Source organism: Heptranchias perlo, chromosome 26, assembly GCF_035084215.1.
Source record: "Heptranchias perlo isolate sHepPer1 chromosome 26, sHepPer1.hap1, whole genome shotgun sequence".
NCBI lineage: Eukaryota > Metazoa > Chordata > Chondrichthyes > Hexanchiformes > Hexanchidae > Heptranchias > Heptranchias perlo.
In genome coordinates this window covers 33060097-33121044 of record NC_090350.1, presented here as the reverse complement: position 1 = coordinate 33121044, position 60948 = coordinate 33060097, and the positions used below count along the sequence as shown (strand labels likewise).

The 60948-nt window shown below is 43.3% G+C and overlaps 1 long non-coding RNA gene across 1 annotated transcript; it reads left to right on the top strand.

Annotated features, from left to right (window-relative positions):
- Nucleotides 1-2489: 2489 nt before the first annotated feature.
- LOC137342861 (uncharacterized) lies at nucleotides 2490-30437 on the top strand. Its single transcript, XR_010967376.1, has 5 exons — nucleotides 2490-2581; nucleotides 5730-5813; nucleotides 11537-11734; nucleotides 12848-12967; nucleotides 30263-30437. It is a non-coding gene; the product is annotated as an uncharacterized lncRNA (long non-coding RNA).
- Nucleotides 30438-60948: the final 30511 nt, after the last annotated feature.

The window sequence follows — 60948 nt, the reverse complement described above, 5'->3', positions numbered from 1 at the left end:
AAATCTGTTATACAGCCTGTAGTTTAAATATATATTTTTTTTAAATGTCATCTTCGAAGCAAACATAAGTGCAGGGTGGGTCTGGAAGTCGAAGCAGAGTCAAGTCTGCATGGTTTAACTGTGACATAAAATAGCATCATGATGCAAAGACAAAGACCAACATTTAGCAGGCTATTACAAGACGTAGTTAGTCTGATGGCAGCTCACAAATTGCATGAAAATTTGGGTCTGTGAGGTCCTTTATATTTGTGGTAACATTAATGGCAGTTTTACAAGATAAAAATGACTATTATTGCAAATTTTGGATCTTTTACGTCGTGTTTATAAAGCTACTTTTAAGAAGTGTGTGTAACACCCTAGATCAGGGCTATCCAATCTGCAGCCCTTGAACCCGAGCAGTTCAGTTCTCGATGCTCAAGCAACTAAATCCATTTGCACTTGTATTTCTTATTTGTTGCCTTGTCCTGTTCGAATTTTGTGGACCTTAACCTTTGGAAAGCACTGTTTTTAGTACTGTTGCCTCTGGTGGATAAATCCTAATCAGAATACCAAACTCTCTTCATACCAACCATTTGCAATATAAGCAAATTAATGGGAACATTCATTTCAATTCTATATGTGGCTCCTGAGATTTATTATATGCACCTGTGCAGCTCATAAGGACGAAAGCGTGGACACCTCTATCATAGATTCCTGCTGGGTTGGGGTCTGTCCTATTTTGAAGAAGCATCTTCTCTGACCAAGTGTGAGGCTGATTTCACTCAGGTTTCAGCTGCAGTCCATGCGGTGACAGTGGTCTCACAATGGTGTTAGGTAGAGAATTCCAGGATTTTGACCAAGCGACGATGAAGGAACAATGATGTATATCCGATGCTGTGTGACTTGGAGGTGACGGTGTTTCCATGACATTGCATCTTTTGTCCTTCTCAATGATAGAGGCTGAACGGCTGGGAGTTCTTGTCACATTAAGCTTGTCGAGTTACTACAGTACATCCTTAGATCGTAGATTCTGCAACTATAGCCCGCTGGTGGTGGAGGGGTTTTATAAATGGATCATATTGTTCTATACTCTTTTTTTAAGGAAAAGTGTAAGTAAATACAACGCTTTGGATGCCAGGGATGAGAAACTATAGATATGCGAAGAGAATTGAAATATTGGAATTACTTCCATTGCAGCAGAGAAGGCTTAGAGGAGATTTACTGAAGATTTTTAAAATTTATGGAGGCATTTGATGGGATGAACAGGAAAAAAACTATTTCCTCTGGATGGTGAGTGAGTGAGGAAGAGTCACCAATTTTACATCATCAATAAAAGAATGAGAAGGGAGATTAAGAGAATTTTCTTGACGCAGATGGTTGTTGAGCATAGAGTGCTTTGCCATAGGGAATAGTTGAGGCAGAGGCCATTGCATCTTTTAAAGGAAGAGTAGATACACATTTGAAGCAGAGGAGAAAACAAGATTAAGGGGAGAGAGCAGGGCAATGCGATTAGCTTTGGATAGTTCTAACAATGAGCCGGCATAGATACAGTGGGCTGAATGGTCTCCTTCTGTGCCGTTAACCTCAATGTCTTTTTGATAATATACTTGCTGTTGTGAAAGGAACTAGCACAGGAGCCAAGGACAAGAGTCCTTGCAATGAACAAAGATTAAAAACATCAAGGATGTGTTGGATGTTATGAAAGGAAAGCTGTGTTCTGGAAGGATGGGCTTTGATGGTCTAAACCTTGGAGCTACCTACCTAACAACATTGTGGGAGGACCTTCACCACACGGATTCCAGTGGTTCAAGACGAAGGCCCACCTCCACCTTCTCAAGTGCAACTCGGAGTGGATAATAAATTCCAGCTTTGCCAGCGACACCCACATTCCAAGAATGAATGAAAATATATTTTAAAAATGGCCTTTTCTCATCCTTGACTTTTCTTAACTGCCTTCTTGCCAGAACATAAGAGATTAAGGGGTATCCTCATCGAGGTATATAAAATATTAAATGGTGTAGTTAAGGTAAACCCAGAATCTTACTTGAAAATAAACCAGGACTGGAGGACCTATATTCAAATTAGTGAGAAGTAAATTTAATGAAGCAGAGGAAAGCCTCCTAGGGTTGCTGTGACAGACCTTCCAGTGGTTGGCTTAAACCGAGCACTGGTAGAGGATTGGGAACAGATAATTTGCTGGCTAAAGCTAGGGAATAGTGTGTGGCATTCGAGTGGGGCAGGGATTCTAACCACATAAAAATAAAGGAAGGGAGAAAAATAAAGGAAAAGATCATTCAATTAAGTGCTCTGTTAAAAACACTACTTTTCATAGAAGGGGAGGAATGAAGCAAAGAATGTACATCACAGGAACTGCTGATTCAATCAAACACAACCCATGTGAAACAGTGAAAACTTGGATGAAGACATCAATAACAGGTCTTATTCATTGCCATGACTAATTTGCCTGTTTCTCTTCTTTGGGTTTTATCTCTTTCCTTTGTCAGACACAAAAAGAACAATGACATCACCAAATAACTTGGACTTCCAACAGGACAATAGGAAATTATTTCATCAAGACAAGAGAACATCAAATAAACCACAGGTACAATCACTGACCCCAGTTAGTCATAAGCAAACGTGTACCACGTTTGTGTGGTTTGTTTGTAGCGGTTTAGTTTCATACTGACCACCGTAGTCTTGCTATGCAGATGACAGACACGAGAACTAATATGTCAACAGCAACCTTTCAAGCCTCCAGTGGTGTACATAAACCTCAGCACAACCACACTGACTTCTGGTTCTCATTACCATAACAACATACAATGTCACATGACTGCAACACAGCATTGCCCCAGGTTTTCAGGCCAGATATCCGACACAGTTTGCATCAGTGCAAATCAGCTTTGCAAACTATGTAATGTAACGGGATTGAAGTTGTCCAGATCGAATATTTTGAGGCAGCGGCCTCCAATTGCTTCAGTTTTGCACTGGCTGCAGTATAATTGGAGCCAAACTTTTCAAAAAAAAAGTCACAGTTGCCCAACTTTTAAAAACTTCAATCACTTTTCTTTTTAATTTCCTCCCCCTCCTGAAGACATTGACTTCTTGCGGGAGTAGGTTTCCAAGGGTGGGAAATTACCTCCAGTACCCCGGGGGTGCTGAGGTTTATTGTATCGCTACGCTGGCGCTGGCTGAGGTTAGCTAACTCAGCACAAGCACAGGATTGGCCCTGATGCCTTCTTTGGTCTAAATGGCTCAGTTACTTATTGGATAAACTTAATGTGCCATCAGGGGAGCCACTTTTAAAGTCTTCAAAGTTAGCTGTTGTATTGGCTCTTGGCTGGCATTAAAATGTACCCAGCAATTGGATGGTGGTGCTCTGGCTGTCCAGAGAGCGATGTGGAGCCTACAGTATAACTCAGGTTTGCCATCTCCACATTATTCCAATTATTAATCTCAAATAGCGTAACTGAACCATTACACAACAGTGAGCACACGATCAGAATCTTCCTTACTGTATTTTTCTAATATTTCCATATTATTTTTACATTGTCCCCCTAAGACCTATGGTATAAACACAGTGAAACTCAGTGGTTTACCAAAAATTATGCCACATGTGAGGTATATTTGTGGTTAATCATCTCAAACTGGCACATTTTTTGACTCCTGAAATTATGCAACACCTCACATGACAAACCCACCACATGCGCACCCAATGCAGCAGCCTTTTTGATCGTTGTGTTTTGCTAAAGCAGAGCTTTGCAATAGCACCCTTCCTCTCTGGTTTGTGCTGGGATACATTTCCACAGGTGTGAGCAGTACCTCATCCAAGTGGCCAGTCTTCATCTGTGAGCCTCAATGGTGTACGTCTTCAGGTATTTTTCTTTGGGGAACATCACAGCAGAGTGGGATTGTGTACTCACCTGCCCTCCACTTGGTGCTTGCTTTCCAGCAAGACTCACGGTGGGAGTAGATCTTGACTTTCTGTGAGAGTGTAAAACGGGTGGTAGCGTGTCAGCATGACTTTAATGGAAATAAAAATTGGGAGAGATGTAAAACGTGCTGCCGACTCACTATCGCCCGTTTTACACGAGAGCACAAAGTCAAGATCTACCCCTCTGAATGACGTTCAGAAGCATGAACCATGGGCTCCATTTCCCCTTTCTAGCCCCCGGGCACTGAGGCTAATTGTAGCCCCCCCCCCCCACTATCTCTGAGCACAAGCTGGGAATTGAATGAAATGTACAGCTCTGTACCGTTCCAACAACAGTCAGTTCTTGAAAATTGCCATCATTATATAATACAAAATGAATCTTCGTATTTCCAGGTACTTCATAACATGCATATGATCTTCTCTGCCTCCACACTGAACTCACCAGGACAGCAGCCATGAATCATTCGGTATATAGCCGTCTTTCATGACGATAGATCCCCAAAGAGCAAAACCATTACATTTTCTCACTCTGTGAAACAATAATTTAAATAAAATAAGTCAACATATAGTATAAGCACCATTGTTTAAAAAAAAACAACTTGAGTCTAGTTTATATGACTTGCATGCCCTTCAGGTTTGTGAGTTATGCACCCAATGTCACGCAGTGGTTTATATTTCAGTAAATCACTAAGCACTCTCATGTGTCCTCTGTATAAACTACAGTGTGAGTCAGGCAGTCTGCTTAATATAAGCAGAGATAGCCCTGGGTGCCTCAGTCATCATGTCACTTCAGCAGTGTATTTTAATTCATCTCCCTCACACTGTCTGGTCCAATAACTTCTCCAAAGCAATCCTTAGGACAATGTCGTCAGCTCATTCAAACAAAGAGAAAAGAAAATCAAGAGAAATAAATTGGGGAAAGAAGAACACGATTAATCATAAATCTTTGTAAATGTCTGATTCCTCAAAGGGGTCCTGATGGATTGACACTCTTCAATCTAGCTCTAAATGTGTGGACTGTCAGCCCGCTGCAGATTGTTGATCAGATCCTTCCATTACTTCTGTAGTTAGTCCCTAACACTTTTTCCCCTGCAGTGTCTGTCATCACTGTGAGTTGATCCCCTTCCATTCTGAGTGCACAGTCCAGCCATTGCACACATCCGTGTTAAATGATGTCAGAAGCAGATCTCGTACTCAGTCTACTCTTTTGTGCCCAGCAGCTGTCAGTAACATTAGCCTGTTGCTGTCTGTCCACTGGCTCGAGATGGGATTGTGACATTCTCTTAGACAGCATGACCTCTGAAACGATAGATGATGCGTGTGCCATGTGAAGTACACCAGGAATCACATCACCATGCTGGCATCCCTGTTGCTTAGGTACGTGACGTCTGCTTCTAAGGGACAATTCAAAGGGCTCCTTCACCAGTGTTTACATACTACTTCTTCCTGATTCATTCAGATGTAAATTCTGACAAAAAGGTGAGGCCAAAACTAAACTCTTCAAACATTTATACCTTTTAAATTTCAATTTTAAAAAAAAACATTCACTTTTGAAATTATTTTTAGTTCTCCCAGTACATTAAAAGGAAGGCAGGCTGATGACCTTCAGTTAGGCCTCTGCCCAAGGTACTGTGTATCTGGTTGTTAGGAGGTGGGGGAGAGTGACTTGGGTTGGCTAATTCTGACTTTCTATATTGCTGAGGAGCCAGTTCACCTTTCCTTGGCCAACATTGGAATTCTTGGTACTGACTCATCGCTCTGTGGCTGAGCATCAAACTGCTCATTGTTAAATTTTAATATACTCCCTCTTTTCCAGGGGACTTTTCAATTGACAATGTCATCAATCTTAGTGGTGTTGCTCGACTGACAATATCATCTTTCGAACTGATTCATGATAGAGGTGAGAACATAATTGAGGCAATAACATTAAAAAGTGTAGATTTAGCATTTTGAATGTCCAAACATTTAGCTTGATAAGGTGTCTCCTAGTTGTCAGAATTTGAAAATAATGCTATTAATATGAGCATCACATTGAAGGACCTACTCAGATGACAATTGGCGAGTCTTTTGAGTAGACCATTTTCTGTTGAAATTTGTCTGCTATAGATTAATTGCTGTGCTTTTATATTCTGTCTAATGCATAAATAGATATCAGGTTTTAGGGAATTTGAATTTTCTATCTTTTTTTTGAGACTAGCAGCCATGCAGTCAACTGTGAAGGTCTTCAGAATTGGCAAAATTCTCCCCTGTCTTTCACTCTCCCGCAGCTAACATACATCGGTGTGCAGTTGTGTTCTTTCTACTTACTTTTGCCTCCTCCTGGGAACCAGCTGAAGAAATCCTGAGTTACTCGAAATGAAGACATGGCTAAATGAGTGATTTGCTCACTTCTTGACTAGCTGCTACCTGGGTGAAACAGTTAATGATCTACCTCCTTTATAGTACTACGGACTTCAGCGGCTGCACTGTGAAGCGTCTGAGGTAGCACTGCTAGTTCTGGAGGTGGCATGACCTACCTAAACGGATAATTTTTTGCCAACAGCTCTAGGGCTAGCAACACCCCTCTGTGGTAAATTTAAAATACAGCCACCTGACGGAGAGACCACCATCTTTTCTAGCTAATTGGTGGTTTGGGAAATTCAGTCTGCCCCGACAGGCCTATGATATGATATCTTGCTCAGTTGGGGAAAGTCTTTTGAACAGAAAGCAAGGTTACAATCACGACTTTAGAACCACTGCATGTGTAAAGACGACGTCAGTTAAGAACTCAATGGAAATGGAAGGGGGGAAGGAAAGGGTGGTATCCAACTGCAAAAGTACATCACAAGAGCTCCCCAAAGAAGCAATAATGAATACCGTAAGAGAAATCCGCAGGCTGATACCCTTCCCTCCTCCCCCAGTTGAAGGATGCCAAGGAGTTAATGGCTATTGGGAAAGGGAGCTGTGAAAAATGAACCAATAAACGCCCAGCTATGTGGAGTGTGCTGAGCAAAGAGCTAAAACCTACTTTTTGCTGCCAAATACCAGGGACACAGGCCAACCTGTATACGTGGAGTGCACTTTACTCAGCTAGATAGGTTCATTATTACAATACAGTCAGTTACAAAGATTGGCCAAAGAAAATAATGCTCTTCCCATACATTGCTCTTATTGGGGAGTTATTATTAATTGAGTTGGCAGACATGGATAAGCTCCTCTCAGACACTTGTCGTTAAGTGGAGTGATCTGTCAGACACACTGAAGTCTGCAGTGATTTTCTTTGCAGCAAAACAAACTTTGATAAGTGACAGTTGGGAAATCTTAGGCTCCATTATCCCGGCGGGGATATTGTAGACGCATGTTAAACTAGGTTTATGGAGCTGCCACCAGGATAAGGGAGATGCATTTTAGTAGAATAAAAATTAGGAGCTGGCTTCCAGACCAGCAGTCTCCTGAAATCTGAACAAAAGCAGAACTAGTACACAAGCAGCTGGATAAAGGGAAAGGGGAGAAACAGCACCTCTATCAACTCCTTCTTGAACAGAACTACTTTGATGTGCTCTTTGTAGCAGCAGCCTCTATGTGGGTCAATGGGTTCAAAATGGCTTCTTGCCCAAAAACTCCAAATTAGCTGTCGCAGCTTTCTTCCAATTGTTTCTCCTTTTCTCCCCCCCGACCCCCTCACCATCCATTTAGAAGGCAGTAAACTTGCTGCGATGTAGCTGCCCAAGTTCTGGCAGTACTCCGGTACCTAAACAGATGGCTAATCTTAGTGGATAAGCCATGATATTGAGCAACCATGGAGGCCATCTCTGCAAAGCCCAATTTCGACCTCACCCAACCTCTACACATGGCCATTTTCCAGCAGGGATCAAACAAGAGTGGAAACCCTGGTTAATATTTCTCCTCCCTAAACCCATGGGGGGTGCTAAGGCCAATTGCAGGACCTTAAATGTTGAAACAGCTGAGATCAGCTAACTAACATAGGCCAAATATGTGCTTAGTGCCAGTAGAATTTATCTTTGTTGTTCAGTCAATAAGATGTTACAGTGGAGAAAAAGCGAAACCTTTGAATCGGCTGGTAGACATTTTCTGTGCAGCTAGGTCACGGTTTATTACAAAAAACACTGTACCTAGTTCAAAAATTTCCTGCTAAATGCCCAGCACTGCAGTCTTGTGGCCGGCAGCTGAAGTTTATTTAACTCCAGACGATACCCTCTCTAGTCCTTGCTTTTCTGACTTCTCAAACAAAGGCTTTCACACACAGTCAGATACAATCGGACATCATTCCACCGCCCGTCATTCAAGCCCGAGCTTGGAATTCAGACTCATGTGTTGTGCACATGCATATCACGGATTCCGTTGCAGTGACATCATGTCCCTGTTGCCGGGAGATATATTCAGTATAGTTCACAGGGACTGTTGGTGTTATTTACGGCAACATCTGAGGTTCACCCCAGAGTCAGATGACCAGCCCCATTATAGTACAGGCTCAGCTCACATTTATGTTGCCACCAGTAGGGTTTCAAGGCCTTGTTTGTTGTTGCAAACTGTTTCCTTTTATATAATGGAGCACATTCTGCAGCAGCTGGAACAACAGAAAAACTGTACGTGCAATCCTTTTTAAGTTGAGTTTTGAGAAACTGTACCTTCCCAAGTGGCTGATATTGATTACTGTTCCCTGATATTAATTATTTGAGACTAGCACTGTCTATTATCTCTGATATTGATCGTGCCAGTGTAGTATATAACAAGATTGCCAAATCCAGGATGCAGATGAAGCATTTACTCAGGATGGATTTGGCCATTCAGAGTGAATCCATCACCACTAGTGATATATTTGGTATTCAAAATTGAGTAAATTTGACCCATTTATATGACCGTTTTTTTAAAAAACCCATTCATCAACTAAGATGGCACCCAAAAAAAGAAAAAGATAAGGGAACCCTTTTTTTAACCACAATTTCACACAGCTCCCTCAGTGGCCTAGTAACCACAACACCTGGGGGTTATACTACGCTAGACAGACCAAATGGTCTCAGGGTTGTTCCCCAGTCTGTGCTGAGCTAAATGACCTCAATTGGGGCAATGCAATTGACTCAGTACCCTTGCCTAGAAAGGGCAGAAATATCATCCAGGGTCGCTGCTCCTGATCGCTGTCTAGTTACATCCTGCTGGAATATAAATGTGTGAACGTCGGGTGATTACAGGACTCTACTCAGCTATGGAGGGCTGGTTTTAACTCCTGGCGGAAAGCTGGCAAGAGGGGACAGCAATCCCATGCAGGAGCCTGCGTCCTGACACTTAAACTGCCGGGCCTCATTTGAACTCCGCCAGTCGACATCTCGCCTGTTCCGGTGGCAGCCCGGAAACAAGGCAAGTCCGGGAGGGGAGGTGTTGGTTGCAAGGGTCTTGCACCTGAGGAGGGAAGGGGTGGAGAACCTGGGGCAGCAGAGGCCCGGACTTGCCTTGTGGGAAACTCCTGCTCCTCCGGGCCCCAGTAGGGAAAGTTTTATTAACGTACCTAGGAGGGCCTCGCTGGATCCCTGTCGGCTTTACCTGATGGGGTGGTCACAATGGTTAAAATGGCATCGGGGTCCCATGTATTTCATTGGATGCCAATTTGCACTCATTAACGGGACTCCAACGGGGAGCCTCATCCAGCGTCTAAACCAGCAGTGTTAAAATAGGGAATCGGCAGAAATGGAGCAGCTCCATTTTAATTGCACCCCTGCTTTTACCACATCAATCGGGGGTGGGGGGGTGTGTGTGTAAAATTCCCCCTTCAGTGTCCATGTTGCCACATGTACAATGGCCGTTTGAGCCAGGTATCTGGAGGGATGCTGGCACTCAACAGTCAGCACCATTATGTGAGTATTGAGGCCATGAACATTGCAATTTGCTTGGAATTAAATTCTAAAATACTAATAATTAATACAGAAAAGTAACATTCAAAGACAACCAAACAGCAGTTAGAGCTTTAGGGGTGTCAGAGCTGTCACAGAATCCAACTGACCAATGAAATATTCAATCTGAGTTGTGCTTCCATTGTTGCCTTTTGATTGTACTGATCGGATACTCAGTTTAAGCCGTTCCAAGATTTCACAATCAATTCCAGATGCAAACATACCAGATCTAAGAATTCCAACATACCAAGTTACTTCCCATACATTCCCATTGTGTAGGACTCTTGATCCAAACATAACATTCCTGATTTGCACATAAATAGTCCTCAGTTATATTTTTTCTAATGCTCAGCATACTGAATGTAGCCAACCCCCAACCAAATTCCAGCTAGTGTTTGCAGCATAGTTTACAAGTCAACCCACTTCTATAATATATGGTTTCACTGAGTGTTTTCTGCTATGATTGATTTGCTGAAAGGGGCTGGGTATTAGGATTTACATATTGCCCAGTTTTATCATGCAGTTTAGAAAAATCTTGATCCAAACATAACATTTCCGGGCAAAATGCTTAATACTCAGGATTTAACTGCAGAATAATTGTGCTGCTTTCCCAACCCATCCCTTTGGGAAGACGTATGACCTTTAACAGCACCGCTGTAACAGGGCACTCGGACTTACAGTTCTTTGATCTGAAGTTGTTTGCAGTCGATTGGACTTACTGATACTGCACATTGGAGGCAGCAACTGGGGTGCAAGAACACTCGCTCTCTATCATCACAGTCTAGGATACATGCAGTTTACCAATGTGGGCACACTTGCTCTCTGTCATCACAGTCTAGGATACATGCAGTTTACCAGTGTGGGCACACTCGCTCTCGATCATCACAGTCTAGGATACATGCAGTTTACCAATGTGGGCACACTTGCTCTCTGTCATCACAGTCTAGGATACATGCAGTTTACCAATGTGGGCACACTTGCTCTCTGTCATCACAGTCTAGGATACATGCAGTTTACCAGTGTGGGCACACTCGCTCTCTATCATCACAGTCTAGGATACATGCAGTTTACCAATGTGGGCACACTTGCTCTCTGTCATCACAGTCTAGGATACATGCAGTTTACCAGTGTGGGCACACTCGCTCTCTGTCATCACAGTCTAGGATACATGCAGTTTACCAATGTGGGCACACTTGCTCTCTGTCATCACAGTCTAGGATACATGCAGTTTACCAGTGTGGGCACACTCGCTCTCTATCATCACAGTCTAGGATACATGCAGTTTACCAATGTGGGCACACTCGCTCTCTGTCATCACAGTCTAGGATACATGCAGTTTACCAATGTGGGCACACTTGCTCTCTGTCATCACAGTCTAGGATACATGCAGTTTACCAGTGTGGGCACACAGGTTTAGAATAGCAGAAGGGCCCCATTGTCACCTCAAACAATGTCAGCAATGTAACACTAACATGGATTTGATCCTAAGAGGGTACTGAGAGTAAAAATCAGGGAAATGTACACACTCCAATCTGTGTTCAATACACAAGCAGCTACTTCCAAGTCGGGAGTTTAAGCATTAGGGAATAAGAAATAAAAACATTGCTCCATTCAACAAGAGACAATTTAATGGAAAACCAAATTGTGCTTTTGAACCTTTACTTAGCAGGCTAAGTCTTTATAAAAAGATTCTATCCTCTCCTTTTCTAAACCAATTTGTTTTAATGTATCGTTTCAGATGAGGCAGCTTAAAGAACAGAAGAAGTATTGGTTATCTATACTGAACATGTTTTAAAAGAATAAAATAAAAGGTGGGAAAGACAGTGGTTTTACAGTGGAAAGAACTGCTTCATTGAGCCCGTTGGGATGAATTATTTCACGTAAATAATTGATGTACATTGTCGCCTTACAAAGAGTCTTACAAATATTTCACCAGGTTTGTAAACTGAGCAGTACCTAGACACAATTGCGTCGTGGCTTATAATTGCTGCTAATGTGTTTTTGTGTTTATAAAATGTTTAACGGAGATTAGAAATTAGTCAGACACATTGGAGAATCTAACTGCCTCAGCATAAAACTTGCTGCAGTGGCCATTTTGCAATTTTTTTTTTTGCCTGCACCTTTCTCCCTTCCTTTCCTGAAGGTGTTGACTCCCTCCCAGGGGTAGGGATCAGTGAGTGAACGGGCGCCATTACTCATGTATGAGATTTACAGTGATTGTCAAGCAGGCCACCTGCCCTTGGAGAACAACGCAGTCAAACCCAATCTTGTCCACCCTGGATGTTCACGAGTACACTTCCAACAAGGTTCACCGTAGACCGATCTGGAACAAGAGGCTTGGTTTTTCGGGATACAGTGCTCATAGTCGGTTTGAGAACTAAGAAACATGCTCTCTTCTTTTTTTGAAATGACTATTTTTCATGATAATATAGAACCAGCCGTCAAACTAGTAGTAGCAGTTTAGAAGTGTACAATTATTAAGCGGTGTGAATTTAATCGTAGGAGTAAAAGCTAGCAGCTAATCATGACACACCTTTAATAATGACCCTTTAATGCTGCTCAAACAGTGAATGTGCCATTTAACTGGTAGAATGCCAAAGTGTTTAATAGAATTGTGTGGAGAAACAAAAATTGAGAAGACCTCAATTTTTTGATCTGTTCCATTCAAATTGTTGACACCATATTTTCATTAAAAGGATGGTTATGGTATCAACAACTTAACGGGTCTTTCAGGAAGTCCGTAAATGCTTGCACAACTTAAATAATGTGAGGTAAGACGTAAATGTTTGGTACATATGTCAACATGAAAATAAACAGTTTTAAAAAGAACGCTACACTGTCACAGAATAATGCAAGAAAAATGAAAACAGCCGGGTTATACAGATGTGTGCCATGAAAAAAATTAAAAGAATTGCATTGCATTTCTGGAGTGCTTTATCATGTTGAACTGTCTCAAAACACCGCAATTAAGTGCAGTGACTTATATGAAGGCAAAATGTACTGTAGAGAGTAACTCCCATTGGCCCACTCACCCTGTCTCAATCCCCAGTAAGGCCAAGATGTGGAACAGATGACCGACCTCATGACCAGAAACACCTATGTGCAAGAAAAAAAATATTTTATTTGCGAGGGAGATTATGGAAGGTGCTGGGACTGTGCAGAACTACTGGTATGTACCTGATGAATTATATTCCATACTTTGCATGATATGTTACATCAATGTGTCCATACACACAACGATGCATGTAATATCAATATAGCATTCAAATACATAAGTGTGTTTATGTGCTCATCATGTCCCATCTGCTCTCCTCAAAGAGCAAGGAGAGCCCAGTGGTCTGTATTACTCACTTGGGCACCTAACATCACTGTGCTCACTTGATTCATGCACCAGCAAAGAAGCATCATCGCTAGATCAAAATCCTGGAACTCCCTACCCAACAGCACTGGGGGAGTACATTCACCACACGGACTGCAGCGGTTCAAGAAGGCGGCTCACCACCAAATTCTCAAAGGTAATTAGGGATGGGCAATAAATGCTGGCCTTGCCAGTGTCACCCACATCCCATGAATGAATTTAAAAAAAAAGTGCAGTGCTGAAGAAGATCACAATGAAGTTGAGGAGGATACACGGGGGGGAAGTCACTGAGCGTTGGTTATGAAGGGATAGCAGTGATGTGGGTTGTTGAGGTGCCAACTGGCTCAGGGCAGAGGTGCAACTGATTGGCCCTAATGAGGTGTATGGGGATCTCTGTGCCACTGCTTCCGTATGGAGTCTGGCACAGCACCTTTCTGAAGAGTCGTTTGCCTTCACACAACAGACATTGGAAGGTGGATGGTTAGGTGAGGCAAAGGGTTGTCTGCACTGTAGTCTTCCATTGAGCACTTGGCAACACCAGTGGTATCTGCCCTCGAGGATCTCAGTTATCCAGGCTGAAAAGGAGACTGTGAAGTCCCGAAATAAATTCGCGGAGACGAAAATATGGCCGCAGGCCTACCCTGATACTTTTCAATATTAGTGACAATACTCCTCTAGTAAATTAATGGGAACATTTTTTAAAGCGATTAGATGCTTGTACACTGGTTTAATATCAATAGTGTTTTAAGCAATGATTAGATAAAGGAAATGTTTGGTTTGTCCTAGGTTTGTTCTGTAAGAAGCTTCTCGTGACTAAAGGATTGTCATGCAGTTTGTTCAGCATCCCACTTGGTTTCATGTCATTTGATAGTCAGTGATAGATTTTTCCCCTTCTATATACTTTTGTTTAACACATATTGCTTTCCCCCATTTAGATGCATTTTCAGCTGGAACGCACAGGTTTCTAGTACCAGCGGCAGTGGAACTTTCACCTCTCTGCAGCAGCAGTGAATATCAATGTGTGGGACATGAGGGGAGTGGGGCCTATTTTAATAGTCCAATGGGGATGGCACTGAGTTGACGCAGTGTCACCTGACAGAAGTCAGCACCGTAAGTGCCCCTGTTGAAGGGAACCACTAATACAATGATCTAACACGTGGCCCAATTAAACTAAAAGATGCTTAAAATAAAGCATCAAAGTCCCATTTCAACAAACCCAAAGGGGCCCAATTATCACTGGCAGCTTGTCTATTCAATGTAAATGGGGACCGACCATGAAAATTAATTGGGCCTCCCACTAACCTCATCGGGGGGGGATGGGGGTGCCAAGCGGACCCGTGCCTACTGCCCATCCAATATAAGCTCCACACAGAAATCGACCCCTTTCTTTCTAAGCAGCTTTGCCACTTTTTAGATTCACCCTGTATTTACTGGTAAATAGCAACTTTTAACAAGAAATTAGCCATAAATGGTTTCTGATTAATACCAATACCTTAAGTTCAGCTGCTGCTTTATGATCCTGCTTAAAAATTCCATTGCATGTCCCCTGCACAGCAATGCTCATTGCTTCATGCACATTTACTAAATAAACATTACCTAAAATGAAAAGCATGGCTGGAATGTACTGCAGAATGCCCTGACCTCGAATTCAAAGCCGCTTTAACAATTCTATCATTGCGAGTGAAGTGGTGTTACAAGGCGAGAAGCAATGTGTGCGTTAGAAATGACTGAAAGAAATTCCGGGCCGAATTGCGATGATTTCTTCTTTAATTGTTATCTGCGGTTTTCTGTACTTTCCTCATTTAGCTTGGAATGCAACAAAGGTCGGATCTTAAACAAAAAAATATTTGAAATGCAGCTATCCTCATTGGAAGAAAAAAATAACTTCAAGGATGTTCACCTGCTCACCATGGGCTCTGCTCCACTTTTCCAAATTTCCTTGTTGTCTGTATGTCCTTCCATCTAAAAAATGGTGGTTAATAGTTTACTAGGTGAATGTGTTATAAAGTATAGTACTAAACCATGCCAGATAGGAAAGGCCTAGATTTGATCCCTGGCCTGTCCTAGTTATCTGATCTTAGCCAGGGCACCGCATTTAACATCAGCACCTCGGGACTAGGTGGTCCCCACTATGCAGTGGCCCTTGGTAAACAGTGAATGCTGCAGGAGGACTGGTTTGGGCTCAGCTGTGATGCCCTCCATGGTCAAGTAGCCTGCTGACACTCATATAGGAAGAATGGCAGCTGGAGTGAGGTGCAGAGGACTGCTCAATGCCGGTGGAGCCATAACCCCAACAAGTGCGAGAGAAAAGTGGAGGAGATTTTAAAAAGAAACAAAGTAAATGCAGGTTCGGGCTGGGGAGAGGAATGAAAATACAGATTTTTCACTAATCTACATCCTTTATGTACTAATGATGGTTAGCCGAGTTCATCAATGGAGTAAATTCTGAAAGTGATACCTCTTTAAGATGAACGTGGTGGACAGTCCAATAGGTCCTTTAAGGCAGGGATGTCCAATCTATTGGAGGTTGAGGCTAGATACACAAGTCAAAACCAGTGATTGCGCCGCATGTGAATACACATAATGCTTGCCTCCCACAGAGAAAGCAAGACCCTCCATTCACAAGAAAGTGAGATCCCCCCATAGACAAAAAAATCTGAGCCCTGCATACATCCCTTCCTTTTTCTCCTCTTACCCTATCTCCTCTTCTTTTGCTCATCTACCCCTCCTTTCCCCCATTCTTCTACTCTCCTATCCTTTACCCCTTCCCCCCCATCCTCCCACTCCTTCCCCCCGCCCCCCTCCATCCTCCAACATCCTTTCTCCCATTCTCCCATCCCACAAAATTTAGACGATTCGACTCCTTAAAGTTCCAGGTCTGGAGGTAAAGGCTACTTCCTGGTTGGTGCACATCTGCTTTGGGCCCAAATGCTAAAGCAGAGCCATGTCTTGGACACCCCCAATCTAAGGGATAAGTTCAGACAAGATAAAAAGCATCAGGAAATAGATGTGTTAAATAGATTTTTTTTCACATCAGCCGTCCCAGCTGAAGATTGTGGACAAATTCTAAGTTCTACATTACAACAGTGACTACACTTCAAAAGTACTTCATTGGCTGTAAAGCTGTAAAGACTTCCCTCTAGAAACACAGAGCTGCTACATCTCAATGTTCTGTATGAATCCAAAAGTCAGCGTGGAATATCAATGCCAATGCTTCACACTGCTTCCCTGCCCGTGGAACCCTCCCAGACAGTATTATTATATGGAGCACTTTATATACAGCAATTCAAGTACAAAAGTACCCAATTCGAGTTGATCCAGAGTTGTTAGTTCTTGCAACAACAACTTAGATTTATATAGTGCCTTTAAAGTAGAAAATGACATAAGAGGGAAAAAGTAAGAAAAAAATATAGATTCAAAAATGGACAGTGATCCTTTGGGGACTCTGAAGGCAGCCATGCATGAGCGGGAAGAGAAAGCTGTGCTGGCTGCATTTGGATAGGTGGGAGGGAAACCATGTGAGGGTGGTCCCATGTGGAGCTGGACCATGGAGGAGAGGCAATGGAGGAGTTTGGCGTGGTTGGCTGCAATGAACACTACAGAGGAGTTAAGTAGGACGAGGCACTGAACTTTGAGAAACCTATGGCGTACCTATTGGACCCCAAATGCAATTTCCTAATGTCTCTTTGTGTTCCCAGAGTCAAACCTGGGTAACGTGCCCAGTGAATTCGGGGTACTCTGCACACGATCGCAGCCTAATTGAAGGCACTTACCTTGGCTTCCGGGTTTCGCAATGGAAAGCTGTGCAGCGGGCGGACTGCGCACCCGCAACATAGGCTGTCAGCTGGAGGAGCCCTATTTAAAGGGACAGTCCTCTACTGACTGATGCTGCAGAAAGGAGCCAAAATTACAGCATGGAGCAGCCCAGGGGGAAGGCTGCTCCCAGGTTTAATGATGCCTCACTCCAGGTCCTACTGGATGGGGTGAGGAGGAGGAGGACAGAGATCCTCTCCCCGGTGGACGGGAGGAAGTGGCCTGCCTCTGCCACCACGAAGGCCTGGCTCGAGGTGGCAGAGGAGGTCACCAGCACCACCAACATATCACGCACCTGCATACAGTGCAGGGGGCGCTTCAATGACCTAACTAGGTCAGCCGAAGTGAGTACACTTACTCATTCCCCTACACTCTGTCTGCCACATCACCGCCCCCACCCCACATCTCCTTCTGCACTGCCAACACTACTCTATCACATCACCCCTCACACCCACTCAAATCTCATCCTCATCTTACCTGCACTTACTCACCTCACCAGTACTCATCCCGCCACTACCACTCAACCCAATCCTCATACAATCTCATGGCTGTATCTCATACTCACCCTCTAATGCATCTCTTTCACGATCAGCCTCACCCAACCTGCCACTACCTGTGCTGCAGCCACAGGGCATGCATCACATATGTGTAGTAGGAAGCGTAAGGCAAACGTGTTGTGAGCATGAAGGGGATGCACAAGGGTGTTTGAGGGTTTGTCATGGTTTTTACTTATATTTGATTTCTGATCAACTCACATTACATATTATATTGTCACCACTACTGCCACGTCTTTGCAAATCTTGTCTGGTTTGTGCGATAATGCCCTTTCCTGAGGATCACCATGAAGACCCACAACTGATGCCACCCATTGTGTCACTGCAAAGTGGGTGTAGGTGTATTTGCAGGGCTCTTTTGTGCAGACGATTGAGAGACGTCGGCGATGTCCCCGGTGGCACCCTGGAAGGATGCGGAGGAGAAGTTGCTGAGGGCAGTGGTGACTTTGACAGCGACAGGTAAGAAGATGGTGCTCGGGCCAGCCGGGAGCAGCTCGGCATGAAGGAGGCTGCAGATGTCCACGACTACATGTCAAGTGACTCTGAGCCTCCGTGTGCACTGCTGCTCAGAGAGGTCCAGGAAGCTGAGCCTCGGTCTGTGGACCCTGTGGCGAGGGTAGTGCCCTCTGCGACGCATCTCTCTCTGCGGTTGCCCTCCCTCCTGCTGTGCAGGTGGATGTTTCACACCACTGTGTTGTGGAGCTCCACGTGTCAGAGGTGGACGGTGTGGCCGACGAGGCTGGTGATGCTGTTCATCCTCTGAGGAGATCATGACTGCAGCTATGGCGGCCCCCATCCGGAAGATGTACGTTTGAGGGGGTCCGCAAGGTAGGTACATGTGTCTGGACACCGGGGTTGAGGTTGCAAGTTGGTGAATTTTATTGTTAGGAGGAGGGTGGTGGAGGCCAAACTTTGTCCAAAGTGACAGAGTGGCCTCCTGCAATGAGTGAGGGTCTCAACCCCCACCTGTCAAATGGACCTTTGCAGCTGCCACAGGCTGGTGGCTGCAACACGTCCATTTCAACTGGGAGTGTTTCCCCCAGTACGGGAAATACTCTCAGTTTAGATGAAAATCCCACCCCTCCTAAAATATCCGACAAATCAGGTCTGCAAACGACCTGAAGTATCCAATTAATTGATTTAAGTGGAATCCGGCCGGCTTTAATTGCCAGCGGGAGTCCTGCATGCGGGGGCTGCGCGCACATGTAAGCGCGTCACTGGGGAACCCCCAGAAGTGGGCGGGTTGGAGCCGGGCTGCGGACTCGCCCCAGGAATCCCCAATTTTCGGAGCCCCCCCCCCCCGCCACGAACGCACCCGCTCGGACGTCTGAAAATCGAGCCCAATGTGAAAAAAAGCACTGACTGATTCCTGGATTTGTGATTTATGATGTCAGTGACTTCTTTTGATTTTGCAGAATTCGTGCAGTGTAATATTAGATTTTGTAGGATGTTGGGTTGTGCCATAGAGTGCCACAGGATGCCAGGCTAATTTGATGGTGAGAATTAGAATTCACCATCCTCCAAATAATAATATATATCATATTAACATAACCTATACAGAAAACTACAGTCAGCAAATAGTTCTAAACACGAGTCTGCATTCAAATATAATCCAGAATTAACGTAGATGGGGGGTATGCTTTGTCAAAAAATGCACATTGAATCCTACATTTTGGTTGCTTGTAAATATCTTCCCACACACTGCTTAGTCTTATAGTCTTTTTTCAAACAGCACGGAACAGATCATGACCTTGGAGATTAACAAATCAGGAGGAATGACTGACTTCCCAGGTGGAGATGTCAGTCAGTGATATTGTTTCGGAGTGAGTTGAATGCTCCCATGGGGCATGAGACTTCCCTTTATAATGATTAAGGCACTAGTAATATTTACTACCGTAGTCATGACTGTACACATTTTTCATGTGCTCAGACATTTAAACGTGAACAACCCCACTGCTAATAACATGCAGTACATTGAAAGAGCAACAAAATTCGCCTTCATGAAAATGGCCATGGTCAAACAGTACACTTCTAATGGGTCTCTCATTAAAATCACAGGACTCCCATTTATATATGGCTGCCTGTATTCTGTGGGAATCCAGACCTGTATACACGAACAGGATAGGAATTACCCGTGAGGGGCCAATTTGTGGACTTTCTAAATGATTATCAAAATGGTGAGGTTCTTACGTATCCATTGAGCAGACTCTGAGGACTTTTGATGCAGCACGTGTGCTAGGAATTATCTTGGGGTTAAGTTGCTAGAGACTTAGAGCACAAATGTTGGAAAGAGGGAAAGGAATTTGAAAAGAAGCAAAGATCAATATAAAAGAAGGGAAAGCAATGAAAACAAGCAAAAAAGGCAAGTCAACCAATTAGGAACAAAGCAGAGAAAGCAAAGGAATGACAACAGGAAAATCAGGGAACATAGCAGAAAAGCAAAACAGACAGCTTGGGAAGAAAGATGATTAGTGTAGTGTAAGAGAGAAGCAGTTATGTTCTAAATATGGGGCTGGAATTTCCGTTGGGGGGGGGGTCTCCCAATCTGCTGTTGTAACTTCAACGTAAAGCCCGGAGAAACAGTGTAGACATTGTTTCTCCTGGGTTTCCAGCAATCTGCAGAAGTCACAGCCGGAGATTGGGGGAACCCGCATGGAAATTCTACCCTATCGTTTATAACTATATGCAGCCGTGGGGAAATGAATATTGATGCCACTGTGTCAGCCAATGAGTTGGAGCAGGGATGGGACGAACGGCAGGACTTACAACAGTCTATTTTACAGCAAACAGAGTCTAATTAAACAGAGTCTCTACATACTGCAGCAAACAGAACTCATGACAGAAATTATAGCAAAGTCTCCTGATAAAAGCAGGATTATTTTTTCAGTTAAATGTATCAAGGGTAGTTACATAATACAGATTATGTGCATAACATCAATCCCAGTCACTTACAGCAGTGCGATCTCCAGGCGTGATTGACGGGGGAATTACCCAATCATCTCCATTCTGGCCGGGACTTGTGGTGTCACTATATGCAGCCTGGTTTATAACCTTGGATCAAAGATTTTCTTTAATGCTCGCGGGTACACGCATCTCAAGGAAAATGTGGAAACAGTTCAATTCTAGTTAACAGAGGGTGTGGGGCAATTCAGAAAAGAAAATGGACAATCTTCTTTCATATGTGAAGACAGAAAAGTCTTTTATCACATCGTCACAAGTAAGAGATACGTTGGCCCCGATATTTACAGCGGAGCGGGGAGGGAGCTTGTGGGGGGGTGGGTGGTCGGGGTTGTAGCAGCCGGGAAACCCGGAAATGAGGAGTAACCGAATTTAACGGCAGGACCTCGTATAAATTTTTTGTTTCTGTTTCCTGGCCAACAGACGGCCAGTTTGAGAGGCTGGCAGGCTGTCGGATGGCAAGGCCTACGGTACAAAGCCATCCGAGGAGCAGAGAGGAGGAAGGGAGGGAGGGAGAAGATCGCAGGCCGGGTAGGAGACCGTGGTGGGGGGAGGGTGCATCCAATCGCGGGGAGGGAAGCAGGTCTGCTTGGGGAGCCGGGGGTAACCACTCCTGCTCCTCCTGGCCCACAAACAGTACAGGAAAAGCTCTGACCTGCTGGATCCGGCCGTTCTCGCCTCCCTTCAACAGCCGGGTTTTCTGAGCCCCAGGAAACCCGGCCTGCAGCCACTAAATTTAAAACCGTGCTAAATTTTGAGGCGTGCAGCCTCGTTAAAATATCTGAATTGAAAACATTAGCTTGGGACGTATGCATCTGATTTCCAGCCTGTAGTCCATGCTAGAAAGCGTACAGAAATGAGGCAGGTTTGGACTCGGCTGCGATGCCCCTATGATTGAACACTCACAGTAAAGGCTCATGCATGAAGAATAGTCACTGAAGTGAGGAACCATGCCTGGCATGAGTCAGTGCTTTCAGGAGAAGAGAGAAAAAAGGAAAGAAAATCGAGGGAGAAGGCAGCACAGGGTAAATGTTATTGTCAAAAAAGGTTTTGCTCTTAATTTCCTGCCCTTGTCTTATGTGATTTGTGCATTGGTAGACTAATGAGCTGTGTCAGAGTGTTGGATACTGACACAAGAGTTCCAATTCTGTGAGTTCCCTAATTTAGATGAGCTTAAAAGGGACATGCTGAGCAGAGGGAGGGCGAGAAAATCAAAAGACAGAAGTCATTCAGGCCACCCTTGGATATCTCATAGTGACTAGACCAAGATGGTGAATGGCAGAGGTGATTCCTCTCGATGCTGCCAGAGGACTTGAGGAATGAGACAAAATACTGGAAAATATTGAGTCAGCGTATGTTATTTGATATGATATTTATGTCAAGCAGTGGCTAAATTCTTAACAACTGGACATGTAAACATAATGAACAAATAGGTGAGATTGAAAAAAACATCTTGAACTGGGGAGCTCACATCAAGCAAATTGGAATTGTATTGAATAACAACTTGCTTTTAAATAATTCACCAGATGTGTTAAAATTTAAAGCAGATTGACCCTAGAATAAAATCTCCAGTGTAATGCTGCCATCCTCTTTCAGTACAGATGGCCAAACTGTGATGATCTGATTTGTGCTCTAAAATCCTAAGCCCTTTGAAGTCCTTCCCTTAATTGTTTTTCTGGTATCTTCATCAGAACTATTTAAAAAAAATCTGTAGAAAATTCTACAAAATGGAATGACTTTAGTAAATGTTAGGCTATGTGTGCCAAAACCTTTACGTTGTCTGTTTTCTTGCTTGTAAACAAGAAGATACAGTTAGATAAACTTTAGTTCACACAATGGCCGTGCTACTTACCTAGCCATATGTTTAATAAAATTAAAAATAGACAGCTTATGTTGTGACTAATTTTACAATAGCCATCATTTTAAACTGGCTCAATTTCAATTAGATTTATTGACGTAAAATCCCTGAATTGAGACTGTTCAAAGTGGGAGCTCCTGTAACATCACAGTAGATTTGATCTGACTGCTGCCATCTTTACCGTTACTGGACAGAGTTCAAAACAAGCAACAAAGACCTCACACATGGCAGCCTTTATCAGCAAGAGCCTTCAGCTGGAGGATAGATAAAATAAATGGTCCAACAAAGGGAGTTAAAACGTACAAGTATTCAAGATCACATAAGCCTCGTCCTCTGGGGAAAAAATAGAGAACGTAACCAGCATGAAGGTTAATGTAATGTTGAAAAATATGTGCTTCATCTAATTTTTCACTGTTAACCTTCTAGGATAGTTAAAGATGAACATCAAGCTGTCCCTTAGCAACTGCCAGTAGCCAATCAATTATTTTCGTAATGCTTCTAACCTAGTGAAATAGAAACTGTAGCTTTACAGCAGTGTTAAGTACTGCTCTCGTGTTTGCAACTGATATTTCCTGGTGTCATCAGAGAGAGAGATGTAGTGTTAAATTGGGTTCGTTCTAGCAGCTAAAGAAGCCGCATTTGTAGAAATCTGACTAGTGGGAGAGTGCCCACATGTTGACACGATACGGAATATGACAGTTAGTAAAATGGGCTGTGAACGTGGGGATTGTAAAAGCTGCAAACAGAAATTTATAGTCAAATTTATTCAGATTCCAGGGGTAGGCAGAAAGTAATTTGGATGTTTCAATTTCTTTTCAAAATAGTTTTGGTTATGAAGTATTCACTTAGATAAAAATCAATTCCAGCCATTTTATATCAGGAACTGGCTGTCTATAATGAATTCATGAGTCATTAAACTATATGGTCTGATTTTATTGTCACTGCTTGTTGTACATAAGCTGATGTTTTATAGCCCATGTTCAGTCACAGTTGTAGTCAGTCACACTGTGAAGGTGAACAGCCTTGAAATGTTTATCAGTGTAAATATCTCTGTTTCTGGATAAATATTAACTTTAAAATACAATCTGATGAATAACCTCATTTAGCTCAGAATTGAAGAGCTAGTTGCACATAAAGGTCTTAGATTTTGCTTTTCGATAATTTGATTTCTTTGTTAACCTTTTACAGATATAAGTTATATTGTTTACCAAAATGAAAAGTCCATCGAGTATACAACGTTTGCATTGATTCAGTAAGAAAGTTCAGTGGTACCATGCACAGCTAGTGTTAATCTGGTTTATCTTTTTCCCTTCTAGGCTCCACTGCCACATATGGCTAAGCATCATTCACCGCCTGAAGGACTGGGTGGTGATCTCTTTCTATGGTTCTGCCTCTGCCAATGTTCTGTTTAGCGGCCAGATGGAATGTGAAAGTGGCCTCGATGACTTGTTCTCCAATTTTCCTTCCCAACCTATAAAAAAAGGCCTAGCTTCCACACGCCACCTTCTATAGGGGTTTGACTGAGATCAGGAACTTTCCATGTGAGCAGTCATAGGCACACACCTATGTCCCAGTGCTCCACAGCACAGTGTTGGTACCATAATGTGCGATTGGAATTCCACTTCTAATATTCACTGTTACAAATGTATACGTCATTATTTTGTCAATGTTATATGATGAAAATGGTGCATTTTTAAAATGAACCACCAGGTTTGAAAATGTAAACAACCTCTGCACTAATCAACATAGGAACAGGAGCAGGCCATTCAGCCCCTCTAGCCCATTCCGCCATTCGTTTACATCATGGCTAATCTGTACCTCAAATCACTGAAGTTTTGTAGATTCACAAACATAATTTTAAAATATATATTTTTAAATACCACAGGTCACACTGGCATAAAAGGTTGTACAAGTGTATATAAGGCGTATTTCCGGGTTCACAGGTTGGAGGTGAGGGTGCAACTTATACACCTATTTATATTAGGTTTTGATTTATTACAATGTGACATTCTACTCTTCTGTGTCTCTGAAATTTTAAATTTAAAAAAATTATTTTAAGTCTTGGCGGGCATTTTATTTTAAAATAAGTCAATGTGTTATTCCAATTTGGTTGATCATATAGAGTATATTAAAGTATTTTTAAAATATCACAACAAAGCACAGTACTCTCTCATAAACATTGTCCTTTATGTCCTGATCTCTGAAGTAATATATAGTGGTTATATTTGCTTCCTCATCAGTGTTCAGCTCAATGAATCAATGAGAAGTATGGTACATATAGTGCAATAAATATAATGTTTTTGAGGACTTTAGTTATGTGGATAGACTGGAGAAGCTGGGGTTGTTCTCCTTAGAACAGAGACGGTTGCGAGGAGATTTGATTGGGGTATTCAAAATCATGACAGAGTAGATAGAGAGAAACTGTTCCCATTGGCGGAAGGGTCAAGAACCAGAGGACATAGATTTAAGGTGATTGGCAAAGGAACCAAAGGTGACACCAGAAAAAACTTCCTTACACAGCGAGTGGTTAGGATCTGGAGTGCACTGCCTGAGGGGGTGGTGGAGGCAGATTCAATCATGGCCTTCAAAAGGGAACTGGAGAAGTACTTGAAAGGAAAAAAATGTCAGGGTTACGGGGATAGGGCGGGGGAGTGGGACTAGCTAGATTGCTCGTGCATAGAGCCGGCACAGACTCGATGGACCGAATGGTCTCCTTCCGTGCTGTAACATTTCTATGATTCTATGATTAACAAAAACCTTATGAAACACCCTATCAATAACATACCCTCAAATCCTCAAAAACACTCCTTTTTATTTGGTTGCTATCAACAGTATTAAGCAGATAGCTGATTGTTTTTAAACTGTGCTTTATTTATTTTTATCCCACAGTTTAATTAGTACTATGAATATGTGAAGGAGATTTTAAAATAAAATGGGACTTTTAAACCCCCAGGTTCAAGTTAAATTGTAATCTCGAATGCTTTTAAGGAACACGGCTTGATTCCTTAATGCTGATTTGAATTACTTAAAAAAAAGCCATAAAATCTGGTTTGATCTAGCTTTGAATATTTTGGAATACTACATGACTACACTGGACATGACCTTTTACCAGCAGCTAAACAACATTCCACAACAATGTTCGATGTAAACTCCAATGACAAGCATTGGTTCAAATGCACTGGGTTCATTCCCTGCGAAGTAAACGCTAACTGCACCAAGACATGTCATCGAGTTACATCGAAACTGAAGCATAGAAACAGGCCATTCAGCCCACCTGGTCTATGCTGGCGTTTATGCTCCACACGAGCCTCCTCGCTCCCTACTTAATCTAACTCTATCAGGATACCCACCCATTCCTTTCTCCCTCGTGCTTTCCCTTAAATGCATCTATTCTATTTGCCTCAACTACTCCTTGTGGTAGCTCATTCCACATTCTTACCACTCTTTGGGTAAAGAAGTTTCTCCTGAATTCCCTATTGGATTTATTAGTGACTGTTTTTCATTTATGACCTCTAGTTTTGGTCTCCCCCACAAGTGGAATTATTTTCTCTACGTCTACCCTGTCAAACCCTTTCATTATTTTAAAGACCAGGTCACCCCTCAGCCTTCTCTCTCCTAAATGCGGAGTCATTATTTGTGTGAGAAAACAGAATCTTTCTGATTTGATTGGAGGGGGATGTGTAAATGTAGCAATTGTGTAACACACATTCATGTAACACACTATGCTTACAATAATGTCATTTTGATTCTATCACACACATATATCTTAACGTAATCTGCATGACAAGGGACAACCCGTCATTAATTGCAACTGAACGCTACTCTGAATCAACCGAGAGCTTCCGCCAGTACCTAGTTTCCAGGAGAATTAGTTACACAGAATGAGGCTGCTCATTTGCATTTGCTTTGAATTTTCAGATTATATTTCCAATGAATTGACCAGTGTAAATGCTGAGCGGTGATTTGCTAAGACCTTGGCAAGGATCGCACCATGGGATATTGGTTTTTAAGGTCGGCAGTGAATTAATCAATTTGTATGAGCCTGATATAACCGGGCCCACTGTGAATCTCTTGTTGTTTTCTGCTGTAAAGGAAAGATGTGGAAATGCCGGTGATGGACTGGGGTTGACAATTGTAAACAATTTTACAACACCAAGTTATAGTCCAGCAATTTTATTTTAAATTCACAAGCTTTCGGAGGCTTCCTCCTTCGTCAGGTGAACGATGTGAAAATGAAATCCTCGAAATGAAATCGCATTTATAATTCACAGAACAATGCTTGGTGAGTACAGACAGTTTTTTCAACTGCCCGTTGCCAAGGCAATCAGTGTGCAGACAGACAGGTGTTACCTGCCAGGTCTCACAGAATATACAAATCACCAAAAAAAAAACAACAAACAAAAAAAAACAGAGATAGACAGGTAGAAACATAGAAAAGACAGCAACTGACCCGTTATATTAAAAACAGATAACATTTGTTCGCTGGTGGGGTAACGTGTAGCGTGACATGAACCCAAGAACCCGGTTGAGGCCGTCCTCATGGGTGCGGAACTTGGCTATCAATTTCTGCTCGACGATTTTGCGTTGTCGTGTGTCTCGAAGGCCGCCTTGGAGTACGCTTACCCGAAGGTCGGTGGATGAATGTCCATGACTGCTGAAGTGTTCCCCGACTGGGAGGGAACCCTCCTGTTTGGCGATTGTTGCGCGGTGTCCGTTCATCCGTTGTCGCAGCGTCTGCATGGTCTCGCCAATGTACCATGCTCTGGGGCATCCTTTCCTGCAACGTATGAGGTAGACAACGTTGGCCGAGTCACAGGAGTATGAACCATGCACCTGGTGGGTGGTGTCCTCTCGTGTGATGGTGGTATCTGTGTCGATGATCTGGCATGTCTTGCAGAGGTTACCGTGGCAGGGTTGTGTGGTGTCGTGGACGCTGTTCTCTTGAAAGCTAGGTAATTTGCTGCGAACGATGGTCTGTTTGAGGTTGGGTGGCTGTTTAAAGGCGAGTAGTGGAGGTGTGGGGATGGCCATAGCGAGGTGTTTGTCCTCATTGATGACATGTTGAAGGCTGCGTACTCCAAGGCGGCCTTCGAGACACACGACAACGCAAAATCGTCGAGCAGAAATTGATAGCCAAGTTCCGCACCCATGAGGACGGCCTCAACCGGGATCTTGGGTTCATGTCACGCTACACGTTACCCCACCAGCGAACAAATGTTATCTGTTTTTAATATAACGGGTCAGTTGCTGTCTTTTCTATGTTTCTACCTCTCTATCTCTGTTTTTTTTTTGTTTGTTGTTTTGTATATTCTGTGAGACCTGGCAGGTAACACCTGTTTGTCTGCACACTGATTGCCTTGGCAACGGGCAGTTGAAAAAACTGTCTGTACTCACCAAGCATTGTTCTGTGAATTATAAATGCGATTTCATTTCGAGGATTTCATTTTCACATCGTTCACCTGACGAAGGAGGAAGCCTCCGAAAGCTTGTGAATTTAAAATAAAATTGCTGGACTATAACTTGGTGTTGTAAAATTGTAAAATTGTTTACAATTGTAAAGGAAAGATGCAGCACGAGCATCAAACTGGTACTGTAAAGCACTCTGACAAATTAACTGACTGGGGACAGGCAGTGTAAACACTACAAGGGTGTTTCAGTTTGGATCAACCTGGTCGAACCTAAATGTGATTTCTCATATGCTGTTTACTGCCAAATTCAGATTGGAGTAAATCCAGCATGGACTCCACATCAACAGGGACAGTAAATATACCAGTATAAACAACCTTTGCTCCCTCACCCCTTACAAGCCAATGACTTAACTGGTCATTGGCAAGGACAGTGGTAAACATGCAATAGTTTGTAAAAAACCTCAGATTTCAGCTAAAGATGCAAACAGTTCCTCAATAACTAAGTGTATTTTTTAGGGCTGTCTTTTAATTGCAGTTGACCTCTGCGATTAATGCCTTAATTTTTTTGGAGATTAATTTTTTTTCACGTGTGTTAATCGTGACGGTTACGCAGAGAGTACCTAAGAAGGAATACATTTTTGCCGACCACTGTGATAAATTGCGAACAAAGTTTGTTGAAGTTCATAGGAATTTACATCTTGCAAGTTTTACCTCCGACAACAGCTGAAAAAAAAACTGGAAAGAATTTGAAAGTACAAATGGTATACAGTCCCTTGGAAGGTATCCACTTGATAGGCTGAGTAACCTTTTTTGTGTCTTGATAAAGATAGAGTTGGTTTTGGGTACCTATGGAACCCCCACCTGCCAGTAAATTCTTGTGCCTTTAATATAATGTCACATCCAAAGGGAGTATTCAATACACGGGCTTTCAGCAATATAGTGAAACAATATTTTTAGTGAATGAAATAGAAACTCACAATTGATAGTAGCGGAATCTGGGTGCCCGACTATTATTGCCAGTCAAGCTCAGGTTGTTCCAGATGGGATGGACTAGTAGCTGGGCCCCATTGCAATCTGATGTATTGAGAATAGCTTGTAACTCTTTCTCTCATTAGTTGCTGCTATTTGGGGCCAATCATTAACCATGAGAATGCACTAAAATAAAAATGTTCAACCTACCACTCTAAATCCCTGGATAAAAACAAAAACATAGGATTCTGCTGCTGAAACCTCATCCATGTCTTTGTTACCTGTAGACTTGATTATTCTGATGCTCTTCTAGCCGGCCTCCCTTCTTCCACCCTCCATAAACTTGAGCTCATCCAAACCTCTACTGTTCGTATCATAACTTGCACCAAGTCCTGCTCACCCATCACCCCTGTGCTCGCTGTCCTACACTGGCTCCTGGTCCAGGAACGCCTCAATTTAAAAAAAATCTCATCTTTGTTTTCAAATCCCTTTATATCCTTGCCCCTCCCTACCTCTGTAACCTCCTCCAGCCCTACAACCCTCCGAGATCTCTGCGCTCCTCCAATTCTTGCCTCTTACGCATCCCCGATTTTAATCGCTCCACCATTGGCGGCCGTGCCTTCAGCTGCCTAGGCCCTAAGCTCTGGAATTCCCTCCCTAAACCTCTCCGTCTCCTCCTTTTTAAGATGCTCCTTAAAACCTACTTCTTTGACCAAGCTTTTGGTCACCTGTCCTAATATCTCCTTATGTGGCTCGGTGTCAAATTTTGTTTGATCACGCTCCTGTGAAGCGCCTTGGGACGTTTTAATACGTTAAAGGTGCTATATAAATACAAGTTGTTGTTGTTGGTTTCTTTCCCATCTTAATTGAAAGAGTGAGGGTGGGTAGCAGGCTGCTATGACTAACCTCACTGAGAGCTTCCAAAAATCTAAGACCAGTTCTGATAGTGGCCAACACTGATGGAGAGCTTGATTGAGTCAATAGCTGATGTAATGTTTGGAGAGTGGCTCATGATTTATTGAGCGTGTTGGTAATGAAACCTAGTGAGGGAAATAAAAGTAAAGCTAAAATCACCTCAAGGAGTTTGGTGCCCTTGAATCGCACGAAATGTGGAAATGTAAAACATTGTAAAAACTGTAGAAATAGTGCCCATTTCCCCCATGTTTTTATCTGGTCTTGATTGTAGGCATCTCCCTGGAAGATCTAAGTATCCTTGCTGAATGAGGTGTGAAGACTTCAGGTTGCCACTGTGATATTCAGTCTCCTCACGTCACAAGCAGTGGACCAATTTGGAGGAGATATTCTGAATCTCGCTAACCAATCTACATTAAGATCAATGGTCACAGAGACTGACCACCCCACGCGATAGATATTTTGAGATGTGACAAGGGATCGGCAAACACTCTGGATTTGATTCATAGTCTTTCTTTTAATCTTTTCAGCACATGTATATATTCCAAGTATCAAAGTTTCCATTTCACCGAACAAATGTAACTATCATAAAAGAATAACAAAAAGGCTTTGTGTTACTCTTCTATCTGTTTAGAACATTTGAACAAAGTTTGGAACAAGCCAGGCAGTTTCAACAGCAACAGCTTTTATCTGACATCTCCGAAGGAAAACTGATGAACATCCAGCCACCAGCTAAATGCCCTTGTCTAAGGTAGACATTTGAAGATATGTGGAACCCATGGTAAGAGTGATGATGCCACCACAGTGTAATGATTACAAATCCCATTTTTTTTTGTTTTCGCAAAACAAATAACAAAGTGGATCAGGACTCAAATTCAGCAATCTACTTAAAGCACATCATGGGCCCGATATTAGGAGGGCGGTGGGTTCGCAGCGGGGGGTCGACTGGGCACGTGGGTAACGCGCCCAGTGAAATCGGGGTGCTCTGCACGCAGTTGCAGGCTAATTGAAGCCACTTACCTGTGCTTCTGGGTTTTGCGCTGGAAAGCTGCGGAGCAGGCAGACTGTCAGCTGGAGGAGCCCTATTTAAAGGGGCAGTTCTCCACTGACTGATGCTGCAGGAAATAGGAAAAATTACAGCATGGAGCAGCCAAGGGGGAAGGTTGCTCCCAGGTTTAATGATGCCTCACTCCAGGTATTATTGGATGGGGTGAGGAGGAGGGGGAGGACAGAGATCTTCCCCCCGGCGGGCGGGAGGAAGCGGCCTGCCTCTGCCACCAAGACGGCCTGGCTCGAGGTGGCAGAGGAGGTCACCTGCACCACCAACATATCGCCCACCTACATACAGTGCAGGAGGCGCTTCAATGACCTAAGTAGGTCAGCCAAAGTGAGTACACTTACTCATTCCCCTACACTCCGTCTGCCACATCACCGCCCCCACTCCACATCTCCTTCTGCACTGCCAACACTACTCTGTCACATCACCCCTCACACCCACTCAAAGCTCATCCTCATCTTACCTGCACTGACTCACCTCGCCAGTACTCATCCCACCACGACCACTCAACCCAATCCTCATTCAATCTCATGGCTCTATCTCATACTCACCCTCGCATGCATCTCTTTCACAGTCAGCCTCACTCAACCCGCCACTACCTGTGCAGCAGCCACAGGGCATGCATCACATATGTGCAGTAGGAAGCGTAAGGCAAACGTGTCACGAGCACAAGGGTGTTTGAGGGTTTGTCATGGTTTTTACCGATATTTAATTTCTGATCAACTCACATTACATATTATATTGTCACCACTACTGCCACGTCTTTGCGAATCTTGTCTGGTTTGTGCAATAATGCCCTTTCCTGAGGATCACTATGAAGACCCACAACTGATGCCACCCATTGTGTCTCCCCCCCCCCACCCCACCCCCCACCACCTGTCAAATGGACCTTTGCAGCTGCCACAGGCTGATGGCTGCAAAAAGTCCATTTGAACTGGGAGTGTTTCCCCCAGTACGGGAAACAGTCCCAGTTGTTTGCAAAATCCCACCCCTCCTAAAATGTCATGTTAATCAGGTCTCTAAACAACCTGAAATACCTTAATGATTACTTTAAGTGGCCGGCGGGAGTCCCACATGCGGGGGCTGCGCGCGCATGTCAGCGCGTCACTGGGGAACCCGGAAGTGGGCAGGTTGGAGCTGGGCTCCAGACCCGTCCCAGGAATCCCCGATTTTCGCAGCCCCCCCGCCACGAACGCACTCGCTTGGGGGGTGAAAATCGAGCCCTATATCACAATGCAGTAATCAAAGCAGAAAAATGGAGGACACATAAAGATGCTCAAATATAATAAAGAGCACAAATTAAGAAGGTGAGAATGCTATATCAATTAGAATTTACAATCATGGCTACTGGCCAAAAGCAAAAAAATATTATATTGTATGAGTCACTGCAAAAAGTCTAAATTATAAGATATATGTGACTTTGATAGCCCAGTAAATTTTAATAGTAATTTGGGGATATTTTAAAAGAATCTTGGTGCCAACACTTTGCTGCACAAAAAATTTCAGTAGCTGCATAATGCTCCATAAAAAAAATTCAAAGAAAGTTGGCAGGAAAACAGAGCCTTAGTCTGTGTGAAGAGGCACTCTGCAGGCTGCGATACTTAGAGGCTGTCAGAGGCCCACAGGAAGCTCTATTTCAAATGACTTTAGCAGCTGCTGATTTGATCCAGGAAAGAATTTCTATGGATTTTAATGAAAATATATACCTACTGTTCATTTTTTGTTTTAAGGCATACCCAGTAACGATGGAACACATTCACATTTACAGACGGAATGTGTCTTTTCATTTAATATGTAGATACCAACTTATGAAGAACAATTCAAGGTCTGACAAAAGCCTGTGCTCTGGAATTGTGTACATAATGACAAGCAATGATTTTATGTTACACCAGAGAGAGGTAATCAAATCAGAAATCAAGACCAGAAGCAATCTCTTCAGGTCCATCCAATAAAATGGCTCACCTTTACCCAATCTCCTTCATCGGAATGAAAGCTAGACTCGCATTATGGCTAAAATAGTCAAACATGGGTTACCCAAAGCCTCCCAAATTAGGTCCCGATCACAGTCTATTACACACGATCCTCTCGAGTACCATAGTGTTTCATAGCAACTCAAATTGACATTTCGTATGTTTGAATAATTTTACATTGAAAGAAATTATTTTTAGCGATTATAATGAACACACAATGTATTCTCACTTCTCTGGTTGGATGTCATTTTAAAAAAAATATTTCAAATAAAATGAATCTCTATAGTTGGTTGAATGCACTCATTAGGCTTCCGAACAATTGCAATAGAGGTTCAGGTGGCAGCAGAAAAAAAAAAGAAATGGCCTTAAGACTTTTGAACAAATCTTCTTGGACCCTATAATCAACTTCTGTATACAACTCAGTGCCTAGCAATCTGGGAAGTCCATTACCTATGGGTGTGATGAGTAACAAGTTTGTTTCCGAGTCCATCTTCTGTGTCTCTTGTGCCCATGCTTGCCTCCTACTTTGCATACTTGGAATCCATCCTCCCCCCATCGAGAAAGCCCTCATGAGACAACAGAATAGAGTTCACCAGGGCCTACAAGACCTGATTAAGTAAAACGTGATTTACTTTGCTGGCACCAGGCTATTTTTCTATTAATTCTACACACTCCACAGCTGGACTACCAAACTTTCATTTACGACAGCTCGTTAGCAGCTCGGGGAAACTTTGAAAGATTGTTATTGCAGGTGCAGCATGTCATGGTAGTGTGATGTGTGATTGGCTGTGTGTTTTTTAGTTACTGCTAACAAAATCACAGCTTAGATTTTCTTGGGGGCGTGCGTCAATGTAACGGCGTAAGTACTTTTGAACGCCGCAAAGGAAAGAGGAAATTATGGAATAAGTCTGAATTACGTCATTAATTTTGCCACGTCACATTTTCCTGAGACTTTTGCTGCATTCTGCCGTGACTCTCACTGAAAACAGTTGGAAGGAAATTATTATAGCTCCATCCCCATTAAAATTGATGCCGATTGCGATTTTCCTGCATCGAAGCCAGTTTTCACGCTGCTGCCACCTTAGCCTGAAAAATAATAGCACTGGTGGTATGAGTGACTTTTAATACATTCTCTGATTGTATTTAAATGATATGCTAATATTTGCTGCTCGGGACAGGTTGAAAGACAGCTTCTTAAACCATTGCATTGTCGTGTCAACGAAACGATTCTTTTCTTTTAAGTATTTTTTTTAAACTATGTTTCCTTGTTGCTAATCTGCTACTTCGCAGGTTTGTTTAGCTAAAAGGTGCCTCAAGCATAAATGAAAGACTCAAAAAAAGACAGTTCAACAATTGCGTATCGACGTGTCACAAATGTTTAATCTGCAGCAGGCGAAGCCAAGCGTCGGCAGGGGACAGCTTTAAATGAAGGCATCAAGAATCGTCTGTGCAGTGACGAAAGGTCACTTTTGTGGCTACTCCGCTTCCGATTTGTCGCTACGTTCACTGCGGCATGATCTAATTAGAATTGCAGGAAACTGTGGAGTAAATTATCAAGGGCAAGATTGGTGTGCTGGAGGGCAGAATTTACATTCTATGCCGCCCATCTTGCCAATGCAGGAAAATCTGGGCCCACACGTCAGGAATCACATGGTTCAAAAATAACAACAACAACTTGCATTTATACAGTGCCTTTAATGTAGTAAAACGTCCCAAGCGTTTTCAGACAAAATTTGATACCGAGCCACATAAGCAGATATTAGGACAGGTGACCATAAGAATATAAGAAAGGAGTAGGAGCTGGAGTAGGCCATCCGGCCCCTCGAGTCTGCTCCGCCATTCAACAAGATCATGGCTGATCTTTTACCTCAACGCCATTTTTCTGCACTATCCCCATATCCCTTGATGCCTTTAATATCTAGAAATCTATCGATCTCTGTTTTGAATGTACTCAATGACTGAGCCTCCACAGCCCTCTGGGGTAGAGAATTCCACCCTCTGAGTGAAGAAATTTCTCCTCATCTTAGTCCTAAATGGCCTACCCCTTATTCTGAGACTGTGACCCCTGGTTCTAGACTCCCCAGCCAGGGGAAACATCCTCCCTGCATCTAACCTGTCAAGCCCTGTAAGAATTTTGTATGTTTCTATGAGATCACCTCTCATTCTTCTAAACTCTAGAGAATACAGGCCTAGTCTACTCAATCTCTCCTCATACGACAATCCCGCCATCCCAGGAATCAGTCTGGTGAACCTTCGTTGCACTCCCTCTATGGCAAGTATATCCTTTCTTAGGTAAGGAGCTTGGTCAAAGAGGTAGGTTTAGGGAGGGAATTCCAGAGCTTAGAGCTTACCCAACTGAAGGGACGGCCGCCATTGGTGGAGCGATTGAAATCGGGGATGAGCAAGAAGTGTGCATTACCGAGGTCAGTACTTTCAACAAAATAAATATAGATATTTTTGTCCATTCAATGAAAAAGTAGAAATGTTGACCCTCTCGGGTCATAGGAATGGTCAGATAAATGTGTATATGTGCCAACCTTGCCTGTAGCTGGAACGTGCTATTGCCTGACTTGTTTTTTTTAAGTGCACTCAAACAATCTGACCAAATGAGTTTAACAAAATTGAAATGCTTCGAAATTTCAAATTTGAGAGGATAAGAAGTACAGTCAGACCGTCCCTATATGGTATCTTTGAGAAGGGTATAAGAAGGACACGTCACACAGGAGGTTTGTATGGTTTCTGTACTAGTGAACGAGCCATAAATTATGTCTGTTTATAGACCATATAAATCCCTGGCATTTAGTGTGGCCAGACATGTGGGGTCCTGAATGCTGGCAGCTGTGATAGTAAAAATTCATCCTGCTCCTTCACTCTCAAGCTGCAGACTGCTGTGTTGATTAGCACCACATTTTTCCCAACATTTCTTTTGCTTGAAAAGGTAACTAATATTTTGATTAATTCTTCAGTAACACTTACAGATTAAATCTCCTTTTAAAAGTTAGATGTGTTTCATTTTTTCCCCGAGCTGTTTCCCTATTACTTATGGTTTATACTAGGGCAACTCCCCAGCTCCATTGTGTTCACGACAGCCCCGTGTTTGTGTACTGGGTCCTGGCACTGTTTTGAGCAACGCATCCAATGTCCTGACTTTTCCCTGTGTCCAACGCTTTTGTTCCTAATCCTCCTGCTGATTGAGTTAGTTCCCATGACAACTGTGTGTGTGTGTGTGTGTTGGGAGGCAATATCAATTAAAATTGAAAGGGAAAAGGTAGTTTCAAAATAGGAACACAGTGAAAGAGCGACATTAGAAGGCTGTAATTATTTTTCATACTACAGGCTTGAAAAAGGAAAATAGCAGAAGTTGAAGAGAAACACTGAGTATAACCTGAAAAAGAATTGGGTCACAGAAAGAGGCTTATTAAAATACATTCGAAATATAGTTTTAACCTTAGTGTTTAACATAGTGATTCAAATAAGCAGCTTTCTGAAAGTTGCCACATTCCTTTCTATGTCTATACGCTTAAAATGCTTTTACAAACATATGGCCAACACCCCCTTGTCTGATCCAGGATAATCTGCTTGCTATTTTTGTAGTAGTGTATTATGAACTGTCTCACTCCAGCAGCCATAGCTGTAATTTTGAACCAGATAGAAATTTCGCCGAACTGCCCAGTGGCAGAAGCAACAGTAAGTGCTTGTTAAGAGTGAAAAAATGAGCAGACAAAGCTCCCTGACCTTTTGTAAAAATGTAGCTAGTCAGTCACCTGGAGAGTCCACAGCTAAACAAAGGAGCTTGTGTGTAACAATCTCGAACAGGGATTCACTAAGGAGACTTAATACTTTGTGAAGCAATAAAGCTGATTTGAAAATGCCAATGGCCATGAAAATATACCAAATATTGAGTCGAACGCAACATTTTTACTCACGTGAATATAGGCAGAAATAATTTCAAATGAAGAAGAGCCCAAAGGTTAAAGAGTAAACACGAAGAATTTAATTGATCTGTGGGTGACAGCTGCATGTGATATGCTGGGAACACACAGTAAGAATAAAAGATTCAGTGGAAAGCATGAGTATGGCCACTTTCTGGTGCCTTCCCTAAGTGGCTCCTATTTCTGCTTGAGCCTTCATTTGACTGTGAGAGACATCACACCTCAACTATACCCTCCAGCAGGAGTCACTAGGTGGTGGTGAAGAACAGGAACCCTGCCTGATTTGCCTAACTCAGGAATGCTGTGACCCAATTGTTCTATTTCCTGGCACAGATCTGGGATTAAACCCAGGACCTTTTGCTGGTTACTCTGGCTCTACTACCCCTTGTACAAACTGCCTAAACCATCAGGATAGTGCTCATGCAAAATTCTGACTTAAGCGTTCGACTCAATACTTTTTATACTTTAGGAAGGATGTAAAGGCCTTCGAGAAGGTGCAGAGAAGATTTACTAGAATGGTACCAGGAATGAGGGACTTCAGTTACGTGGAGAGACTAGAGAAGCTGGGATTGTTCTCCTTGGAGCAGAGAATGTTAAGGGGAGATTTAATAGAGGCGTTCAAAATCATGAAGGGTTTTGATAGGGTAAATAAGGAGAAACTGTTTCCACTGGTGGAAGGTTTGGTAACTGGAGGACACAGATTTAAGATAATTGGCAAACGAGCCAGAGGTGAGATATGGAGAATTTTTTTTACGCAGCAAGTTATGATGATCTGGAATGCACTGTCTGAAAGGGTGGTGGAAGCAGATTCAACAGTAACTTTCAAAAGGGAATTGGATAAATACTTGAAGGGGAGAAAATTGCAGGGCTATGGGGAAAGAACAGGGGTGTGGGACTAATTGGATAGCTCTTTCAAAGAGCTGGCACAGGCACGATGGGTCGAATGACCTCCTTCTGTGCTGTAAGGTTCTATGATTTTTATGATTCGATATCAGAAGTTAAAGCAGATCAGAAATACAACTTGACAGCTACTTTTGAATGTGAAGTGGCAAAATTTATTCCTGTAGCTTTAATGTGTTAAAAAAAACTCAATTGGATCCAATGCAGTAGCAGTGTGGCAGATTTTTTGCTTCGAATCTCAATGATACCAGTCTGTATTTAATTCATGCTAGTGGTGAGCACTGTAACTCTTGCCATTAAGTGAAGGGAGATATGCAATTCTCAGCCAAGCTTCAAGGTCACATTTTCCATTACATGAGGCAAAAAACCACAGCCATGCCTGTCCAAACTTAGTTCTGCTCCTTACAGCTTGACCTGATCCGTTCCAGTCAAACCTCATCTGACACAGTCCAAAATAACAACCTGATGTTTAGCCTCGTCTGTTCTATCTTGTGGCTGCATCTCAATCCTGCCCATTCCAGGTTGTCATTTTCAGGCTCCGGACTGAGCTCATCCACCGAAGTGTTATGGTGTCTGCTGTATCATAATAATCATCTGTTAGAATGCTGATTGCTTGCCTATATCTTTCCAATACCATAGATAGAGTAATTTGCATGGTTTCATATTGTAATAAGTTCCGGAACAAGAGCTGGGTTCTCTCTGCAGCCTGTGAAATAAAATTACTAGATTCTATCACTGATGGTACTTTTGCAGGATACATTGTCACATCTGCTATGTTCCAACCTGCTAAAATAAGCATAATTTGCTGCATGGTTTCATATGCCAGCTTCTATGATTCTATCAAGGGATATGGGGAAAAAGCGGGAACAGGGTACTGAGTTAGACGATCAGCCATGATCATTTTGAATGGCGAAACTGGCCCGATGGGCCGAATGGCCTACTCTTGCTCCTATTTTCTATGATTCTGTGATTCTTCTGCATGCATGTACATGTTAACAGTGTTGTGTTGTAAGGGCACACAATGGAGGTGCTTTGTTGAGAGGCAGCAGTTGGTAGCACTCTTGCCTCTGAGTCAGATGTTTGTGGGTTCAAGTCCCACTCCAGAGACTTGAGCACAAAATCGAGGCTGACACTCCAGTGCAGTACTGAGGGAGCGCTGCATTGCCAGAGGTGCCGTCTTTCGGCTGAGATGTTAGACCGAAGGCCCCTTCTGCCCTATCAGGTGGACGTAAAAGATCCCATGGCACTATTCTAAGATAGAGCAGGGGAGTTCTCCCCGGTGTCTTGACCAATATTTATCCCTCAACCAACATCACTAAAACAGATTATCTGGTCATTATCACATTGCTGTTTGTACCTTGCTGTGTTTTCTACATCTCAACGGTGACTACGGTTCAAAAAAGTACTTTGTTGGCTGCAAAGTGCTTTGGGACGACCTGAGGTCGTGAAAGGCGCTATATAAATGTAAGTTCTTTCTTTTTTTCTTTTCAATGTAGACAGAGCAGCTTCACTCAATCTGCCACTGCAGCCTCGAATCCTGAGCCCACATTGAGCCATCGTGATTCAATATAAAGTATAAGTCATGCTGCAAATCTCATTGTCTGGGCTTACTGTGCTTGGGCTCAGCAGCCTAATCAACAATTTGTTTCTTATCTGAACTGCCCCACTGCGAATATAGAGTAAATGGTTCTAATCCCTATTTTGACAGTACTAGATTAAACTATGTTAAAACTGATCTAGCTACCAGTATACGTGGGACTATTCATAGTCCTTTGCAATCATGTTATCTGAGGAATGTGCCAGAGATCGTGCCCTTCCATTCTTCAGCACGGTTGACATGAAGCCTCCTGAGATTGTGTTAATGAGTGTCCTTGGTGATTAGGCCACCATCTGGTGGTGGTTTGTAGTCGATTGGTTTAGATGCATCAACAGGCCAAGAGAAAACAATAGCTTTGCACAGAAGTTGTATGAAGATATAACTCAGGCTAGTGGCATGTTGCCACACCACATTTGTGCTTCCAACTGTGTACTTGGAAGCTGGCTCACTACTTCCAGAACAAGTGTTGGACTTGCTCAAGTCATTGTGAAGGCACTGAGCAGACACTAGAGTCCCGATATTTACAGGGAGGCGGGGAGGGAGTGCGGTAGCGAGGGAGGTGGTTTTGGGGGGGTGGGGGAAGGGGGGAATCTTGGAAATTCTGGGGGCGTGGCGATCCTCCTGAATTTAATGGCAGGACCTCATTATCAATTCTTAATTCCATTTCCCGTCCGGCATCCGGCCAGATTGACAGGCTGGCCGCCTGGCAGATGGGGAAGCCAGCGGCAGGAGGCTGCAGCCGGGCACCATTGGAGACAGTTCCCGGTAACCGGGAAAAATCGCCAATCGAGAGGGAGGGAAAGATCAGGGGTTGGTGGGGGCGGGGGGGGGGGGGGGTTCGGCCGACCGCTGGGCAGCGGCTCAAGATTGGGGGTTGTGGGGCTGGTGGCCGATCGCGACAGCGAGGAGAGGCTGCAATCGGCAGAAGAGAGGCTGAAGGTTTGCTTGAGGGGCCGGGGCGGGGGGGGGGGGAACACTCCTGCTCCTCCGGGACCACAAGGAGTGCTCTAAAAAGCACTGACCTTCTGGAGCCGGCCGCTCCCGCTTCCATTCCAAGCCTTGGAAACTCGGCCGGCAACTGTTAAATTTAAATCAATTGCACTAGTGGGAGCCTGATTTAAATATTATAATGAAGTGTCGCGCCTCTCCGAGACAGACACGCACGTCTTGCAACTTCCCACCGTAAAAGCGTCCACCCGTCGTGAGGAGATTAATGTCGACCCCTTGGCTCCCCCCTCTCCCCCAAGACAGATGGAAAATTACTGGCAAATTCATCTAAAGGTGCTCTCATGATTCTCCTTGTGGTATAATCACAATTTGGGAGTAGGGCATCTAATTGCTCTCTAAAGTGATGAAGGGTGTGTGACATGGGATGGGGAAGGATTATTAAAAGAAAATAGTCTTTGACTGACTATTGGACTGAGTTCTCAATGATTATAGAGCCATTGGCCGAGAAATTGGAGTAGCCCAGGAAACCAATGCGAAATGGGCGTCGCGATTAACGGGCGCCTTAACACGTCAGCCCAAGGCTCACTGGAAATTGGGGCTCAGGCCTCATCTGCATCAAACCTGCAAGCTGCAGACTCCAATCGCCCAAAAAAAGGGGCATGATGAGGTCCAATTCTCCCCCGTTATTTATAAGATGAGCTACAATTTTTGTCTGCACTGTAGCAAAATTAATGAGGCAAGAATCTGAAAATGCTTCAGCATCAAACTTTTACTACACATACAATGGCTGATAGTAACTGATAATAGCAGTTTCTTATGTTGTCCACGAACCCTTACAGTTCTCTTTTTCCAGTGTCCACCCGCTCTGTGGTTGCACAAGTACTGGCAACACCCAGTGCCGTGCCATTCTTCATAAACCAGCCTAGACAGGATGTGGGTGGCGCTGGCAAGGCTGCATTTATTGCCCATCCCTAATCAGCAAGGTGTTTGATCATGGTGGGTGGGAAGCACTCTTGCACTGTCAGAGGTGCCATCATTTGGATGAAAAATTAAACCAAGGCCCTGTCTGCTCTCTCAGGTGGACGTAAAAGATCCCAAGGCACTATTCGAAGAAGAGCAGGGGAGTTCTTCCTGTTGTCCTGGCCAATATTTGTCCATCAACCAACATCACTAAAACAGATTATCTGGTCATGATCACATTGCCGTTTGTGGGAGCTTGCTGTGCGCAAATTGGCTGCTGCGTTTCCTACATCACATCAGTGACTACACTTCAAAAGTACGTTATTGGCTGTACTTTGGACATCTTGAGGTCGTGAAAGGCGCTACATAAATACAAGTTCTTTCTTTCCTCTTTCTGTTGAGACCAGAGACCTTCTTGATCTCAGTACCACACTAGATGGTTCATTTACCCACTGAATCATGTGGACGCCTTTTTGGATTCTAGAATTATCTGTATTTCAGATGCTCTGAAAGGTCATCATGACAAAGCAAAATGAATCCGTGACTTAAAAGTAGTGAAGTTTTGATTTTTTTGACTTAAGGAAAACTACTGCAAGAACAAATCAATAATTATTTGTACGCGAGCCAATTTGGACCATTTGAAAAAAGGAATCAACTGAATTCGGAGGCAGCTTCTACTGGCTCCTTTTGACCTTAAGAACAAAGGTTGACTTGTCATGAACACAATTGTGTAACACCACATTCTAGCACTGGAATACTAATTAGAAGTTCAGAAGCTGGCTTCAGGCAGTATCCAACACAAACAGTAGCCTCTAGGGAGCTCAGTGTGAGCTGAAACTACACTGAATTGCTTCTGACAGTAGGTTGTAGAAATCATCCAGCTTCTATATTTGTATTTGACTGGAAAACAAATTGTTGTGCTCAAAGCTATGACAGAAGGGAGACAAGTTTTTCCTCCGACTGAAAATGGCTGAAATTTTCATCATAATCAACAACCCTTGATGTAACAAGAGGGACATCATAGCTGGGAATCTATTTTTTAAAATTCTCTGCTAGTTTTGGACTGCCTTACCTCTCTCTGGGTCTGACCTCGCTCTCCTGTCTGAGCTGCAGTTCCTGCTGTTCTTCCTTTCCTGATAAAATGGAACATTTTTTCCGGTTATTGCAATTTTGAAATGGACGGAAGTTCGGGCAGGCTCTGTAATCTTTGATCTTCCCTTCCTGAGTTTCCTTTACGCGCTGTATCCAGGCGATCCAATATGCCCAAGCATAGTAACAGGAAAATCTACCCCCATAAATGTGGGGGAGGGTTATATTTGTCAGGGAAGGTTCATGATCTATTGGATTGGACTCAGGGTTTATCAAGTTAAATGTGAGAAACGCCAAAGTTTCATCTGGCTGTCGTGCAATGGGGAGTTTCCTTATGCCGTATGCCTCCTTTGTTGGAGGCTGTAAAAATTGTGTACATCCCAGAGGAAACTTTTCTTTTATCACGAACATACAATCTTTGACCTCAGTTCACATGTAAGGGTTTTCTGTTACATTGATGCAACCTGTTTTTTTGGTCAGCCAGGTGTTGCCATGCACCAATGCTCATCACCACGTCTGAGTCTCCAAACTAAGCTACAGAGGAACCTACACAGGTTAAATTTCTGCTCAATTCTCCATCCTACTTCCTCTATGGCCTCTCTTGCCTTTGGTCTTCTCCATTGAACTAATGAAGCTCAATGCTTATCTTTCTACGCAGCACTTTGCAGCCCTTCGACCTCAGCATTGACCTTAACAACTTCAGACCTTAACTAGAGCTCCCATTTTCCCTCTAGGAGGATGTGCTGGCAATGTGGGCCAGGTGTGCCCAGTGTACCCAGGGATGGGATGAATGAGCCACCCTCCCTTGGAACACTGTGCTGGTGGGTGTTCTGTACTCTTGGTGTCGACCTGTTTCTTTTTCTTCTACCAGGCCCTGGGCCACTGGAGTCCGTTGCACTTTGCCAATTTTTCATAGTTCCTTTACACCGATACATAGAAGTTACAACACCAAAATAGGCCATTCGGCCCAACCAGTCCATTGTGGTATTTATCCTCCATGAGAGCAAATAATCCTAATCACGTTTATCCATCTTGTTCCCATATCCCTTCATTCTCTGTCTATTCCTCATCTCTTTAACTATTTACATACTGTCTAAGTCTTGTATATGTCTTGGATTTCTTTGATTTCTCCCATTATGCCTTCTATTGTCTCATGATTATATCACATCTGCCATTTAATCTTTTCCTGTTATACATTTAAGCACTTTACGGGTCATTCTATTTCTTTTCTAGTGTGTATGTTTGTGTTTTTTATTCCCCTTCCCTTCCCCTGTTTGGTTCCTTTTTAAATGCTCTTCATCTGTAATATCTTCCAATTCTGATGAAAGGTTCAAGCATGAAGCACTAACCTATTTGTTCTCTCTTGACCTGTTTCTGTTTGCTTGATATTGAGTGCACATTCTCTGCCCGGAGAGATGTACCATACTTACCTAAATCCAAAGAGCTTAACTGTAGATTGGTAACAGGTTTAGGGTCCCTCAAGTGTTCTGGCATCCTGCTGGAGTTCAATGTTAAAACTATGCAAGCTTATCAGCACAGAGCACTAAAAGAGTGAAGGAATTTGCATTTACATAACACCTTTCACAGCCTCAGGATGTCCCAAAGTACTTCACAGCCAATGAATTAGTTTTGAAATGTAGTTACTGTTATTATTTCCACAAACACAGCAGTCAGCTTGCATGCAAGGTCCCCACAAACAACAGTGAGATAAATGACCAGTTATTCTGTTTGATAGTGCTTTTTAAGGGCTAAATATTGGTCAAGACACCAGAAGAACTCATCCGCTTTTCTTCCAATAGTGCCATGGGATCTTTTACGTCCACCTGAGCAGGCACAGGGCCTCGGTTGAACATCTCATCTGAAAGATGGCATCTCTGATAATGTAGCACTCCCTCACTACTGCACTGAAGTGCCAGCCTAGATTATGGACTCAAGTCCTGGAGTGGGGCTTGAACCCACAACCTTCTGACCCAGAAGTGAGAGAACACTGAACTACGTTGACACTTAGCTGCCTGTTACTTATTCAGTAGGATCATTTTGCCTGTAAGGCTATTAGCTTGTGGTGTTATCTGGAGCTGAGTGGGAAGAATACCAGTAATATATTTACCCCTCCAGCTCCCATGAATGAGGCTGCCTTGTCAATCATCAGCAGTGCCCTGGAGTACTGCAGACTCAACTAGCCTCAGGTATGGAAGGTTGACTCAGTTTAAATCACTGGGCATATCATCTTGAAGCCTACCTGACCCAAAAGAGATCTTGCTTCCCTCCTCTCAACCTCAAGGAAATTGGCCATGAAATAATTGACAAGTGAGGGTTTGAGTCCTCACTAGATGGACAGTAAGTAGCAGGAGCTCCTCACAAGAGGCACGATGAGTGGCACAACTCACCATAAAATGTGTAAGTGCGTTGCTATCATCTTGACCACAGCATGGACACAAACCATATCCCATTGTACAGTAGTTCCAGCGGTTGGAAGTGTAGACCTTCAGCAGCAACTCCTTGTGTCTCTGCAGCTCATCCATGGTAAGCACTAAATCCTGGATGTGTGGTCACCTGCCAGCAGCTGTTGCCCAAATCTCAGAGTTCCCTTATCAGTTATCCCAAGAATGAATTTTAAAAAGTTTTAAGTTGGACATCTGCTTTCAGTGTGACGGAGGGACCTACACAGAACAGCTTGTAATGTCCCAGCCTCCTTGATGTTCCAGAGGTCCAAATCCAATGCTATGTACCAAGCTTACTCGTGACCAACTGCTTAGTCCAACTTCTCACGTGAGAGACCGTGGGAAAGAGATGAGCCTTTGCGATGCTGACACTCCTCCCTGCAAGTGCTGAGTGACAGGTTGGTTCAGGCTGCAGCCTCTCAACCTCAAGGGGGATAGTCGCCAGTTGGTCTCCCTGCATCTGTTTCCCCTTTTGTGTGGTGTCACTTTGGCATGAAGCAATGGCCAAATTAAATTGATCAAGTGGCGCGAGCCTACCCTGAGTTGTAGATTCCATGTCGTCTGCAGTATAACTACTTTTGATGCAAAGAATTGTGTGTGCACATGACTTTCTTTTCCCTGGCCAGAGAGTGACATGAAACCCAGCAGTATAATTCATTGTCTCATCAGGTACTGATCTGAAACAGGGACCTGCAGTATAACAGTACTCTTAAATAAATATTACAATTGGTGTGAAAAGTGACTGGAGGTAGACACAGACCCAAATATAACCAGAAATGATACAATGAAAACAAGCCAATTTAAAAAAAATCTTGGAGATCTCTCCTCACATTGCCTTTCTGACAATGTGGTATGCTGCTATCAATTGAGGGGAAGCTGTGTGATAATTTGTAATGAGCTTTACAGACCAGTCTACTGGGTAAAGTTTAACCAAATAGAAGGACATTTTTCTTGAAAAGTTATTTTGATGAAATGGATTCCTTCTGAAGATGACAAAAGGTTGGTTCATTTTAAAAGAGAAATGTTTATGTCTCAGTATTTTAAAGGGTTAATTTTTAATATTGGAGGTTTACATTGGCTGCTTGTTCGGGTCACTTTGTGCCATGACAGATGGTGTATTGTGCTTTTTTTTTTGCTAGTTTTTGATACCAGTTACAGAATGTGTAAGAAACGAAAATAGAAAATGCCGGAAACAGTCAACAAGTCAGTCGGCATCTGTGGAAAGATCAGACAAGCTAACGATTCAGGAGATCGCCGCGATCTCTGCGCTCCTCCAACTCTGGCCTCTTGCGCATCTCCTATTTTTATCGCTTCACCATTGATGGCCGTGCCTTCATCTGTCTAGGCCCAAAGCTGTAGAATTCACTCCATAAACAGAGACCTCTCTACCTCTCCTCCTTTAAGATGCTCCTTAAAATCTAACTCTTTGACGAATCCTTTGGTCATCTGCCCTAATATCTCCTTATGTGGCTCGGTGTCAAATTTTGCTTGATGAAGCTCCTGTGAAGCGTCTCAGGACATTTTACTACGTTAAAGGCGCTATATAAATACAAGCTGTTGCTGTTATGTAACCCTTTCATCAGAACTAGAAGAAATTACTGGTGAACAACATTTTAAAAAGAACAGAACAAAGGGAAAAAAGAAAGAATTTGCTTTTATATATCACCTTTCACAATGTCAGGAGGTCGTGATGAAGTACTTTTGAAGTGTAGTCACTGTTGTAATTTTGGGAAATTGCGGCAGCCAATTTATACACAGCAAGAAGGTCCCACAAACAGCAATGAGATAAATGACTATATAATCCATTTTTGGTCGTGTTGGCTGAGGGATAAATGTTGACCAGAACACCAGGAGAACTCCCTGATCTTCTCGCAGTCGTGCTCTGGGATTTTTTACATCTACCAAAGAGGGTAGGGGAATGGGACTAATTGGATAGCTCTTTAAAAGAGCTGACACAGGCACGATGGGCTGAAAGGCCTCCTCCTGTGCTGTATGATGCTATGATATGGGATCTCGATTTAATGTCTCATCCAAAATAAGCACCTCTGACAATGCAGCACTCCATCACTACTGCACTAAAGTGTCAGCCTAGATTATGTGCTTAAGTCTCTGGAGTGGGACTTGAACCTTCTGCTTAGAGGCAAGAGTGCTAGAACTGAGCCATGGCTGACACAAGGATAAAGAAAGTCACATGCACATACGAAGAGTGGGTTTTAGCAAATATGTGATTAAAATCAAGAAGGGAAAGGAATAACAATAATGTGAAAATCAGGTCAAAGAAGGGAACAGAACTTCAAGCCAGGCACTCCTGGAAGAGAAGTGATAGTGAATTAAACAATATAACTAAAATGCAAATATCTGCAAATGCTGGAAATGTGAAACAAAAACAGGAAGTGCTGGAAACACTGAATAATCAGTTGACATGTGTGGAGAAAACAGACAGGTTAACATTTCAGGTGTAACCCCCTTCAAGAGAAGTGGAAAAAACTATAGATAAACTGCATTTAAAAGAGATCAGAACAAAGGGAAGTGGAAAGTAGAGAAAAAATACTAGAGAAACTAATGGGACTAAATGCCAACAAATCCCCTGGACCTAATGACCTACATCCTGGGGTTCCAAAGGAGGTGGCTGCAGAGATAGTGGATGCATTGGTTGTGATCGTCCAAAATTCCTTTGATTCTAGAACGGCCCCAGCGGATTGGAAGGTAGCAAATGTAACCCTGCTATTCAAGAAAGGAGGGAGAGAGAAAACAGGGAACTACAGGCCAGATGGCCTGACATCAGGCATTGGGAAAATGCTGGAATCCATTATTAAGGAAGTGGTAACAGGGCACTTAGAAAATCAGAATATAATTAGGCAGAATCAACATGGTTTTATGAAAGGGAAATCATGTTTGCCAAATTTATTGGAGTTTTTTGAGGATATAACTGGAAGGGTAGATAAAGAGGAACCAGTGGATGTGGTACATTTAGATTTCCAAAAGGCATTCAATAAGGTGCCACATAAAAGGTTGTTATGCAAGATAAGGGCTCATGGGGTTGCAGGTAATATATTAGCATGGATAGAGGATTGGTTAACGGACAGTAAAGAGAGAGTAGGGATAAACGAGTCATTTTCAGGTTGGCAGGCCATAACTAGTGGGGTGCCGCAAGGATCAGTGCTTGGGCCTCAGCTATTTATAATCTATGTTAATGACTTAGATGAAGATACAAGTGTAATGTATCCAAGTTTGCTGACGATACAAATCTAGGTGGGAAAGTAAGGGGAATGTGAGGAGGACACAAGGGGCTCAATTTTCTGATGTCCCAGTGGGTGCGTTCATGGTGGGGGGGTCCGAAAATTGGGGATTCCTGGGGTGGGTACGGAGCCCGGCTCCAACCCGCCCACTTCCGGGTTCCCCAGTGACGCGCTTAGATGCGTGCGCAGCCCCCGCATGCGGGACTCCCACCGGCAATTAAAGCCGGAGGGATCCCACTTAAACCAATTAATTGGATACTTCAGGTCTTTAGGAGACCTGATTTGGAGGATATTTTAGGAGGGGTGGGATTTTCATCTAAACTGAGAGTATTTCCCGTACTGGGGGAAACACTCCCAGTTGAAATGGACGTGTTGCAGCCACCAGCCTGTGGCAGCTGCAAAGGTCCATTTGACAGGTGGGAGTAGGGAGAGACCCTCACTCATTGCAGGAGGCCACTCTGTCACTTTGGACAAAGTTTGGCCTCCACCACCCTCCTCCTAACAATAAAATTCACCAACTTGCAACCTCAACCCCGGTGTGCAGACACATTTACCTACCTTGCGGACCCCCTCAAACGTACATCTTCCGGATGGGGACCGCCATAGCTGCAGTCATGACCTCCTTGGAGGACGAACAGCATCACCAGCCTCGCTGGCCTCGCCGTCCACCTCTGACACGTGGAGCCCCACAACACAGTGGTGTGACACATCCACCTGCACAGCAGGAGGGAGGGCAACCGCAGAGAGAGATGCGTTGCAGAGGGCACTACCCTCGCCACGGGGTCTACAGACCGAGGCTCAGCTACCTGGACCTCTCTGAGCAGCAGTGCACACTGAGGCTCAGAGTCACTCAACACTCCTTGAGGCCGAGCTGCTCCCGGCTGGCCCGAGCTCCATCTTCTTACCTGTCGCTGTCAAAGTCCCCACTGCCCTCAACAACTTTTCCTTCGCATCCTTCCAGGGTGCCACCGGGGACATCGCCGGCGTTTCTCAGTCGTCTGCACAAAAGAGCCCTGTAAATACACCTACACCCACTCTGCAGTGACACAATGGGTGGCATCAGTTGTGGGTCTTCATGGTGATCCTCAGGAAAGGGCTTTATTGCACAAACCAGACAAGATTTGCAAAGACGTGGCAGTAGTGGTGATAACAATTTTTTTGTGATTTTTTTTGCAAAACAAACAAAAGTAAATCAAAAACATGACATTTTGTCTTACATCCTTGTGCATCCCCTTTGTGCTCACAAAACCTTCGCCTTACGTTTACGGGAACCCCTACGTGGTGCTACCCCTGTGGCTTCAGCAGAGGTAGTGGCAGGTTGCTCTTGTCCATGCCCTGACCGATGAGATGTTTTGCACCGACGCCCTCTGGGTTTCGGTGCCCGTGAGGGCCCCTCCAAAGACTGCTCCACCTGCACCTGTGCAGGGGCAGACTTGGCCACCTGGAGAGGAGGCAGCATTGCGGGTACTGGTTGAGAGGGGGGCAACGGGTGAGACGTGGGGGCACTTTGAGTGGCATCCCCACTTCCATGTCCCCTTTCACCATCATCCCTCTCCTGGACCAGGCCCACATCACTCCTTCCACCCTGCTGGACGACAGTTTGGAGGACTTGTGTGAAGCCTTGGAAGGCCAGTTGTAAGGTATCTGTCAGCCTGTTTAAAGTGGCAGAATGTTGCTCACCCTGAATCCGAACAGCCGTTGTCAGGGCCTGAATGAACTCATTGTTGAGCCGTGCTTGAAGCTCAATGGAGGCTAGCCTTTCCTTCATCGCAGACATTCCCGCACTTACCCGCGACACTATCTCAGAGATGCCTTCATGTCCCTGTGCCACCATTCCACTCATGCAGGAGTTGGACTCCTCCAACCTCTGCGCGATTGTGGAGAGTGCGCGTGGCAACTGTTCCAGTAGCTCGGCAATGTGCTGCTGGCCCTCGATGACTCTCCTTTTCAGGGCTGGCCCCCAGGGTTCAGCGTCTGCGTCCAGCTGAGCAGAGCCTGGAGAAGAGCGCTCCCACCGACGCGGACTCTCCACGGCTGCTGCCCCTGCCACCAGGGTCTGCTCGTGCTCACATGTGCGTGGTGACTCACCATGTGCAAGCCCAACTAAGTGAGGACGAGGACCCACCGAGGTGTGTGTATCTGCACTGGTGGATGGCTGGCTCAGATGTGACGATGCACCGGCCTCTGAGGAATCGCCCTCCACCATCACGGCGCTCGCAGATGGCCCTGCAAAAGAACAGAAAGCAATATTAAGTATGTGGACAGATGTTGAGGTGCTGCAGATGCCAAGTGATGCTAAGATCATTCGCTATCATGAGTGCTGAGTGTTAGATTTCTGTCATCAGCCGCTTGTGCGCTCCCAGTCTCGGCGTCCACCACGGACAGGCACTCCAGCGTCCAGCTTATTTTGAGTGCCTGCTGCTCCGCATCTGTTAAGACCACCTGGTGTGGCGGGCCCCCTCCGGTCCTTACCCTCTCCCGGGCATTCTGGCATCTTTTCTCCTATCAAGGCAAAACACAGAGGCGTGATTGAGTGATGGTTGCATGGTGACCCGCTGCTTGCATTGGTGTGGTTGGGGGTGACCGTGAGGGAGATGCATGGGAGGGTGTGTGTGAGACATGGGCATGAGATTGTATGAGGATTGGGTTGCGTGGTAGTGTTCGAATGGGAACTGGGGCGGTGAGTAATTGCAGGCAAGGTGAGGATGATAGTTGAGTGGATGTGAGGAGTGATGCGAGAGCGTTGTGGTGGCAGTGGAGAAGGAGTTGTGTGGTGGTGGAGGTGAAGTGGAAGACGGAGTGTGGGAGAATGCGTAAGTACACTCACTTTGGCTGACCTAGTTAGGTCATTAAATCGCTTCCTGCACTGGACCCAGGTTCGGCACACATTGCCGCTGCTGCTGACTTCCTCGGCCACCTCCAGCCAGGCCTTCTTGGTGGCGGAGGGAGGACACTTCCTCCCATCCGATGGAAAAAAAAAATTCCCTCCTCCTCCTCACCCCACCGAGCAGCACCTGGAGTGAGGAGTCAGAGAACCTTGGAGCAGCCTTGCCTCTGGCCTGCTCCATGATCCAAAATTAGTTCTTTGCTGCAGGAGGAGCATTGGAGGACTGCCCCTTTAAATTGGGCTCCTCCTGCTGACATCCTGTGATGCGGGTGCACAGTGCACCCTCTGCGCAGGTCTGGAACGGGAAACCCGGAAGCCGTGGTAAATGCCTTCAATTAGGCTGCGATCACGTGCAGAGCTCCCCGAATTCACTGGGCACGTTACCTATGCGCCCAGTCGACCCCCCCCCCCCCCCACTGCCAACCCGCTCCCTCCTAATATTGGGCCCAAAGACTCTGCAAAGGGATATAAACAGGTTTAGTGAGTGGGCAATAAGGTGGCAGATGGAGTATAATGTGGGTAAATGTGAGATTATTCACTTTGGTATGAAGAATAGAAAAACAGAATATTTTTTAATTGGTGAGAAACTATTAGATGTTGGTGTTCAGAGAGATTTGGGTATCCTCGTACAAGAAACACAGAAAGTTAACATGCAGGTACAGCAGGCAATTAGGAAGGCAAATGGTATGTTGGCCTTTTTTGCAAGGGGGTTGGAGTACAAGAGTAAGGAAGTCCTGCTACAATTGTACAGGGCTTGTGTGACACCACAGTTGCAGTACTGTGCACAGTTTTGGTCTCCTTTTCTAAGGAAGGATATACTTGCCTTAGAGGCGGTGCAACGAAGGTTCACTAGATTGATTCCTGGGATGAGGGGGAGGGTTGTCGTATGATGAGAGGTTGAGTAGAATGGGCCTATACTCTCTGGAGTTTAGAAGAATGAGAGGTGATCTCATTGAAACATAAAAGATTCTGAGGGGACTTAACAGGGTAGATGCTGACAGGTTGTTTCCCCTGGCTGGAGAGTCTAGAACTAGGGGACATAGTCTCAGGATAAGGAGTTGGCCATTTAAGACTGAGATGAGGAGGAATTTCTTCACTCAGAGTGTTCTGAATCTTTGGAATTCTCTACCTCAAAGGGCTGTGGATGCTGAGTTGTTAAGTATATTCAAGTCTGAGATAGATTTTTGGACTCTAGGGGAATCAAGGGATTTGGGGAGTGGGTGGGAAAGTGGAGTTGAGGCTGAAGATCAGCTATGATCTTGTTGAATGGCGGAGCAGGCTCGAGGGGCCGAATGGCCTACTCCCACTCCTATTTCTTATGTTCTTAAAGGGAAAAAAAAGACAAATGAAAAGTGGGCCTCAGCAAATACATGAGGCATCAGTGACACAATGGGATAGATTTTTGTCTTTCCTGCATGGGTGGAGCAGATGTTTATCAGTTGAATGAAAATCAGGCAGGTTCTCTAAAGTACAGGTGATTCACTTTACCAGATCACCAGGCGGTGAAGAAAAAAATCACATTGCCACATCACCAAACACTTTCATTTTCAAACCTTACTGGGAGTTTGGCAAGATGCTATTCCAGATGGCAGTGTCCCTTTAATAAGTAATAAAAGGAGTGATTTTTTTCCCATTATCACCTTGAAATACAGGCTTCAGATGATTAACTACAGCCCCCAATTTGAGGCTTTTTAAAAATTACAAAGACATTCATTTTACCTCTCCTGGTGACAGAAAGGTGCCATCTGTTCAACATGCTAAAGGAACAAAATCCTTCCAAACCTGAAAGTTAACCAACATAAATGTAGAAAATACTCAATTCAGATGAAATCAACAAAATACTGTACTTAGCAAACCACCTGGACCTCATAAAAACAGATGAATATATTACAGATCTACCTGAACACCCATCATCTCTGTTGTGTTTTGTAATATTTTGAAGTCGGCCATTACTGCCTTTTGCATTTTAGTATTTTTGTAATTTGGATTTTTAATGAGAGATTTATGTATTTTAAGTTTACTTTTCAATTGTGCAATTTTAAATAATGACTTTGTTTCATATTTTCCTGTTAATTTTTGCAAAAAAAGAAGCCATGAATATAAAGTGGGGACTACCACTTTCTACTTGCACCTACATTATTGGTTAATCATACGACTGAAGGAAATTTGTGCTCCTGAATGTTTATTCAGCACTGGTCATATTAAGTTTCTTTCTGTACAAATCCAGACTTTCTTAGCTTCGAGCCTCCTTACAGCTGGCAAAACTCAGTCACAAAGATTTCATTAGATCTTCAAATGTGCCGTGTGAAGCTGCACAAGATATTGACCATGGGGGTTAGGGCAGCGCTAGTGAAATACGAACTCTGTTTAGAAGCCAGTGGAAATCTTAGAAGTGAAACGCATATGTGGAGGAACCTAAGTTATATTAAAGGTGGGCAGAATTGCTTGCTGGACCGTTCTGATGGTGAAATATCAAACAAGCCGCTGGATAGCTGGGTAATTGATGTTTTAATCAAACAGTCATCACATTGGACACCTTTGTAAAAATGGTATATGGTCCTTCTTAGTAGTGGTGGGTGAGTAATTGGGTTTTCTGTTGTTTTGCCGACATCAAATTTGTTTTTGTCTGACAGTGAAGTTTATTATACACAGACTGTTGTAGGAGGCAATTTTTTTCTTTCTGTAACACAGTCCCTGCATGTATCTTCAGAGAATTCTTGAACCGCAGAACACCCCGAGGAATAGATTAGAAAGTTCTGTGTAACAGTATGGACTCAGAAAAATCTCGCGACTTCGATTTCATTCTGTTTTCTTCCTTCCTGATTTTAATGTTATTCTGAAGGCAAAGACTCAATCTTGGGATATGGGTCCATGGGCGTGACAACCCTCATCCATGGCCGATGACTATTGGCAAGCTATTTGGGTATGGGTGCGGTCGAATCTGATCCTGTCCTCACTCGATGCCCACAAACACACAGGGAGTGCTAGTTAGTGATCTGCAGTGGAAAGCCAGGCTAATTATCCTTATCTTTATCCCTGGACTGCTGTGGCCAACTCTAGTGATCCAGTATTCTTTTAATGCACTAATTAAATGAACCAAATTTTTAACAAATTTCATAATTTATGGCTTTTAAATTGGTTCCCCTTCTCCAAATTAGTTCTCTCCTCCTTTACATCTGTGTTATTCCCCTCAGTTGGGATGGAGATATAGAATCACATCTCTACGGGCACTGGCTTTTCTTCTCCTTGGTTAACCTACCAGGGGATGCACTTAAGTTCTCTGGGAATTCTCAACTCGTTTTCCCTCCTTCCATTGCTCCTCCCTCAGGTGACCCAGCAAAGATTGTTGAAAATTGTTCCCAGTGCACTTTTATTTCATATTTCTTTACCTATGAGAATATCTAGAAAGAAGTAAACAGTTAGCAATATTTAGACAACATGGGATAAATTTTAACTCCATGATCGGGTGGGTTGGGGGCGAATGGGAAGGTTAAAATTGTAAAAAAGTAAAACCCGACCCCAACCCGCTCACTTCCAGTTTTAACGGAGGCTGGACGATGGGCGGGTGACCAACCCGCTCTCAGGAGGTGGGTCGGTCAGTGAAATCTTTTAAGGAGGCTGTGGGCCTCCATTTTAATAGATTTTTTATTTTTAACTCAAGGGGGCCGGGATTCCCGGGCCTTTTGCTTCACGCCACGTAAGAGGAGGAGAGAAGGCCGGATCAGCAGGTAAGTGCCTTTATTGCACTGCTTGTGGGCCCAGAGAAGCAGGAGTGTTTCTTCCAGGCCCAACAAATTTACCTGACTCGATCCAACACACGCGATCAGCCGAATCCCCCCACCCCAGCGATCTCCAAACCCCCCCGTGACTGAGCCCCTCAATGGCTGCCAACCCCGCTGACTCCCCCCGATGACTGAAACCCCTCCGATGACACCGCCCCCCCCCACCGATCTAAGACTTAGCTGCTGGCATCCGCTCCCCGGCTGCTCTCCCGTCCGACTGACAGCCAGCCTGTCAATCTGGCTGGTCTGTCAGGCTGGAAACCTACAGAAATAAAATGAAAGACGTCCATACAACAAAATTGTAAGGACGCCTGGGAAACCAGTACTTCCGGGTTTCCCATCGGGAATCCCACACCCACTTCCTGGCTCCCTGTTAAAATTTACCCCCATGTGAATAGAACATACATGGGTCTCAGTATAATGTGACATTTACTCAACTTATGGATCAGATCAAACATAACACACTTGCAACTTTCTTGCTGGTTGGTTAAATGTTATACCACCACCTCTCTGTTATTTCTCCTTTCTTTTAAAAGTCCCCCCACCATACATTAATCCCTGGCCAAGAAGGTCCTCCATTTTGAATTTTGCGCATTTTATTTTTCCTCCTCAGAAGTGAAACATCCCCGTTGTCTCATTCTTTTCAATCCAATCTGTCTCTGCTCTGATATTTGTAGCATTTATTAAGATCAGTCGTTAGCAGACCAGAAAATACTTCAGAGCTTAAAAAGCATATGCTGTTTAATGTTCAGCCAGTTCAACTAACACTGTGCAGCTATCAATCATACAAACAGAGGATCAGTGAAGTTTACAGCACAGAAGGAGGCCATTTGGCGAGGTGGGAAGGAACAGTCAGAGAACTTCCTGTAATAAAAACAGAAAATGCTGGAAACACTCAGCAGGTCAGGCAACATTTTTAGAGAGAGAAATGGAGTTAACATTTCAGGTCGATGACCTTTCATCAGATTTTACTGTACTTGAATATAGATACAAAGATATAAATATATTAATATAATTGCCATTGACTCTCTGACACACACTCGTTCTCATTAACACTTACTCTCTCTTTCATTTTCTCACACACTCATTCCTTCATTTTCTCCCACATTCAATCACTCTACATAAAAGTAAAACCGTTGGAGATTACAGCACCTAAATCTGCATATCAAGGTTTTGCATGAAAACACATTTGACACAAACTGCACTGGAAAAGAGCTTTTCATACATTGAAGTTTATATAAACAATTCGGTATGATTCATAACTTCAGGCAGCACCATAACATTAATTTTAATACCTAGTAATAAAGTTCAAACATTTTAGGAATTTTTACTTACTTAATACATTTCATGTGATGTGCAGTGTTAATCTCACATGATCTTTACAGTTCATTTTTAGAAAGAAGGAAAGAAAATGGAAAAATAAGAAAACAAGGTGAAATTCAACGTCCAAAATTGGTATGGAGCTGCATTATTCTTAGTATTTGTTATAATGGGTATATTTATTGGAGAAGTATCAGTAACAGAATCAAACTACAAAGAGCACTCGTAGTTGGCAGTTCAAACTCCTCTGAATTGGAAAAATGAGTGGATGTTGCTGAATTGCCATCTTCCAATGATTCTATATTGAAGAGCAAAAGGATGGTACTCAGCCAGATTCACTAGGTTTTGGTTTCCTTAATGCAGAGTTTGCTTTAACAACAGTGATGTCAGTCCATTGGGAGATTGTCCGAAAACCAGAGGATAACAATTAATTTTCACCCAGCAACCACAGATTGCACTCCCTGGGGAATTCTGATTTATGATTCAGTATTGATTGCAAGCCCAAACTCACTAATTAAAAGTACAGGTGAGTGAATCCTGAATTAGCTATTGATTAACTGAAAATAACTGCTAACTAAAAGTCACGTTAACAAGATACAGTGCTGGTATGGATTAGGAGGAGGCAGTAAGGCAATGTTAGAGGCAAATATCTGCAGATGAGAAAAAAGGTTAGTTTCTGAAAGTTTTCAAACGGAGAGAAGAATGCAGGATCCTCTATAGATCCAGATCTGAAATAACAGAGATCATCCATGATTAACCTGCAAGAGAAGAAAGGATGTACCAACAGGAGTTGAAAGCTGTCCATAGTTGGTGCCTCCTTTCTTCTCTTGCTGAAGACAGTGAGTTTCTAAGAGCACTAGAAATGTCAGTTTAGTTCTGCAGTCTGAATTACACTGACATTAACTATGTGCAACACAGGGTACAACTGGATTGAACCCATTTAACCAAGTAGATTGCCTACAGACCCAACCTGTCAATGACACTAGTACAGAAGCAGTGGTCCTTCTCCATGCAGAGATCAATTGGAGTTATCTGGTGGGATTGAGGAGACAACCTTGAGTCTTATAGTGACTGACACACCTCATCTCTCTGAGGCTCCTTCTAGATATCCAGGATCTAAAACTACTTTATCAAGCTTTATTCAAATTGTGTTTTCAGTGACATAGGTTGATTATTTTTATGTAATTTATATTATTTACCTTTTTATTGAAGATTTATTAAATAAAATCTACTTTTCAATTACTTCTGCCCACATGCTATTTTTCCTGACTGCAGGTAAACTATTATAATTTTTAAAGAATGTTGCTAGATAATCAACACTGGATGAATTCCCCCGCTCCCTGTATACATGTACACATCAAAGCCTAGAAAGTACAGGTGGCGACATTAATGGACAAAAGCTTAATGCATTTATCTGACCTTTGTGTGTTTGTTTGCTATTTTCATACGGATGCTAATGTGTCAACGCCTCCATTCAAATTACAGACTAAGGAATGTCTAACCGATGCTGATATCGGCAACTGTGTTTTTAAGGCTGTTGTTTCTAGAATGTTATCGTACATATTGTTCTCCTAATCCTCTCAGTCTCTTTTATCCTCTTAGGTTAAGGAAGTTGAGACTATCTATGTAAATCATGGCTTGCGATAAAACTAATGATAAGGCATTGCGTAATGTGAAGGGTAAAATTGTGTTTGTGTTGTTCGTTGAAAATTGTTTCATATTATGATCAAAAGTGTTATTTTTCAAGTCGCCCACTGCTTGAAGTAATTGATGAACATCTGCTATTGTATCACAGTGAAGGATAATCAGGTCCTTGGATTCATATTTTGAGGGGGAAAAGACACCAGGAGGTATTAAATCTTTTTACTAATTTAACTGCCTGCACATTTTTAGCCCCTCTCTAAAAAAGAATGGCACAGGTACTGTTTTTTGAAATGAAATCTGCTCCGTAATAATTGTCTTTATTAGGGTTTTAACCAACTTGTGCTAGACTATTAAAAATATAATATTATATGGATAATGTGGTAATTACTGTGTTCAATTGCTTCCACTGGTCGCACATCACAAGCATCAATAAATATACAGCAACTGTACTCCACACAGGATGATCCTGTTTATGATGTGACCATGGCAATCTTCTGAGGACCAGGGTCTAACTTGGCTGAAAGGGCAGCCTGTGGAGCTGATTTTAAGCCAATCTGAAACCCTCTAAAATAGATGCAGAGATCTGGGAAACACTGGACTAATGGGAAGTAAAGGGGGACAATCTTAACCTAACTCACCAGGCGGGGATTCCACTCTATAGAGTCTGCCACATCATCAGATTTTGGTCCATCAATCATCAGATTTCTATACTATCCATTTTTTGGCTTACTGGCACATTATTTCTGCTGTGTCCCAATATTTGTTCGGGTCCCCAGGAGTGTCTCAATATTTGTGAGGGGTCCCCGAGAGTATGTCACTATTTGTAGGGTGTTTCAGGAATACATCAATATGTCCATCATTATCAATATTTGCAGGGGGTCCCCAAAAGTTTGTCAGTCAGTGTAACAGAGATGCTTCAGAAGTGGTCAATATTTTGAGCAAATAAGAAATCTAACTGCAAATAGGATTGAATTATCTGAGCTTTGAGGATCAGATTGCTAGGGCTGGGAGTTGCATGTGGTCTATGGACCATAGTTTGGATACTTCTGCGAATACCTCTGTTGAAAATAAAGAACAGGTATCGTTTCTCTATGTATTATATTAGTTTTTGTAATTTATTTCATATCTTCCATATTTTCCCTTCCTGACCAAGAGAAGAGTTGGGACTCCCCCATAATGACACTGAAATTGTGAACTCAGCAGGTGGAGGATTCCAGATGTGAACCTATATCTTACGTTGCTGTGGTGGCATTGTTGCACCATCAATCCAGTGTCTTGTAAGATATGCCAGATACAGCAGGGGCAGCAGGATTGTGACAGACAAATTTGCAATGGTTGTCAGGAAGTATTTCCTTACGCAGAGAGTGACTGGCAGTTGAAACAGGTTGCCAAGACAATAGTTTGGTATTCTGGAAAGAACAGGTCAAACAGGATGAAGGGCCTACTTCATCCAAACTTATCTTGTGATCACATGAAGAAAGTAACGCTTTTCACTTACTTGGAGAGTTACCATAAGATGCTAGGAAGTGTAGATTGTGTGATCGTTTTCCATAGACAACGCTAATAGATTAGACTAAAATAAATGGTCAAAATGTTCGAGGAGCAGAAAAGGTCTCCATTTTATTGAAAACTCTCTTGCAGCTCATTTCTATAATTGGTAGTAATCTGCCATTTTATAAAACATATTTAACCTTGATGTGCAGAATTTAAATTTGATAATGGTGTACTGCCCATTTTGGGTGGATTTATTTCAGTGTATTTCTCAATGTTGTGCAATGAGTGCTGCCCTTCTCCCCATCCCATACTCCCACACACATATATTGAGGGATTTAGAATGTTTTTGTTGTTTTGGTTCCTCCAAAGAGGAAAAGGATCATTTTTTCACATTCCCATTGAACAAAAACAGGATGGCTGGGTCAGTACAGTTCCAGATTTTAACGGATGGATTAAATTTAGATCAAAGTTGGAAGGACTAGGCCAGAGATGGTGCATTGGATTAGATGCTGGCCTTTCAATTTTAGGGCATGACTGTCCCATTGATGGGATCTGTCTGCTGGCTGTAAAGATCGAATGTGAAGTAAGTTTGTGCAGGTTCAATTCAATCCCACATTGCTTTCAGCTAAACATTACCCCTCATTTTACATTAATTGGAAATCTTACTCAAAGAGCCACAGGGTGACTGGTACAAAGCTGAGGTATATTGCTGGAAAAAAATAGAGGGAGCTTTACTTTGTATCTAACGGTGGTATACCTGAGAGTGCTTGATGCTTACAAAGGAAGTGTTTCATTCACTAACATTAGGCTGTAAAGTGCTTTGGGAGGTCCTGAGGTCATGAAAGGCGCTATATAAATGCAAGTCTTTATTAACATCCCTCACCTTGACAAGCGCACTGTTCTCCAAAAAAGAAGCAAAAAATAAAACTTGGATCGAATTGACCTGAGTCTCTGCGTTTTAGGCTGCTTGTTCATCTCTAGTGTATTGATTGATTCCCTATTTTAATGTCATAGTTCCAGCAGTGGCTTACAGGAAAAAATAAGCCATCAATTGTAAACTAGTGTTGGAGTTCCAGCTGCACACTGACTATAAATAACCTGTTCTGCATTTATAGTGACTGTGAATCACAACACACAATTTAAGCATTTTGAATGAAATGAATGAGCACTCTGTAAAAGAACTGACACATTTTAACAGCTCTGGGCGCTTGGAGTTTCTTTGTCCTGGTGGTGAAATGGGTCCATTTATGCTGCAGGGAAACTTCATAAACATGGGTCCTTCATTGGATTTACCTTGTAAGTGACTCCTCTGAGGTTTAATCACATCCTCGTATTCTTGGTCACATCTGGCACTACTGGATCAATTTTAATAAAAGCTAAGATAAAACATGCAATTTAAAGGTTTCCAATGGAGCAGGTGTCATGAAGCGGCGATAAACTTTAAGTCACAGCAGTACACAATTGAATGTCTTATTCCAAGGCGGTGATTGATTTTATGGATCGTGGGATTGATATTTCACATGTGCGTGGAAGTTCATTACGATGATTTACGTGTGTGAAATGACACTTAGTTTTTGCCAGTGTTGTCGTGTTTTCTAGAGTTAGTTTAAAAATCCATTAAGTTTTGACCAGGAGCTGTGCGCCTCTAGAATTATCAGAATATAGTCTTGGGCATTCTTTGCTCTTGTGACTTGTGCCTGTGTTGCTCATATATATATATATATATATATATATATATATAGCCCTTTCACATTCATATAAAATTGATTGAATTCACCATCACCCAGTGAGAGACCCTCTATTTGCCTTATTTTCAAGGTTTTGTCTTGTATTACAGTTCATATAACCAGAGGTCAAGGTGCAAGTATTTTGTGAAGTGAGGATCTGATTTGCAATCTCTACTTTTCTGATGGAAGCCAAAACAAAGTTTGACATATAACTGAAGAGAGGAAAGATGTACTTTTTTGAGTTTTTCTCCCCTCTCCTGAAGGGGATGCCTCATGCTTGTTGGTGTGTCTGTGGGGCGCCATCAGTTCTCCAGTAACTTGTGCAAGTTGCCA